We start from the raw sequence: 60,948 nt of genomic DNA on the forward strand, positions 1-60,948 counted from the left end.
GCTCAAGGGATTCACTCTGTGACCACAGATCAAAATATGCCAGGAACTAACCAGAGCCAGGTGCTCTCAAGCTCCAGCTGGAAAGAGCAATCCCTGCCAGTGACAGCTCCGAGTAATCCTGCTCCTCCTCTTCTCGGGGTGGAAGGGATCCCACAGCCTGGGCCCACCTGCAGCAGCTACAGCGCTCACGGGGACTTCTCCTTTGGAGCCCCAAGTCCATCCTGAGCAAACAGCACACCACCAAAACTGCTCTGGGCAAAACCACTGATGATGATGATGTGTTTCCAGGGCCTCTGTGTCCTCCTATCACACTTCACCAGCACAGCTGAGCACCAGAGCTGTGCTGGCCTGAGCCAGCACTGGGTGCCCTGCGGGGAAGAGCATTGGAGGAGGACAGCTGTAACACAGGCTGCTGGAAAATGCTCTCCTGCTGAGCACTTCTCTCCTTCCTGTTCCTCAAAGTGACACTCAGCCCCTCGGCAGCAAGGCTGGAAATGTAAATCTGCCCCAGCCAACGATCTCTAAATGGGAAAATGCCACTGAGAGTCCCACGTTTGCAATTAATCACCTGCACACATGAAAAACCAGGGCAGAAAAAAGCTGCCCAGGGCTCAGATGTACCAACACCTCAACTGCAGCACAAACCAGCAGGTGGGAAGTTGGAGAAGCCGTTTCTTCACCCACTCCTTTTGCAGAGCAGCTTTCCCATCACACTGTGCTTCAGCAAAGCTGGGGAACAGGGAAGGGAGGGACAGGGAAAGGAGCGGAGTCGTGGTACGGGCTGGGCACAGAGGAAGGGGAGGAACAACCAGTATGGGGCCAGCAGACAGGGCTGAGGGGTTTATGACACACACACATGACGGGCCAGGTGCAGGGCCAGCGAGGGAATCTGATCCATCCCCGAAACCCAGCACTGAGCCACATGAGGCCCCCAGCCCCAGAGCCATCGACCAGGGAGGAATGGGACAGCAGCCTGCAATTCCCTCTTCTTCATTTTAAGCCAAACCAGCTAAGAAGATGAACATGGACAGTGAAAAATCAGTAGCAAGTCAAAAGCTCCACTGATGAAAGTCAGAAAATACAGAGTGTTTCCCAAAGAGCCAAGAGCCTGTAGTCAGCAAATGGATGCAGGCAGGGCACTGGGGAAAGAGAGCCCTGGCCACCATGTCCCTCCTGCCACCACGAGCATGGCACAGACAGTCGTGGAGAAACAAGGAGCTGCTGCCAGGAACTGATGAAACGTGAATCCCACGAGGGTGTTCAAAATGTCAGATAAGATGCAGTGTATTAATTCCCTCTGCTGACAGCCAGCCCCAGCTGCAGGGGGAGGCTTGGAGACTGCAGGATTCAGAGAGCCAAGGATACCCAGCACCAGCTCTGCCACTGAGTCTCTGAGTCAAGAGCAAAGCAGGTGACACAGAGGACTGGGTGGCAGGAGGGCTACTTCATGTTTTTGGTGAGAATGAGGGAGATTCTGTGCAAAGAAAAAGCAAATTGTGTGTTCTTTTATAACATGCCGAAAACTTCTGTGCGCTGGCAGCGACCCTCCTCAGATGGGGCTGTATTTCAGCTGTTACTATATTCAGTTTGTAAAATGTTCTGGGATGATAAAAATCACTCCAGAAACAGTTACTGAAACTGTTTCCAGGAAATAGATTCACAGAGTTGGAGAAAGCCTGGTGTTTTTACAAGGGCTTCAACTAGAGAAAGACCAAAGATAAGCAGCAAGTTTTGCTTCCTTGTCTTTTCAGCAATAAAAAGGAGCTGCAGCAGGGTTTATTTGATTCTGCAACATACAAAACCACCACCAGTTGTTTCCTCAGAGAGTAGCCTGACTTGAGATGGACAGATAACACCCCTCAAATCACCTGGAGTTGAAGGCTTTCTGCCTTAGTCAAGCTCTGGATTTGTCTGCTTGCATTCTTGTTTTATCCTGTTGCTTTCCATGATTATTGAATTGTCCAGAAGATGATCCCAGGGTAACTAAATCCATACTGCAAGAGCAGAGGTTTTATCCAGGAAAAGCACCGTGGGAGCACAGTCCATCTTCCCATCCCCACTCCAGCCTCAGTGCGAGGAAGCAACATGTTTGGAGTTGGATGAGCCACAGGAAACGCAAGCAAATCATCCACTTGTGTCCAAATGCCTTTTTCCAAGGATCTGCCATGAAGTTTCAGGCTCAGTCACCCCTTCCCCACCCCTGGGTCAGAACTGATTGAATGCAGCCACCGAGTCAAACTCCAACACACTCATCTCGTTTGGCAGCCCTGCGGTTCCGCTGCGAGCTCCAAGCTTTTCCCCTCCTCTCCCTCTCCCTCCTCTCCTTCAATTATCTTGCTTCATCTTTATTCTGTTTCCAGGAACACTTAGCAACAGGCTCTTGCAATCAGCCACCGGCAGGCAGGATCTGAGGAGGAGACTGCAGTTGTGATGACCTTTTGCTACACTCATGCAAATTTTAAAGGAAGTATGTGAACAATTTGCCTTTTAAGTATCCTCTGCTTACATTCACCGCGAGTTAATTCTCCTTCTCTCCTCAGAGGCATCAGAAACACCAGATACTCTGATTTTACACTAATGAGAACAAAACCTGCGGCTTAATTCCGGCTTACTTTGTGGGATTTTTTTTTCTGTATCTCACGCTGTGAGGAGAACCTGAAGGAGCAAAAATTAACACATGACACCTACCCTGGCCTAGACCTCAGGTCTGCTCAGGCACCATGTCCTCCTGTCAGAAAAAGCCAAGGGTGGATTCAGGCTCCATCCCAGCAGCCAAACTTGTCCTGAGAAGGACAAGGTGCTGTTGGCTCCTCTTGGCCAGCAGCTTTCACTGCTCACCATCAGAGACTTTCACCCCAGGGCAGCCCCAGGGTATGCCAGGAGCCAAACATTGCCTCAGCCTCCCAAGGAACCACAGCTTTTGTGATCTCCATAATTAAAGGCAGCAGATAAAGGCTGGGACAGTGGTTCAGGACTCTCATTCCCATGGGACTCCTGGAGTGCTCCTGCCAAATCCAGGGACTCTGGCAAGTGACATCCTCCAAAGCAACACAGCGACCACCACAGGGCCCTGGGAGGGCAACGCTGATGCTGGATGGATGGAAATGGTAAATAACAAGCCCGGGTTTGGAAAACCACAGAAACAAACTCACAGCAGCCGTTTTTACAGCCACCCCAATGGGTGCTGGCAGAGGAGAACAGGCAGCAGCCTTGATTTTCATCAGATTTAAATCAAATCCCCAAAGCTTTCCAGCACTTTCCCTGTCACTCAGTAATTTCTCACATACACAAACAAGTTTGGAGACAACCCAAAGCACCCACCAGGACAGCCAGTGCAGCTTGCAGGGCACAGGGGCATTACTGCATTTAGTACCTTCTCCTTAAAACAAATACCCTGTGTTTGGAATAAAAAATCCTGTATTTCTTGCAGTGGCCAGAAGCTGAAGGGAGGGAATGGGTGAAGGCAGGCAGCTCACCTCCTGCTTTCTGACTGGTGTTCATAACCAGGGAAAGAATTTGCAGGGCCCTGATCTGGGATACGAACAAACAAACAAACAAACAAAAAAAACCCTCACAGATCTTTGATACTTCAGATGATCTTAAAAAGTATAATCTACTTCTCTTTTTTTCCCCTTTAAAAAATGAAAAGTCTAAATAAGCACATCATTGATCTGATTGCTGAGAACAGCATCTGGAACATCAATCTCTGCCTGAGACTGCAGAAGCTGCAGGAGAGCTCAAAGCAGCCAAGGCTACCCTTGAACCAGATGCTGCTCACTCTTAGAGAAACGCCTGTGGATCTGTGTGAAAATGATTAAACAAAATTGCTCCCTCTTTTTCCAACTTCAGAACTCAAATCTGTTTTCTCTTAGAGGGCAGATGCTCATTACATATCCCACAGCACATCAAAGAGCAGGAAAAGAAGGAAGGCAGCCACCCTGCCATGCACCAGTGCCCAGGATCCTGCCTGACCAGCACCCACCACCTCCCCTCCCCAAAACCCTGGCTTGGGGTACAGAGGGTAAAAATGCCTCTTCATGCTTTGGTCCCCACTTAGTGACAGCATGAAAGATGCCAGTCAGGGGCTGTCTGTTCCAGCAAACAGCAGCAAACAGCAGGCACGTGTTTTGTAGGGAATTCTTTTGAGGCTTCAAAAACTCCAGCTACTACAGCACCTCGGGAAGCCCCAAAACTTGGGTATTTCTCCAATATTCCTTCCCCATCAGTGTTTGAGCATTCAGAGCAGAGCACAAGGGACCATCAATCCAGTCCCAGACCCATAACCCCCATCCAGATCCAACCAGCACCTTCTTCAGATGCTTATTAAGAAAATGAGAACATCAAGAGAGCATTGCAAAAGGTGCCAGGGGCCTCCCAATCCCCCATGAGAGGCTTAGCAGGATGTGAACCTTAGGGGCACCAAACCCTGTGCCTTTAATGCCACACCTGATCCAAACCCCTGTGCTCAGAGGTGAAAGGCAAGTGCCCGATGGGAGGCCTCATTCCCAGAGCCCTTCTCATTTATTTTAGTTCAAAGACCTCAGAAAACTCCAGGCAATCACTCAGCAGCTCGGATATTTAAGGAGGAGCGTGGGGAAGTGCGCCTGGGAAGCAGGAAGCACAAAGTCAGCTTCATCCAAGATCCAAGAGAGAGGAGTCACAGCCAGGCTCTTACTTAACAGCTTCTTCCAGGCAACCCACTGCCTCATCCGTCTTAATCTTTGACCGCTGAGAGATGAAAACAATTTATCCTCATTCCCTGCTCTTACTGAGAGGTTACAAGAAATAAAACTAAACCAAAGATCAATGTTATAGCCCTTCTCAGAAAAACTCTGCCTGACCTGGACTTTCTCAGTATCCTTTTATCTAGGAGTGTTTTGGCTAAAGCTTTGCCGAGGAAAGCCATGTGAGCAAGCCAGTTAAAAACCTGGTACTTTCATGTTTATACAGCCAGCTAAGCAGCACACTACAAAGGCTTTTATTTCAAGTCTCTCCTGACAAGCCAGCATGGATAAATTACATAATCTCCCAGGAATTATGATGCACAGGAGGAAAAAAAACTCCAATTCCCTAGGTAAGAACTAAGGGCTCAGAAACTGAGAACTGAAGGAAAAGTCTGTACAAAAATCATCCCAAGATAAGGAGGCAACTTTTTTGTACTAAAAAGAGACAGCAAAACCAGCTGTAGATGCAGACACACTCTTTCCTCATGGCTACCAAGAACTCAACAGGTCCACGGCTGAACACAGAAACAACTCAAAGGTCTCTCTTCTCCCAAATATCTTTACATCCAGAAAAAACAATCTGAAACAAGCCCCTGTGTTTGACGAGCAGTGCAAGTGGCTACAAGCACGAGAAGAGATGAGCTTCCCAGTCTGAGAGGTGCAACTGAGCAATGAATCACAGAACGGAATCATGGAATATCCTGAGCTGGAAGGGACCCACTAGGATCATCAAAGCTGCTGTCAATGGGGTGCATCCAAGTACAGCCTGAGTTCCCAGGTTGAAGCAGGCGTCACACACTGACCGTGTACTGAGCTGTGTTGGTTTTACATGCTGTGTGTGCAAGAGCCAGGAAAAATCCATCTTCAATGTCATAACAAACCCTAAGGTAAACACAAAGGCAAGGCCACGCATGTCATTCAGTTAAACAGGCACATAAAGGAGAAGGCAGCCCTGGCCACGCGTTTGCTCCCGATTTTTGTTGTTTCTCAGAGATCACACACAAAAATGGGCAGATGCTCCCTTCTCCAAGAACAAACCTGCTGCTCCTAATAAAAACCAAGAGTTTTGCAGAAGAAACCTGCACTTCACAGCCTGTGCACTGCTCTCCCCCACCACTGAGCAAGGAAAGGAGCACACCTTGGCCCCCTTGCAGACACAATGCCCCAGGGGCTGCCTGGGGTTGGGCAGCTGGGATAAACACCCAAACCCAGGGAATTCCCAAACTCTGAGAAACCAAACCAGGGTCAGCAGGTCTGTAAGACTGCAACCCTACAGAAGAGTTTTGTCTTCAAGTTATGAAGTTTTTGGCATTTGCTCTGCACATTATAAACTACACGTGGTTTTTTTAAGGTGGTGGGCAAAGGAAGGGGTGTCTGAGGTGCCCAGTCAGGTGAGGAAGCAGCAAAAGGAAGAGTCCACCTACACATAACCTTCTACACTAGCTCTAAAACAGCTGGATTGGGTCTTCTGTGTTTTCTCCAGGAGGTCTGAGCAGCTCCTCCCTCCACTGGGCAGAGCTGGAGCCTGACACATTAAATTCTGGGCACAGAACTGGCGGCACTCTGGATTACTGACAACTTCAAAAGGACGAGAAAAGCCCTTCTTGGGTAAGTTCTTGCTGCTCAGTTTGCTGAAGGGCATCAGGACAGCCTGAGCCAGCAGCTTTGCTGAACATTTCCAGACAGCCTGGAAACAGTCTGGCAGCCTGGCACCCAGCCTGCTCCTCCTTTTCCGTGCCAACAGGGACACGAGGATACGCAGGACCCGCCTTGGGAGGAAAGGATGAGCAACTTCTACAGGAAAGATGCTTCCACAGACTGAACAAAATTCATGCTTTTCAGCTCTGTGCTAGCTTAGGAAAGGAGAGATTTAAAGCTCCAAAGTTAGCCTGTTTATAAAAATACATAAATAAATAAGCACGAGTCCCAGATTCTGCTCGGAATCCCAGGGAATCAGCAGGTGGCAGATGGTCAAAGCCAGAACAAGGTTATTTCAGATCTGCAAGCTGAAATATCCGCCCTGAAGATCGACAGGAGGGCCACAGGGAAGATTTAGCACCTGCAGCTTTGGGTTGTTGTGGTTACCTTTTAGCCCATTCAAAAGAATATTACAATGTATTCCCCAAGGGAGTCCATAAATAGCAAAGGATTCTGCTCTAATCCCCCATCTACTCCTTTCTGGATAATATGGCATTTGGACAAGCACTGCCAAAACACAGATTTATGGCAAAGCTGAGAGTTTGCGTGGCCAGCACATGCTCTAAAAACTCAGGATTCCAAGGAATAAATAAAGCTTCTCCTAGGATATAGACAGCTCTTCAGTTATGGAAGCTTCATGCAGATACAAATGTGTTTGCAGGATTTCTGCTTCTCTCTCCCATACCAGGCAAAAGACAAGTTTATACTGATTTTCCCCAACACCAAAATCGACTGTTCTCACTGGGTGTTCTTGCTGAAACCACCACCACACAGTCACCTCCCATTTCTTTACTAATACTGTATAACATCTATCAGCTATTACCTATCCATCCAGCTTCAAACTTCTTTTCTGACAGTCACCAACATCAAAGGGAAAAGAACTAAGAAAACTGCAGACTAAAGGAACTATAAAAAATACAGCTGATGAATGCTACAGTTTTACTGCTTCACTGGAGACACCAGGGAGCTGTGTGTTCTTAGAAGTCCCTCAGCAAATGGTGTTCTAAAAAAAAACCAAAAAAAAAAACCCCAAATAACAGCAGCTTTGCAGAGTACTCAGTGCTACTGCAACTAGATTTTGTAATGGAAATGCTGAAAGCATTTGGACAACAGAGCCAGTGTAACACACATGTGTGGCTGTGAGGGGCTGACCAGAGCAGAACCAGTGGAGGCAGAAAATTCAGCACCAAGTGGAAGCAAATATATTTTGCCCACCTGAAAAGTCAAGCCAGTGAAGACACATTCACTCCCAGAGGCACCAGGCAGGATTGTTTCCTACTCCACACTCTCCAGGTGTGATTTTAAATTACTCACTGCTGGGGCTGTCACACATCTCCCTTGGGTGCCTGCACACAGCCCTATACAAAGGCACAGATGAACAGCCAGGCACAGCAGCAGGGTCTGGGAGGTGCATGCTAGGGTACAAAAACAAAAAAAAAAAAAAAAAAGAAAAATGTAGTCATTTTTGACAAAGGAGAAGTGCTGCATCCCTGCCGAATCTCTGTGGTTGCCTACACACCCTTTGGATCATGGCTACTGGCAAGCAAAACATAAAACCAAGGATATTTGTTCAAAATCCACAGGCGGACACTGTGATTCTATTGAAGAAAAAAATACAACTGGCATTCATTCTAAAAACTTCCCACCACTGGGACTGGGATTCAAAACCAGCACCGGGCAGCGAGGCCAAAACACACTGAGAGCAGACGCCTGCAAAAGATTCCAAGGGAAATTAGTTATGTGGGTTTTAACAAAAATAAAATTAAATCCAATGTTTACAAAGGGAAAAAAATAGGTAGCTTCCCTAGGAGACAGTGCTGCAAACACCCTTTGCAGATAAGTCAAGACCTGTCTGAGGCTTCCTCGGGTTCCTGTGCCAGTGTGTGCAGAGAGGGAAAAGGCAAAGCCAAATGCTGAGCAGGCAGCAGCCGCCTCCTCCCGTCCTCGAGGCTGGCAAAGGCTCTGAGGGGCAGTGGAAAGGGAACTCTCCATCCATCCATCCATCCATCCATCCATCCATCCATCCATCCATCCATCCATCCATCTTCTTCTGTCATCCTCAGGGAGCTGTGGCCAGGGGAGGACGAGCTCCTGGGCTTCCACTGCTCTGCTTCTCCCGTCTCATCTCTCTCCAGGAAGAGACATGGTGGGCTAAAGCTGGACCAGCAAGTGGATTTACAGAAAGCCCCAGCTTCCCTTTTTGTGTGCTAAAGTCAGCCTAATTCTGTAAACTTTTCTTTTTCCCTAAAGTAATTTTTCTGCAGCTGAGTCACACACAGCTCCTGCCAGGAATTTTTATAATTACTGAATTAGAGCAAGGTTTTGCCTGTGCACGCCTGACAACATCTGCTGATGGAAGCGAGCTCTGCTCAAACCCTTGCAGAGCCCTGGAGGAGCAGGACTGAGGCTGCCCTTCCTCCCAACAGCACCTCTCGTGAGGCTCTTCTTGCTCCTCCTCCACAGAAAGCTTTGCAGCTCCTAACCCACGTTTTGGGAGGAAGGAAATAAGCTGGAGCAAAGTCCAAAGGGTGCTGAAGCAGGGGAGGAACGCTGGATGCCTCTTGGCTCTCCAACCCTCTTGCTGGAGCATCCCTGAGGCAGCATCCACAGTTATGTGCCTCTCCATCAGCTGCATAGCTGCAAAGCCATCGTGCGTCACATCTTCCTTGGAGACAGACAACGGTATAGAGTTCCATAAAACCACAGAAATTGAAAATAACTCCCTCGACCTCCTTCTTCAATGGACACAAGGAGTTATTCTGCAAGCGAGGCTCCAGCACACAACACCGGTCCAGACTAAAGATCAAACACAACCCACGTTCAGATAAGCCAAAAGCAGACATCTGGCATTAGCAGCCTAAACTACACACTTCCTGGATGAGCCAAAAACCTCCCACTTTATGCTACAGGTCAGAAATGCAAAGGAATTACCATCTTCAGGACTGAGCTGTTCAGCCTCCTCCTTGTTGTTTGCTGGAGAGTGATGCCTGTCCCCTCCTGGTTCACCCAGTGCTGTAATTTATCCCATGCTGCACCCGAAGGGCTGCATTAAGAAAACAGGACAGCTGCCAAGCCCTGAAAAGCAAGGATGTGCTGGAAATATGCTGTCTCTGTAGCTTTAATCCAGTCCACTTGCAGGGGTCTTTACAGCACGGCCACATACCATGTGTGCACACAGTCCTGACGCAGTTAGAACCAAGAATAGATGCTCAACTAGAGGGGAATTACTCACTTCTGGGTTTCAGCTGGGTGTGCATGCACAGCACTCAGCTCTCTTCACTTCACACTTTTCATGTGCTGCTCCAAGGCAAAAATGAAGGCGTCTTGCCACTACAGACTGGGGTTCTTCTCAAAGGATTCTGAATTTATTTTCATAAAATCCTAGAGAACTGCGTTCACAACACCTTGGGTTTACAGATGAAGAAAAGAGTTACAGAGAAGCTCTGGGCACCCAGTTCCAGAATCAGCCTCCAGCTCCCTTTTAAAAAATAAATAGCACAGAGCAGCATTTTAAATGTTTGATGTGCAACTTCCCATGAGATCATCTGCAGCAGGAGCACTCGGCACTTCTGCAGCTCAACCCTCACCCTGGGGACCTGGGAAATCAAGTCCCTCCTTGTGCATGAAAAGCAATTTACCCAGCACCATCCCCAAGCCCTGCAGCAGCAGCAGAGCAGGAATTCCCATCTCCTTAAGCAGCACTTCAGCCTCTCTTTTTCCATCACTTGCCTCACTCCCTTGCCTCCAAGCCCATGAAGGGCTGAGGTCCTACACATGGAACCCCATCCTTCACTGGGCTGCCTCAGCTGCCCTCCAGGAGCAGCAAGGGCAGGGGTGCCATGGAAAAAACCCATATGTGATCCCATAATTAGAAACGGCATCGTAATGTATACAGGGGGATGAATTAAGGTTGCAGAGGCATATTGTAAATTGGATGCACATTTCTTGCTCCATTTTACTGCTATTTTTTTTGCCCTCTCCCTTATTGGGCTTTGGCTGCACTTCAGATTAAGCTCCTAATAAGGGCTGGAGTTGGATGAGATTTTTTTCAGCCCATCAGATTGCAGCCTCCCAAGCCATTGAAATGAGATTCAAGCTGAACTTGAATTTTCAATAGTTTGGCCTAAAGGCGAAGGTGTTAACAACAGACCTGCCAACACCTTCTCCATACAAAATGTCTGAAAACATGTCTACACATCAAATGCTGCTCTGCTCGGGCTCTGCTTGACAAAGCCAACATCTCAAATCCACTGCTGACTTGCTCAGCTGGTTCTCCTGCCAGTGAAGCTCTTACATTTTCTCTGAAAATCCACAGAACCTCTGTATTCTCTCTAGGAAAAGGGGTTTTCCCCCAGCAACCCAGCTGTTGTAGTTTCATTATTTTAAGGCAAGGTGGGGCTAAGGAGACATCAGGTAAACCAGGTGGACACACAGGATGCAGACACACACCAGTTCACTCAACACAGTCTACTTAAATTATACAGCCCCAAAATTAAAGATACTACTCCAGTGACATGCACAGGCTTTAATCAAGACCTCTGCCAGTACACGTTTTTAAATGAACACATTTTTAAATGCTGAAGTCTATTTTCTTGAAGACATGAATGCTTCAGCTTCCATGCCACCAAAATTATTTCCATTTCACATTTTCAGTATGGCTGGACCAATGAACATCCATGGCTACTTTGGTCAGTGCTGCAGGGAGCAGAGCAGGGAAGGGAAGGTCTTCCTCTTGCTCCTCTCCTTTGATGAGAAACAATAAGAGAAAAGGAATGATGGTTTCTTGAACTGCATCCAAGGGAAAGTATGCCCTGCTGGAGTGCCTGGCAGGGCATCAACAGCAATGGAAATTCCAGCTTTCAAAGAAATAATACTCAAGAAGGGGGTGGGAATATCATGTAGGAGCTGAGGTGACACTAATCCCATGGTCTGTTTTACAAACTGTCACTTCTCTCCAATGAAATTAAATCCTCTGCAGAAAAATCCTCTGGCTCCAACATCTTTTGGTAAGTAGAGCATAAACAGAGCGAAGAAGAGCTCATAACTGAGCAGAAAATGGGCTCAGATGGGCTGCTACAGGCAGGAGGGACAGCAACCTGATCACTGGGATTTTGCATTTTTCTTTGGATGGTCACTGCAGGATCTTTGAACCTGGCCAACAAGGCTCCTCCACTCCTCCAGCACAACGGGGGCCCTCTGCCCACTGCGAGGGGAAGGACAGCAGGGTGGGAGAAAAGCACAGCAACTCCTGCAAAAAGGTCTGGACTTGATTATCAACTTAATTTCTTTAGTAACATTTAGCTAAGCAAGTGGGGAAGAACCCTGTGGTGTCCTGCAGTGGCTCTTAGCAGGGAAGCTGGAATGAGGCTGTTCATTCACCCCAGGAGCTGAACGGGCTCGGTGCAGCAGCAGCAGCTGCTCACACCAATATCCATTCCCCTGTCGGGAGCTGCTTTCACCAGCACAAACAAGAAACACTGAAAATGTGTGAGTAAATGGCACTTTGAAATCAGAAGGTGTCTGGCAGCTCTGTGTCAGTGAGATGTACCCTCCAGGGCAATTACACACCGGTTCGTGTAGCTCGAAGCTCTGAACAAAGCAAATTCTGTGAGTAATGGTGGAGGGAAAAAAAAAACCACAAAATGGCATGGAAAGTGTTTGTCCAAACTCATGTCAGGACTTTTCAGGCAGGACTTTTCTATCTCTGTGACACAATGCCCAATCTGCTGAGCTACAGAAGTTTGGTTTCTTTTTACAGGTTCGTGTTCTCAGCATCACTCAGGCCATGAATCCACAGCACCAACCCTGATGCACCTTCAGCTACTGCAAGGATGACAGGAGGTATATTACAACTGAAGGAAAACACGGGTACAGCTTTTTTGCCTCTCATTTTTGTGTCACTAAGCAGCTGTAGGTGGACACAGGCAAAGCACTGACTTGTGCAAGAGCAGCTCAGGGCCAGGCACGGTCTCATTGACTGCAGAGGGACAGAGCCAACATCCACATGGATCCTAATTCTCTTAAATTCACCAAAGCCTCTCCAGGGCCAGCCTGTGCTTTTGCACAAGGCAGGTTTATCCTCAGGGCCAGCAAATGCCGTGCAAGACACGCACATAGAGCAGCAGAGAGAAGAAAAAATCTGTAGCTGTGCTAATTGGTGGAGTAATTACAAAGTAAAATACCAAACTAAATACCACAAGTCTGAGAATGAGCAAAGAACCCTTTTCCTTTCTGGGAGCTTTCAAATGACTTTCCCCACCAAGAACCACCTCCACGGGCCCAGACAGATGTTTGAGCAGATGACCAAAAAATGTCAGGTATTTTTCTTTTCAATAGATTTGCATCCAGACAGGATGAAAAGCCCTTTCTCTTGAGCAATTGAGTTCTCCCCGCAACAGACACGAGCTGGCATGTTCTGAGCATTTGGTATTTCAATCCCAATTAATAAAATAGTAATTGCTGCACCTAAGGGGTTCTCAGCTCCCGAAGAGGAAACTCTTTATACATACACAGATTTTCCTAAGCTTTACCACTACATACTTAAGACATGGATTGAGGGATGAATCACAACTTCAAATTCTTCACTACTAAGCCTGGCAATCAACACTGCCACTTTCTGGCAAAGAAACCCTAAAAGCTTCACCTGTGATGTCATCTGCTAGCAGATTTATGTTCTGTGGGGCGCTCCCGTCCTGGGACTCCTTCACTGAGGAGGCAGCTGGGTAACAGGATTTGTCCTGGATAATCCCTGCTCTGGCTCTCAGGAGGGGAGGAAACAGATGAAGATGCACTCAGCCAGAGATGGCAGCCACCACTTTTAGGGAACTTATTATGCCCCAGCCACCTGCCAGGTGTAAATCCCATTTCTAGTTTCAAGCCTGGAAAAGGCAGCACCATGAAGACAGAAGGGAGGTGAGGGAAGTCTGCACTTCCCCTTCCAGATCCCAAACCTGTGTCTCCACAAGGCAGGAGGCATCAAGCCTGGCCTGTCACTGTAGGGGAGAGGTAACACACAGCCCTACATAACCAATTGTAGGGTGAGAACCATCTCCTTCAAATGCAGTTCTCTGAACAGAGCCCAGCGCAACAGACCCTGAGCCACCAGCAGGGCTGTAATCTCTGCCTGGGGTTATTATTTTCATAATTAGAGGGATGGCAGCAGACAGAGGTGGTATTTGGTGGCCTCTTAACCTAGAGACTTACTGGGGTTTATGCAGAGGACTCCACTTTTTCAGCAGCAAAGCCCGCAGCAAATCCTCGTGGGGACAAACATCAAACCAGGATCTGGATGTGGCTCAACACAAGGCCACTGCTCGGTCAGCCAGAGCCAAAAGAACAACACAAAACACGCAGAGCCCAGAGGGAGTGTAAGTTTTAAAACTGAGTAAACCCTGCAATTCAAATCTGGGCTGTCTGAAGCAAAGTGACTCCTCAGGTGAGGCACCACTCCTTGCTCCAGCCTGGTCCTCATGTCTCTCTCCCTCCATCCACCTGCTTCTCCCACACTCACCATCCCTCTCCAAAACATCTCTACCCAACCTAGGAGGCTCCTCCCAGCCTACCACATCTCCACCTTTCCACCTGAAGAGCCGCTGGTCCCACCCAGCCGGCAGGGACATGCCTGCAGGGAAAGGCAGGGACAGACACCTACTCCTCTGCTTTACAACGCAGCAATTATCTGGTTTGAAAACTGCCTCTCTAGGCAAAAACTCATCCTGGGAGCCACCAGGGTGACAAACATCTATTTTGTGCACCACCTAAGAGATAAACACCAACCGATGCCCTGGATGCTCCTGGGCACACAATAATTAAACCATCAGTCGGGACACAGTGAATTAATGCAGACAGAGGGGGACAAAGGAATGAAATAGTTTCACTTGAATCCTCACAGCTTAACAAAAGCAAAACCAGGCCAGACCTATTGAGGAAAAAAAAAGCAAAAGATAGAAGAAATCTCATTTAACAGATGCTTTTCCCAGAGAGAAAAGCAGAAAACCAAGTATGCAGCAAACCAGGATCAGGCTGGGATGAAGACAGGCAGCGAGGGCATTGCTGTGCCACAGGCAGGAGCACACACAGGACACTCCTTTCTTGATCATCAAGAAAACACTGTAAGAGAGATGGTCTGCAGGTCTCCAAAGACAAGGAGGAGGCAAAATCCCCGGAACAGCAGCCCATAGCATTTCCCATTCCTTTAAGAAAGAAAGGAGTGGAAGCTGCGCCATACGTTAGCACTTAAGTAGTCCCTACCCTCAGTTTCCCACCATCTGTACTACTCTCTGAAACTCCCCTACTCATTTAATTTATTGCTGTGTGTCTCCACCAAAATCAAAGACTTAAATATCAGCAATCTTGGTGGGAGGCATCCAGCTGCTCCAGCTCATTGTAAGAACAAACCCTATTTGTGCAAAGTTGCATTGAGAAAGCCAGGCAGCAAATCTCCCTAGGAACAACTTCCCATGCTTTCAGATTAGCAGATCAAGCTGCAGGCATTAAGACCTTGCCCCTTCTCTATCTGTGAAATCCAGTGCTTCAGGACACAAAAATGGGGCTTTTCTAACCCTGGAACGAAGCGATTTTGGAAGCACACAGCACAGCAGCAGCAGGGGGCAATGGCTGAGGGAAGCAGAGCTCAATCTCGGGGTCATGCTCATGTGCTGTGTGAGATGGGGCTTTCCTGGGAGGCTGGAGTGCTGGGACCTGGAAATCACAGCTGTGGCAGAGGCACAGCCCCACTCTGGTCACTCAACCAGCCCCTTCTCACCTCTGCTTCCTTGCCCTGCTCTGGTCACTCATCCAGCCCCTTCTCACCTCCGCTTCCTTTTCCTTCTCTGGTCACTCATCCAGCCCCTTCTCACCTCTGCTTCCCTGCCCCACTCTGGTCACTCATCCAGCCCCTTCTCACCTCTGCTTCCTTGCCCTGCTCTGGTCACTCATCCAGCCCCTTCTCACCTCTGCTTCCCTGCCCCGCTCTGGTCACTCATCCAGCCCCTTCTCACCTCTGCTTCCTTGCCCCACTCTGGTCACTCATCCAGCCCCTTCTCACCTCTGCTTCCTCGCCCATGGGGTGAAGCCAGCAGGATTTCCCTAAGCACGCAGCAGTTTGCAAATTTCCAAGCAGAGATTACAGGGAAGAGCTCATTAGAAGCAGCCTGTAATGTAACAGCACAGTGACATTCTATGGCCACAAACCTGAATCAAGAAGGGAGCATCCTAAAAAATCAGCTCATAGAGTCATCAGCCTCTCAGAAGCAAATAAGCAAAGCTCCCTGCCCTCTTAAAACACCAGATATCAGCTGATAAAAGAGGAGCAATCCTGCCAGCCAAACACCCAGGCAGTACTTGCAAGGCAGGATTTGTAGCCTGGCGCTCTTTGATTTGCTCTGAGAGTGACAGAACAGTAGTCAGAAAAACATGAAGGGGAAGAACATTTCTGATGTTCTGGTGACCCGTCTGATGCTGAAAATCCCACCAGACCCAAGACTGTGCACAAGAACTGGGGTGCTGCTGTTGCTCAGACCCTGAGCTGCACTTGGAAGGGCAGACAGAGGGACAGCAGCCCCTCAGTGGGGCTGGGGACACCACAGACCCCAACAGCTCTTCGACTGACTTGGTTCTCAGGGGCTGAAACAGTCACACAAAGGAAGTTTCATCTGCTTCACAGATCTGACAGCAGATCTGGAAATTGTCATCTCCTTCCCACGCCATCACACAGCTTGGTTCATTTGAAACCTGCTTTATCCTGGCTCCGTTCAGCTTGTCTTATTCCTGCACACAACAGCAGCAGCCAAGCGAAGAGTGGACAAACTGGGACCCCCAGCGAGGGGGAAGTGGATGCTGAACTGCAAACACAAGGGCACAGCCCACAACCAAAACACTCCACACACATCCCCAGCCCAGCGTGCAAACTTTCAACCAGCAACGAGCACCAGGGGATGGAGCTGAGACCCCCGGCAACACCACTAAAATCTCTGTGTTTCTCCTTTATTTTAGGAGAGGCAGAATAATCCTTTTGAACTCCCCAAGTGGGGGAGAACCAACATCTGTTCAGATTCAACAGCTTGGGTCTCACTGCTTCAGCTCCAACTCTTTCCCGTGGCTGGGGAAGGTCTCTAGCTTTTATTCAAAGGCACTGCCCTCATGCAGGGCCTTTCAGCAGAGGCTTGCAGAACACCTCACAGACATTCAATTAAATCCTACAGCCCGCCCTGGTGAGGAGGGGATTATCAACAGGCCCCCGGCTCAGGCAGCAGCTCAGCAGCACAAGCATCTCTTTCTGTGGTACGGCCGAGGCGTTGGGCTCACTGCAGGAGGGCAGCAGTCCCAGCTCCACCGAGCTGCTAAATACACATCAAACAGTCCAGAGACTCTGGAGAGCCAGCAGAGCAGAGCAGAGTGACCAGCAGCATCCTCTGATGGGATGGGGAGGGGCGCCCCTCTCCACTCTCGGAGCCACAGCAAGGAGATGGGTTCAGAGACAATAAATCCATGTTTTATTACCCCTCTGCAAATTAAACTATACATTTCCAAAATACGGCATTCCTGGCGACCAATTCATCCACCCAACAGCCCTGCGAGCTTCATAAAATGGAAAAACACCTTTTTTCCTTTCTTTTTTTTTTTTTCCCCATGCTCACCTATGGAGTGAGACTTTAGCTGGCTGAATTACATCTATTTAAACAAAAGTAAGTTCAGACATCTGCCTTTGCACAGTGTCAGCTGCGAGAAATGAGCTAACATCCAGATGCAGTGGCATGTCAGGATTAGCCCAGGCTGGGGCAGGAATGCTTCCATGTATGGAAAAATATTGGAGCAGTGAAACCATAAGCTTGGAGCTGAGTGAAGTGAGAGGCCCTGTCAATGAAATTGCAGGCTCAGGTTTAGAGGATTTAGCAGCTCAGATCCGCCATAAGATCCTCAGTGTGTATTACAATAAATTTCACACTTTTTCCAAAAGGGACTCCTACAGCAATGCTGAGAGTCATGAGGGTGAGATCCTGCACCCCTGTGCTTGCTCTGGAAGCCAGGCTGGAGCTGCTGGGTACCATTAATGCTCCCCACGCCAGGCACAGGCTCGGGTGTTGATGGAGACATTTTGGCTATGACAAGGCTGCTGCTCGCTCATCCTGGGCTGCTGCCTTCTGCCCAGCAGGATTTATCAAAGCCAGCTCGGAGCTGGAAGGAAGGATGAAGCAGTGGCAGCTCAGAAGCAAATGCTGAGGGAAGCAGTGCCTGCTCCTGCCACTGTCATGGCAAGGGCAGCGACTGCCAGGGCATGGGGAGAGAGCCAGAGCAGGGTCCCAGTCAGCTTGACACAAATCAAACGGGCTCATTTGTCAGCATCCTGAGCTAACACTAATGAAGTCATAGCTATGACTTCATCTCTCCAGTGGGAATCTCTTGGGAACAAGGGAGAACTAGAATTTCTCTCTCCGGCTGGCTCATGCAGTTGCAATTTGTTTCAGTTGCCTTATACTCTCTTCTGCAAACATTACTTAATTCTCATCCAGATTTTTAAATCCTTGCCCTGAAACTGTAAAATAATGTTTCCTTGTCAGCTGTCAAAGCCCAGCCTTGCTGAGATCCCTCCTGGTGGGATCTGACCCCCTGTGCCAGCTGCCACCCATTCCCTGGGGTCTCAGCCCACAGCTGAGGATGCCACCAGCTATATTTTATACCTCAAACATGTAACTAAAATCTGGTTACTCTTGCCAAATTCATTTTAAATAGGGACTTTTGCAACTTTTCTCCATTAAAATATTTTAAAGTCAGGCTGGATTTAGCCACAATTGCAAAGACAGACAAAATGTTGCAGGAGGACCCTGGAGCTTCCTTCCCTCCTTGGCTGGGCAGGACAGATTCCAATGCTGCAAAAACCACCCAGCAATGAATCTCTCACACCACCCTGCTGCTACAGCGCCTTGTCTGCCTGGAGATGCACCCAAGAATTATCCCAGGGTATCCCTGCTCCCTTCCCCATCACAAGCTGTGGTGAGGGTTTGCTCCCCTCCCGTGCACCGTTCCTGGTTGCCACAGCTGGAGCAGCACCTATCACTAGGAATGCATCCTTCAGGAGCCAGATTCTCTGGGGTGTTTGGGCTCTCCCCACACAGGCAGAGACCCTGCACTCCCACACTGCCCCGTGCCTTGTGGAGGGCTCCCATCCCTTTGTTTTTAGGCCATAAGGGCTTGCTGAGCCCCAGCATGGGTTTGATCAGATTGCAGATGCTCAGCTACTGCCCTGATGCAACCGAGCAGTCAGTCAGCCATTCGCTCACACTAAATAAAGACTGGAAATTCTTTACATATTAATTGTTGGTTGCAATTGTTCTCAGTGCTGACAGACAGACGTGAGAATATGCAGAAAACATTCCTGCATCTCTTTAGTTCCACCCTTCCATTAGTTGTGTGTACTCTATGCCAAATCAATAAGAGACTGCTTTTTGCCTGGAAAACTGAGATGATGAAAACGTGATCAACTGTGAGACAAGGCACGCATGTTGTAATCTGAAATACTCCTATAATTCACTTTCCCATGAGAGAATTTAACAGGTCTATCTGCTTACTTGTCAACTCATCCCACTCCCAGCTTCTCTATTGACCCTGTCTTTAATTTACAACCTACAGATTTAACTCTGATTGTGTTTTTTTGCCTACAGAGCATCAGCTGAGAAGCAGCAGTTCCAGCCAGCACAGAGGAAGCTGCTCTGCAGAGGGACATCAAGGCAGTGCTGGAGAAAGCCCCCTCCCCAGAACACCCCCTAGTCCCCCATCTGGGCTCCCACCTCAAGAACAGAGAGGAATTAATGTGCCCAAAGCCCAAGCCGTGATGAATCCAAGCACCTTCCCCAGGCTGGCAGCACTCCCTCCCTTCCCAACCGTTATTATCTGGAGATGGCACAAAGTGATCTGTCTACAAAAACATTTCAAACCTATCGTGCATTACACTGTGATGTGCCATGGAACCAGTTTAGAGAGCACATGCAGCTATAAAGTAGTGATTATTCAGTATTCAACCCAGCCTGAAAGCTCAGGAGTCAGCTTGTATCTGCTGAAAGCGGGGGGCCTGAAATTATCCGTGAATAGTTCAAAGCTGCAGTTAATTCAACATCTCCACTTTCAAAAGCATAAAAATCACAGATTCCTGGAGCGTGTAAGCTTTTCAAAAATTACAAACTACTAACTGTCAAATCAAAGCAGCAAATAGAAATCCACATGGCTGATAAGACAAATAGTTGCATTTTAAAGAGTAATTAAATATCACTTTGGAATATTTTGCTTGGAACTTGTTTCCCTGATAAAAACAATGGGGAGGGGAAGGAGGAGGAAGCAATCCACGCACGCCAATAAGCTTCTCATCAAACAAATGCTCAGGCAAGCACTGCTCAAATTTGTTTTGCTGAATTCAGAGTTCAGCCTGCTGTACAACAGCCTCCCATGCCCTCTAAGTTTCCCTAGATCCCTACATTTCACATCAAACTCTAGCAATAAGGAGGAGGCAATCCCTATGTTGAATCTGGCTTGTTGGGGAGGAGGGTTGGGACAAGAATCCCCATGGTGTGATCACTAAAAACTGCAATATTTTCTGATTTGACTTAGATTAAAACCATGCACCAACTTCCATGCTGGGAGCATGGCTGAAAAAAACAGGAATGCAAAACAGAGAGCTCTACCCAGATGCAATTCAGAAGTGAAACCTTACCCCAGTCCCACACACTCACCCCACCAAGTTCTGCTTTGAAACACTAAAAGTTTGTCCATGAGAAAGGATCAAAAAACTCCAAACTATCCTGGACTCTTCCAAAACCCAAACCTGCCAGCAATGAACTCACCAAGAATTTCACCCAAGTTTTCTAGTACAAAGCAATACTTGTGAGCAACAATACAAAAGGATTGAGTACTAAACAAGGAGACAGCTACTGCATTTCAAACTAAAATGTTTTTGAACTACTTGAAGAAGCCACCATCCAAAGGCTAGGCAAACCTGATGTCAGATTTTGGGATGGGATGTGTATAGAGCCCTGTTCAAGAACCAATCATTGATCAGCAAACTGCTTGTCCCCACCCTGGAGCCAGGAGGATTTGATCATGGAAAGATGCCCAGGACTTTCAGAGCAGGTCCTAAAACGTGGGCAATTACCCACTGAAGGATGTAATAAACACCACAGCAGACTACACGTCAGCAAGACTTTTAAAATACTAATTCTCCCCCTGGGAAAGTGCTCAGAAAGGCAACAGTTTGGATATGGCAAACTGAAATCCAACCTCCACGGACGTCAGTGGTGTTTCTGCAACTCTTGCAGGACCAGGACCAGGACACGGTCCCCAGACTTGCAGCCTTCTGACGCTCATGGGGATTTCACAGAAGGATTAGGGTCTTGGCATGAGAGAGCACTGCTAATTGCATGGAGGGTGACTGCAAAGCTGTGTAAAACACACGGAGAAATAATTTGGAAAAAAGGCATCAACAAAAACAAGAAGAAGTCAAAATGTTTTGGCTTCGATGTCATCTGCACAATGTGGAAATAGTGAATAGCTTATTCCTCACTCATAATTGGAGTTCACTGTTGAACGTCTCCAAAATCGCAGGGAAAAACACTCCATTGTTCTGCACTTTCTTTTGTAAAGCTGTTACGTGTTCAGCCTCTAAAGAATGCATTTTTGGAGAAGAACTATGCACTGATTACTTTACAAAGTAAAGTTCCTTTGCTCGGTCCTGCAACCTGAGAGTAACGAATGAAATTGTCAAGCGTGCGTTTTCAAAGGAACGTTTTCATTTCAACATCTGGATTAAGATGCCACAATGAAAAACAGCACACAGGCTTCCCTCCGCTCCCTTCATACATCTCCCATTCTTACATTTCAGAACCAGCGAAGTTTCAAAGCAAACAAAGAATCAGTTGGTGCTGCTAATGCCTTGCTTCTTACTCAATAGCCTGATGTCATGAAAAGACCATATTTTTCAAATCTACAGCTCCGTGAGCCAAAGAGTTCATATACATTCCCACCCCAGAAATATAAAGTCAGGAACACAGCTGAAAGTGATTACTTGAATATTTTTATATGATGAAATTCAAAAGCTGCTTCAAGTGATTTACAAAATCTTCTGTAAGACAAATCCCACATCTGTGCTGACCACTTGCCTCCCAGATCTCAGCAGATGGCAATTTCAAACAGAAAAGTTCTGAGTCCTTGAAAATCAGGGTGTACCTTAAACTGTAATCAAGGGTTTGAAGATTTTTCCTCCACGAAAAAAAAAATATGGACAGTCTAATTTAATGACATTTCTATCTTCTCCCCACCACTTCTTGTACAAAGTCTACACACAAAATTAGTACCTGGTGTCTTATTAGGAGAGGCTCCCAGGGCAGATGATCTTTTCACATAAAGGAAAAACACTCTGTCCCAACCAAAGGAAATTTACCAGTGTGAGCTAAGGGAGATCCTCAAATTGTTTTCAGATACTTGACTGAATAATCACAGAAAAACAATCAACATGTTTTGCATTTGTTTAAATCCAGAACAGAAGCATCTCAGCCTTCCCAAGAAGAATCTGTACAAAACTCAACCAGATGCATAAATACAGCAGAAAAAACACAAAACACAAGGGAGGCAAAGCACAGCCCCAGCACCACTGAAGCACTGCGTGGATGCACCAAGGAGGTGTCAGGAGAAAATTCAACGTTAAAAATAATGAGGAAGATGACTGGGCCAAGAAACTAACAAGTAAAAACAAAAGCAAAGGCAAACAAACAACAGCAAAAGATGAACTGCTGCTCTCTCACTGTAGAGCTTTTTCTCCTCCAGCGCTCTCCTTTCTCCCACTCCTCTCTGGAACCACGTGAGAGGATCTACTCAATTGGGAATGTGGATGGTTTATCATTTTTTAGCACAGACGACCAAGATGTCCCACAGCAACACAGCAGGGCAGCACTCCTCCAACAGCCTGTGTGCTATAAGGCCTTGAAAGGCACCCAAATTCACCCTGAGTTTAGGTGGACTGTGCAGCAGGGATGGTGTGGAGCTCACCGGGAGAAGTCTGGGATCCTTCCAACAGCAGGAAGGGAGACACCTCTTTGTGGGTGCTGGGGGACATCAGGGCATGTAGGCAGATGGGGGCGGTTTACTCCACTGAGGCTCTCAGCAGCAATCAGGATATTAAAGCTGTTATTAAGTCAACCCTCCAGAACTCGAGCAGATGTCCATGCAAACAGAAAACAACGGGGTGATGTTAAACCAAAACCACAACCAAAACGAAGACACTGAGCAACGTCTTCTCCCCGTTGCTCTGCTCAGCCACACCAGGCATTATCAGAAGACAGATCAATCACCAAAAGTTACCTGTGGCTGCCCAAATCCAGGCCCGAACAACCTAACTGAGGGACGTGCACCACGAGCTAGAGGCTTCCAATCTCATTTGGCTCATTCTGGCTTTGTCCTTGAAAAAAACCCACCCAATAATAGGTCTGGCTGCGGCTCAGACAGAGGCATAATGCCATCCTCCTCATTAATCAAAGGCTTTCCCCACGGCCAGATGTTTGCTGACTTGTACTGCTTTCTTTCATTACTGGTTTGGAGGCAAAAAAATCGCTGTGGGCTGAAGTTACTCTGATTGAACTGGTTGTCCCTGGTGACTGCACCCCGGCATTATTGAGTTACCCAGGCATTCCACAAAGAGTGGCTGTTTGCTTTGACAATTCCATCTACTTTGCCCAATAACCATCGGAGTAAGATGCTAATTTACTTTTAGGACTGTGGGAACTGTACTGCAAACCCAGCAAGGAGCTTGGGTTTTAAGATCTATCAACATTTGGTGCCCAGGGTTTGGAAGAAGGAGAGATGTAGAAAAATGAAGAATATGCCAGAGAAGGACAATGACAGATGGACCTTAAAGGTAATATTTTTTAGTAACACTGAGCAACGAAAGTGATGTTTTTCTATAGGATAGGAAGCCATCATCTCTCCACAAAGCTTTCATGGCCTCAGTAAATAAAGTAGAGCAACCCACAATGGGAAGAGTTGGCTAGAAAGGACTTCTGGAGGTCTCTGAGCCTGGGCATCACCCAAGCTCAACCCAGCTGGGTAGAGCTTCTCCCAAACAAGCCCTGTAACCTGCAAGGATGGGGAGCTGAGAGCTCAGGGACAGAGCTCTCAGTGTTCGCACCCCTCTTGCTGTCTCTACCCTGCATCTATAATATCCCTTTCTTCCCATAAATCTATATAATTCGCTGGGGTTTAGGAGTATCCCTTAGTGCAAAGGAACCATAACTCAAAAGCACTGCCTACATTCCTCTAATGCTTTTGTTTTAAAACAAATTAAGCCCGTGAGGTACTGAACATATGCTCGACATCCCCAGCTCTCGCTGGCATGTTTTTGAAAAACACAAAGTTTGTGCTTTTCTGGGGAGTCAGGTCATTAACCCGAGTATTTAAAAAATCAGCCTATTATACAAGGAAACTTCTAACTGCCTGAGCTACAGGTTATAAATCTCCTGTTTAGAAATCTGATATCCTGACATAATTGCCCTTACAACTTACAAATAGGTTCTCTGTTATCCGTAGATTAAGCTTCCTCCAAAGCCACATCACATCTGCTTAGTTTTGAAAATATACAGCACGAGCTTCAATTACTTTACACTCCACACAAAAATAATCCTGAATTTAACTCAGGGCTTCTTGGAATAAGAGTTTAAGACCCCATAATCTTTTTACTTCATGTTTTCTTGCAATCTAATAGATGGAAGCATTGGCCAGCATGTAAAATTAATGCCACCTTCCACTTCTACGATTTCCCAACCATTTAACTACATCGCAGTGGAATTTTTAAAGCAAATACGGCAAGCAGAAGTCCCACCATCTAAATAATCTGAAATGTTCTGTAGGGAAATGGTCAGCTACTAATTGGAACCACAGGGTTTTCACATCCCTGTAGGAAGAGGGTTTGGTTTAAAAGAAACCTGAGTTAAACTGTAGTTTCTCTGAAGGATGAAGCTTCTGTTGCAGCTCCTCTGATTAATGAAACTGCTCAGTACCCGAGCACTTGGGTGAGCTCCCAGTTAGAAGTGTCTGGACTTCAAAGGGGCGAACTGGGCAGCATTATCACCCAGGTGCACAGCATTAAATACACAAGAGTTTTTGCAGAACTGGGGGCTTAGTGACAAAAAACGACGGCAAATGAGGGAAAAAAAGGCAAATCCATGTTTCAAAGCGACATCTCTTCTCAGCAGCAAGGACATCACACAGCGCTGCCAGACAACAGCCAACTTTTCCTTAAATTCCTTTACCTAAGGAGCAGAGCAGGGCTCAAAGACCCATCCTGGAAGATGTCATCCCTCTCTCGTCCCTTTCATCCCAACACAGCCTGGCGGTGTCCAGACACAGAGGATGCCCGAGGGGGCTCAGCCACCCCCGGCCCTGCAGGTACCAGCGTTATCCCAATCCCAACCAAAGCTGAGCCAGAGGCTGCCCACTGCTTCTACACCCGCTGCTCAACCCCTAGCCAGAAAGACGTTTAGAAATGGCACTGTGGGGCACCATCTTTTCAATTCTTACTCAATTTCTTCCAGAGATTAGATTTGTAAAGAGGTTTCTTTTTCCTTTTAAGCGTTGCAGGCTCGTTGGGAAGTAGAGGCTCAGCCTGTGCCTTCCTTTTCATCGCAGCCTGCTCTGTCTGGATCCCAGCGTGCTTTCTGTCCATTATCTTTCAGATTAAACTCCACGGATGAGAGGCTGTAACTTGCAGAGAGTATCGAGCACACCAAACGAGAGGAGCAAACCCCATGGCACAAACTGGCCGGGCAGCTCCGCCAGCAGCTCCCAGCCGAGCCGGGCTCACTCGCTCCTCAAGCACCGCGTGTCCTCCCACGGCTGCCGGGGACCACGGCTCCTTTCAGTGCCCAAACCCACGCGGGAGCCCACGGGCACCGTGCCCAAGGTCTGCTTTCCCCGGGTGCCCACCGGAGCGACGCCGTGCCCGGAGGAACTGCTCCCCTCACACCTCAGCGGCCGCCCCGCTCCTCTGCGGGGCCCGCCGATCCCCACGCTGCCCATCCCGGGGCTCCCCTCCCGCGGGGCTCCCCCGGTGCCGCGGCTCCCAGGCCCCGCGGGACAGCAGCCGCCACCTCCCCGCCGCTTCCCCGGCTCCCCCGGGAACTTTCTGGAAGGCGCCCGGCCCCGGCCGAGCCCCGCGGCCCCCAGACAAAGCCCGGGGCGCGCCCCGCCGCCCCCCGCCCGGCCGCGGCCGCGGGGCTCACCTTGCGGTGCTTGTCGGCGAAGGGCAGCGCCAGCCAGGGCATGGCCCGCACCGCCTCCTGCCACTGCTGCTGCTCCTGCTCCGCCGACACGAAGACGATCTCGAGGCGCTGCCCGCCGGCCGCCGCCGCCTCCCCCCTGAAGCGCCCGTAGAAGGCGGCCAAGCTGGCGCCGAGCTGCGCGCACGGGCCGCCGAGGCTGCAGCCGAAGTAGAGCCCCACCAGCGAGACCCCGCGGGCGGCCAGCGCCGACACGGCCACCTCCTCGCCGTCGGCGGCCACCAGCACCTCTCCCAGCACGTCGGTGAGCGCGCCCGCCATCCCGCTCCGCTCCCGCTGCGCGCCCGCTCCGCTCCGCTCCGCGCACGCCCCGCCCCGCCAGGGGGCGCTGCCGCGCCGCGCGGCCCCGCGCCCGCCCCCGCCTCAGGCAGCGCCGCCCCGGCCCGGCCCCCCCCGGCCCCTCAGAGCCGCGGCCGGCCCGGGCACGGAGCGCAGCCCGGCTGAACGCTGACACAGAGCCCGGCTGGGGGGGGAGGCTGGGGGGAAGTTCTTCCCTGAGAGGGTAAGATCGGAGAGGCTGTGCGTGGCCTGTCACTGGAGCGTGAGGCCGGGCTGGATGTGGCTCTGAGCAGCCGGCTCCGGGGGGAGGTGTGCCGGCCTGTGGGAGACCTGTGGTGGCGCACACAGGATGGCACAGAATCAGCTAGGATGAAAAAAGACCTTTGGGGTCACGAGTCCGAGCTCTGACAGAACGCCGCCTTGTCAAACAGCCCATGGCACTGAGTGCCACATCCAGCCTTCCTTAAACACCTCCGGGGATGGTGACTCCACCACCTCCCTGGGCAGCCCATTCCAGTGCCCAGCCGCTTCTTCTGTGAAGAACTTCTTCCTAATGTCCAGCCTAAACCTCCTCTGGCGCGGTTTAAGACCGTCCTCTTCTCCTGTCGCTGTTGCCTGGGTGAAGAGGCTGATCCTCACCTGGCCGCAACCTCCTTTCAGCGAGTGGTAAAGAATTATAAAGTCACCCCTGAGCCTCCTTTTCTCCAGGCTAAACATCTCCAGCTCCCTCAGCCACTCTTCCCAGGACTCCTTCCATAAGCTCCCTTCCAGCCCAAACCATTCTGTGACTTCCCGCTGGCCCCATGAGGGTGGATCCAGCCTCCCCAAAGCCCACAGATTTATTCCCTTCTTTGTCTCCAAAATCGAACATAAATACATATTTACCCCTACCAAATGCAGGCAGAAAAACCTGAAAGCCAATCCAGGAGCACAAACATAAACCGGGCTGCGTTGAGTTACACGGTCTGGCTGGCTGGGATACAGAAAGGAAATAAAGCAGAGACGGTGACATGCAAACCAGGCTGTAAAATGTATTTGCTCTTTGTAATCAAAGTCTGCAATCTGCAAGCCTGCAGAATTCACTGCGGGATCCTCAGCTGCTCCCGACTGGTGTCCACGCAGGAGAAGAGCCCCAAAACAGCACACTGAAATCTTGCTATCTACCGCAATAAACACCTGCATTTTTACAACCCTTCCTTATTTCATTTCTCGTTACTGTTGTTGCTTCCAATTGTATTTAAAATCATTGTGTAGCATCCAGAGCCAGTAGGGGATGCTTTATAAATACAATTAATTATCATTATTATTATTATTACAGCTTTACAATCTCTCTTTTCTCTTGCCAAGACCTGCTCCCTAGAGGTGGTTCAAAGCAGGAGAAGTTTTGTCTTGTTTTTTATTTGTCCTTCCTTATCTGCCTTAATTAAGTATCTGGGTTCTTCAGGGCAGGGAAGCTGTTTTTTCAGTCTGCAACCCTGAACTCAACCAACCCATGCAGCAAGATAAATATTCTGCTGTAAAAATAATATTTATGGCTGCACTTAATACGTCTGGCCCTGCTTTTAGTGAACAAAGCAGGAGGAAGATGCTCCGAAACACAGAAAAAAATCAAAAGCATTTCTCTCTTAAGGAACAATAAAATAAAATGAGGAAACAACAGTTCTTAATGAAAAAAATTCACAAGGTGAGGTGTGGCTGAACTGAAATTACACCATGAGAGAGCTTAAAATGTGGTGGGTGAGTGTCCAGGTGCTGGTTCTGCAGCAGAATCACAGATTGAGGGTGCCCATTTGAGAACGAGCTTGAGACACTGGAATTAAAGATTCAGGACAACATCCCAACGTTTTTAATAAGCAGTTTCTTCTCCATATAGAGCCAGCGCCTTTCTGCATTTTTCTAACTCCTATTTATTTTTCGAATGTAGTAGAGGGTTTTTTATATTACACCCAGGTTGACTAGTACATACTACATTTTTCACTTAAGTATTTAGCAAGTATTTTTTAAAAATATTTACATATTTGAAAAAAATAATATAATATAATATAATATAATATAATATAATATAATATAATATAATATAATATAATATTATATTATATTATATTATATTATATTATATTATATTATATTATATTATATTAATGCTATTACTATTATATATATTACATTAATGCTATTACTATTATATATATTATATATACTATATATATTATTATATATACTAAATATATACTATATACTATATACTATATATGTTATTTTATATATTACTATTAAATTATAATATATATATATTCGTTTATTATATTTAGTTAATTCATAAAATAAATTCAATTACTTTTATTTCAAATATTTTTTTCAAGTATATTTAGCGAGTATTTCTCCCCAAAAAATATTTGGCGTAAATTTGGCTAATGAGTGGCACATTTGGGGATTTCCCTGCCTATTTAATTGACACCCGGTGTCTATTAAACATTAGGGTCTTGAAAAATCACCTCATTGGGGTCTCGAAAAATACAAACACTGACGAAATGGGGCAGGGTTAGAAGTGCCGAGCCGGGGGAGCGGAGAGAAGAGCGGCAGGCGGAGGGGATCCGCGTCCCCCCGTGTCCCCCCCGGAGGGAGCTCGGGACGCGGGGCTCCGGTGCCATCTGCCGGGAACACCGCGCACGGCAAGCGGGGACCGCCACCGCCGCCGGGAACGGAGCGGGGAGAGCGCGGCCGGGAAAAAAGGAGGCTCGAAGGGACCTTATGGCGCTCCACAGCTCCCTGCGGAGAGATTGCAGCCGGGTGTGGGGCAGTCTGTGCTCCAGGTACCAAGAGGTACCTGGAAGGGATGTCCAGGGCGGTGGTGGGATCAGCATCCCTGAAAGTGTTCAAAAACCATCTGGATGTGGCACTGAAACAGCAGAGTTACCCTAAAGTATCCACTGATGGCTCTGATCGTCTGATCCTATGGTACAAAACTCATGTGAAAACTTGATTTGATTGCAAAAGGCTCTTCGGCTTTCAATTCAGCTGCATTCTGAACTCCACGTTGCACTGAGGGTGGATTTTCCACAGAGTGGACATCAGCCAGCAGCAAGGTGTCTTGGAGGAAAGGGACACACTTCAAAGAGTTTAGTGCTTGACATAAACTCATTTTGTCCTGACATTCTCCTTACAGGGCAGCTCTCAATCACGAGCACATTTGTGGGGTGTATTTTAGCAGCAAGATGTTGGCTCTGTTTGAGATTATGCACATCCACATCCAGAGAAAGCTTGGGTAACCATCCTGCCGGGAATCGGCAGGGAAAACAAGGGCTAATTCTGCTCTGCACATGATGCAAGTCAACTGCAATCCTTCTCTCAGTTTTTCTTCTGGAGTCACATCAGCATTGCTGAGAGCTGCACAGTGTCGCGGCTGCCGAAACCAGCTCCAGCAGGACAGCCCGTCTGCCTGCTCCAGCTGGGCTGGGGCTGGTCACACTTTAACTCCTTTAAACTGGGCTGTCTGAAGGTATCAGCCTCCCAAAACGCTGCTATGGATTCACTGGGGGTCTAAAACAACCGCACGGAGTTTGACCCTTCAAATTCCTCCGGCTGGTGTTGCAATCCTGTTAATAATATCCGGATTGCTGAGGGCAGCTCCTGGTACCTTTGACCCTCCTCGTCGTCTGTGGCTCCGGAAGATGAGTCCTGCTGAATCCAGCTGGCGAGGTCCTTGTCCCTGTCACAGAGGTGAGGCAATGCCGGGTCTGTTGTGCCGGTGGCGGGGGAGGCCTCAGGGCACCCCTGCTCATCCAGCCAGGTCCCCGGCTGCCCGTTCTGCCACTTTGCACCAGGACTGGCATCCACGTGTAACCACAGAAACACCAAACAGCGCTTCTGAAAGCGACTAGAGTCGATTTCAAACACCAACAGCAAAACACAAGGAAAGGGATTTCAACCATTCAACAAATTTTTTTTTTCTGTGTGTATTTGGCTCTCTGGGGGCTAGTCCAGGACCTGGCTCCTGGGACTGGGAGGGAAATTTTCTCCCCAAACTTGTAAAGATGAGGGGTTTTATTTTCAAAAAGGTCCTTTCCCCCCGGGTTTCTGCCCGATTCTCTCCCTGCCCTTCACCAGCCCGGGGTATTGATCTCAGCAGGGTCACCAGTAAACTTCAAAGGGAGTCACACTTGCACTGCTCGTTTAGGACCATGAATAGCACCATCTGAGCCTTATCGCTTCCCCTCTGCCTCCACGGGAGATAACGGCACGGCAGGAGCCCTCCGGCCATCTCGCAGCCAGGCTGGTGACAGTCACACCACCGGTTATCACCTTTCCCATAACCATTTCTGCTTCTTCAGAGCTGCCCCTGCAGCACCATCCTGCACCCACTGGCCTCAGGAGAGGAGGATCATTGAGAGGAGCCCTCTTCTGTCCGGAAATACTCTGATTACATCAGGGCACATAAAATCAGTGTGACCGTGACTCACCACCACTACTATGCGATTTTTCCTGATGTCACATCATATTTGAAGGGACAAGGGGATAAGTGAAACATTAACAAGACATTATGTTTCGGGTTGGTGGCACCACAGCTATAAGGCACCAGGGCAGCATTTAAACAGCTGGAAAACCGAGACCCACTTTCCACTGCAATTTTCCATGCGTTAGCAATAGGTTTGGTTACAGCTACTTGGTTACGAGTACCTGCCCTGAGGTAAAATTTCACTCCTGTAACAGCCCAGCCTCTGACCCAAACCAAATCTCCTTCTTGCCAGGTGCTGGGCAAACACAGCCATTCCAACCTCCTCACCCTGCCAGCCGCACCGCTGGGCACCAGCCTGCCGGCTGGCAACCCCTGGATCGGGGACAATCCCTGCTCACGAGGTGCTGGTGAGCGGATGGAGGAGAAGGGGAGGCTGCCCAGAGCCGCTGCCCAGCGCTGTTTCCGTGACGCTGATGGCAGAGGGGACATTCCTTTGCCCAGATGTCCCATGCCTGCCTTTGCCAGCTCCTGTGTTAGGGGACCCAGCTCACAGACAGCACCTTGGGGGTTCCAAACCATTGTCCCACAAGGAGTTCCCCCAGGCCATAACCACCACCTGGGGGTCTCTGGACCTCTGGTGACCCCCTGACCAACACGTGTCTCTTCAGGGGATCCCCATCCCAGAGCCGGTGAGCAGGAGAGCTCCAGATGTCGCTGAACAGGGGGGTCCCCTGCTCTTTGCACAGCACATCCCCAAACCACCACCACCAGCAGGGGATCCCCAACCCCCAAAATCCCCGCGACCGGCTCCGGGCTCCAACACGTGTGTGCGGGGAACGCCCGGCTGCCGACCCGCGGCCGTGCGGGTCCCGCTCCGCCCGGCGGAGAGTCCCAGCCGCGGCCCGGAGCACGGAGCTGCCCGTGCCGTGCCGAACCGAGCCGTGCCGAGCCGTTCCGCCCCGCCCACAGCCCCGCGGCCCCGGGGGCGGAGGCGACCGGGCCGTGCCCATAAGGCGGGCGGAGGTGGCCGGGCGGTACCGGCGGCGATGGCGGCAGCGCGGTGCCTGCGGGGCGCCCGGCGCCTGCTGCCCGCGGGAGCACGGCAGGAGTGCTTCGAGCTGGCCCGGCTGGCGGGGCCCGTGGTGAGACCCTGGGCGGGCTGAGGCGGGGAGGGACACGGGGGACACCCGGGGGACGCGGTGCCCTCCCGCGGGAGCGCGTCCCCGGGACGGGGATCGCGGCGGGGCTCGGCTGCTCGCAGCCGGGCAGCGCTCCCCGGGCGCTCCGGGATGCCGAGGAGGTAGACTTCGGGCCCTTCGGGCGGGTTTCGGCTGCCTCCAGCCTCCCGCGGTCCCTCCGCCACTCTCCGTGTCTGGTTGGCGCCCGGATCCTTATTCTTTGCCCCAGGCGCTCTTGCTGCTGCCCAGCGTGGTCCCTGCTTCCCGGTCTCCCCTGGTCTCCTGCCATCTGTTTCAAGCTTCCCCAGTGCTCTTCACAGCATGGCTGTGGAAGAGCACTGGTGGGCTCGGGGAGGGGGACCAAGCTGTTAAACTGCTCTGTGAAACCAGGCCTGAGCCCTGGCGCTGGCACTCACCCCTTGGGTGACAAGTGGCACTCTGCTTAGTGCCAGCTCCAGAGCTGGCCCTTCCAGCGGGCTCTGGGTGCCCTGTGCCTCGCTGTCCTGAAACTCTCCCTGGACTGGAGCTGCCGTTTGCCGCTTGTCTGGACCCTCTGGAGGGAAATGACCCTTTGATAGCTGGCACAGACAGTGCTGAGCACGTTTTGCAGAGGCTTCTGCAAAGGGGAACCACGCACCACAGCCCTGGTCCAAATCACTCGTGTGTGAACGTTTGTGCTTTTAGTCTTCTGCTATTTCTGGTAAATAAATACCAGCTGTTAAACTTCTCAGAGGCACCATCCCTGACATCAAATCCCTGACCTGCTGTGTTCAGTCAGCAGAAGAAGGCTGGACTAGTTTCAGTTTCTGTGGATGAACACATCAAGCCCTCTCAGTCCCCTCAACTGTCCTGCCTGCAGCACAGCCTGCTCCTCCATGTGCACAGACACCTCCAACCCAAACCTCCAGCTGCTGTTTAATGATCATTCCACGATAAACGCTGTGCTGGGATGATGCTGGAGGTACAGACCCCTCCGTGGGGATTACTCACAGCAGTGGGTCGAACATGCCTGGGCCTGCATCTGCAGGCAGCACTGGGAGGTCTGCAGAGGAGAAGGGATTGTTCTGCTCTTCCTCTGACCCCTCAGAGCTGGTTTTCCAGCAGCTCTGGGCTCTTGTCTTGCCAACTGCTGTGTGGGAAGGAGCATGAACAGCTCCTGGGCATGGTTTCCAGCTGTGCCCGCCCCTCAGTGGGTATAAATGTCCCCAACTCCTGCCATCTGTTTCAAGCTGTGCCCTGACTCTGTGCCCTGGATGCCTGTAAGGGAGACATCCTCTTGCCAAGGGAAAATGAGGTCTGGAGTGCAATCTCTGCTGCAGCATTGTTGCACACTGCTGGCAAGGAGCACACAGACTGGCCTTGGTGTGTCTCCAGGAGGAGAGGATGTTGTGGTTTTGGAGGATAGTTTTCCACAGATGCACGCAAAAGTGGAAAAGCACTGGGATGTTTTATTTTCCCTTCTCTACGCAGCCTTCATCATGGAAAAGAGGATTTCTAGTGAAGCCCTTAAGCCTCTCTTAAATGGGGTCATCTGGCAGATTGGCTGTGTAACACCAAAATACCACAGGGCAGGTAGATATTGGCTTTGAAAGACAAAGGTACTGAGAGCCTGCTTGAGTCCTGGAGCTGCCTCCCTGCCCAGCCGTGTTGGCAAGCAGGGACGGGCTCCCAGGACCTCAGCAGAGCCCTGGCCTTGAGGCCTGGACAGAAGCACGAGGAAACCTGAGTGTTCATAGTCCCATCTCCTGGGCGAGGAGTGGTGTTCCACAAGCCCTAACAGGTCCCCTCATCTCACCATCTTCTTCTCCTCTCATCCCAGTTCTTTGCCCAGCTGCTGGGGTTCCTGATCAGCGTGGTCAGCTCCATCTTCTGTGGCCACCTGGGGAAAGCTGAGCTGGATGCTGTGACCCTGGCTGTGTCTGTACGTATTGCTCCAATTGCCCTTGGATTTAAAACACACGAATTATGTGTCACCAAAAAATGAAGAACCTAAAAACCCAGACATGTAGGAATGTATATGTGAGGGCCCTGGGGTTTTTTTTTGCCCTGAGCACAGGCAGGAGAGGGGAGCTGAGCAGTCAGTGCCTGTGCCAGTGCAAGGCCAGCACCTGAGAGCCTCTGGCCAGCTCCTGAACCCAGCAGACCTGGGCATGTAGCCAGGAGCAGCACTGTTTGTTGTGGTGCTTTAGATCTTCACCCCTTGCTAGAAGATCCTTTAGTTAACGAGACTGTGTTATTCTGAGAAACAGAGGAGGACTGGAAAACTTCCCAGAAACTTGCAGCAGAACTGTCTCCCCACCCAGCTGGGAGGGAGGCAGTGCTGTGGGCCAGCTTCCCCTGTCCCTCCTCCAGGTTATCAACGTGACAGGCATCTCCATCGGAGCTGGCTTAGCCTCAGCATGTGACACGCTGATGACCCAGGTCAGTAGCAGCTCCCCCTTTCCTGTGCCTGGGAGTGTTTGCTGGTGGTGTCTCACCTCCTGTGCAGTGTGATCTGAGCACAAAGGGCAGGGCAGTGGCAGCTGCCAGACAGAGCAGGCTCTGGCTGGAGCCTGCTCCTTCCCCAAGGAGCCCCCGGGTCATGCCTGGGTGCCAAAGGATTTGCAAGCCTGGTATCTGCAGCTGCAAGGCATGGGAAAGGCATTTAGCTGTCCTGTCGTTGCCCAGCCCCTTTGGCTCCCTGTGATGCCCACCTTGATCCTCTCTCCTGACCCAGACTTATGGCAGCAAGAACCTGAAGCAGGTGGGCACCATCCTGCAGCGGGGCATCCTCATCCTGCTGCTGTTCTGCTTCCCTTGCTGGGCCCTCTTCATCAACACCGAGAGGATCCTCCTGCTCATCCGACAGGACCCCGAGGTCTCCAGGTCAGGGGTGAGATCCAGCCCTTCTGGATCAGCCATTTGCCGTGGAGTGTTGAAATCAAGGCTCTCTGGAGCTCGAGTGCAGTGCTGTTTGGCTTGGCTCTTGCTTTGCTGGATCATTAACTGGGGAAACAACTCTCTTTCCAGGTTAACTCAGCTCTACGTGATGATCTTCATTCCAGCACTTCCTGTAAGTCTCTGCTAAAGCTGTTAGAAGCTCTGTGTACCTCAGAACACCAGGGAAAGGAGGGAAGGCCTTTGCTGTGCGCCTCACAGGGCAGCTTTAGGGCTGTACAACGTGCCCCTTGACCTTGTGCCTTTCAGGATGTGCTCAGGCCAGCAGCTGCTGGACCAGCAAACAGGGGCTCTCTCATCTTCCTGTGCAAAGGCTTTTGCTGTGGCCACAAAACTTGTGATGCACATTGGAACCAGGGCCTCCAGGCTCAATCTTAGCCCCAAGATAAAGGCTGGAGCTGTCCCCACACTCACAGCTGACTCTTCTGAGGCAGAGAGCAGTACCCCTGTGGGATAAGGGTCTGTAGGCTGATCCTTCCAAGCTTTGCAGGCTTTCTCACGCTGATGAGGAAGCGTTGGAGATCTCCCATTTGGAGGCTGATCTGTCTTCCCAATGGGAATGGGATGTGCTTGCTGTCTCTCTTGGTTTTGGGTGCTGGCAGTGCTTCAGCTGGAGCCCAGGAAGGTGGAGGGGGGTTGATCTGTCAGTGTTCAGTGGTCACAGTGTGGTGATGAACTGAATCCTGACTTTTGCAGGCGGCGTTTCTGTACCAGCTGCTGACAAGATATTTACTGAGTCAGGTATTGTATAATTGAATTGGTCAGCTTCTGGTCATGGAATAAAGGTATTCCAGGAACGTGGATAAACTTGGGGATCTCAGTTCACTGTGTTCCAGGGAGAGCTGGGCTGGGGAATGAGAGATGAGCCAGTCCTGGCTGAGCTCACAGGAACCACTCTTAGCTGGCTCCATTTCCTACTTCCCAACTCTGTGTTTTATGGGTTGCACCAGCTCCTGAGCTCTGCTTGTCTCCTTCTGCACCTGGAACATGAACTGCCTTCTTGTCTTTCTCCTTGGGCATTGCTGGAGGTCCCTTGTGCTCACTGGATGGGGTGTGGGCTGCATTTTGGGGAAGCAAATTCCAAAGTTCTTCCTTGGCTTCCAGGAGATCATTATGCCTCAGGTGGTGACAGGGATTGCAGCCAACATCCTCAATGCAGCCATGAACGCCTTCCTCCTCTATGCTCTGAAGCTGGGCATGGTGTAAGTGTGAGCAGGACAGGCTCTGCCTGCGTGCAGGGGTTTGCTCAGGGCATGAGGGGGTTCCCTGCCTGCCCAATTCTGCCACCCCCTCCCTCCAGCCCCCAGTCTGCAAAGCTGAGGCTGGAGGGGTCTGTCTCTATCTGCAGCAAGGTTGCTGTGGGTGCCCTGGGGTCTGTCTTGCTGTGGCTGAGGAGGTGGGCAAGGACGTCACTTGTAACCTGCCTGTCTCTCCCCAGGGGCTCTGCCTGGGCTAACATGGTTTCTCAGTACACCCAGGTCATCCTCCTTGTCCTTTACATGTGGTGGAGGAAGATCCATGTGAAGACGTGGGGAGGTATTGTTCTATCTTAATCCTTCAGAATACCAGTGTCTTTGGCATTGTCACCAGCATGTGACAAAGGGATTGCCATGCCCTCACAGTGGGAAGATGCTGTGGCCTTGTCCTCAAGGCCTTTACTGTAGCTCCAAACATACTCTTGTCAAATATCCTGTCTCAGGAATGCAGCATGGCACAGCAGCAGTCCTGGGCAGATGTTCTGTGAGCTCAGAGAGTGGATGTGGCTCTCCTTTAGGGGAGCAGGTGGATAGCACATGTTCATTCTGCTTCACCTCCTCCTGTCAGGCTGGAGCAGGGAGTGCCTCGTGGACTGGGGCTCCTTCATCTGGCTGGCAGTGCCTGGCATGGTCATGATGTGCATTGAGTGGTGGACCTTTGAGATTGGGAGCTTCTTGGCTGGTGAGTCCAAATCCTCTTTTCCCTCTGGTTCCTGGTGGCTGCTGCTTGAGCGTGTCCCCAGAGCCCCCTGCCAGCAGCAGCCTCCCCACCTACAGGGCTGGCTGCAGGACACTGCAGGTGTCCCCATCTATTCCATGGGGACAGGTGCCTCCTTTTCAGCCAGTGAAGGAGGTGGCAAATCTTTTCCAGGGCTGATCAGTGTGGTGGAGCTGGGTGCACAATCTGTCATCTACGAGCTCGCCTGCGTGGCGTACATGGTAAGGGCTGGGGGTGTGAGACCCTAAACAGCCTGGGAGGAACCCCAAAACAGTGGATCAGAGTGGAGCAGAGCTGGGAAGCAGGGGTTGGTACCAGGCAGGTGATGCCTCTCCAGCCTGCACATCCAGGGTGTGCTGCAGATGGAAAATCCCTTCACTGCAGCAATGCCAGTTTGTCCCAAATTCCCCAGTGGGGAAGAAGAAAATCTCTGCAGGCTCTGCTGGCACCGCAGGTCTGGCACTCACCTCCTCTTGTCTCCTGCTTCTCAGGTGCCTCTGGGCATCAGCGTGGCTGCGAGTGTCAGAGTGGGGAATGCTCTGGGAGCAGGGAATGTGGAGCAAGCCAAGACCTCCTGCATCACCGCACTGCTGTGCACAGGTCAGTGCAGTCCTGCAGAGCAGAACAAAGGGCAGTTATCAGCAAATGCTTCAGTTTCCCTCCCCCAAGGCTGGGGACCTCCCACAGAAACCCACTCCCTTGTTTGAAGCCTTTGGGCAAGGCAAGATCCTGACTCACCTTTTCTGTTGTGAGCCTGGTGCAAAGGCTTTGATACTTAAAAATGCAGCTTAGTGTTCTGTCCTCACACTCCAGAGGGTAGAGGGAGAGGAAAACAGACTTGTCCTCTGCTGCAGTATCATTTGAGGTCAGTGAAGTCCAGACCCCACCACATGGAGCCCCTGAGGTCTGGGCCTGGGTCAGGAGCAGGATGTGTTGCCCTTGAAGCAATTTGACTATTCCTTTTTCTTTCAGGAGTTTTTGCTGTGGTGGTTGCAGCGTTGCTGGGGAGCCTAAGGAACGTGGTGGGATACATCTTCACCAATGACACGTGGGTTAACAGCTTTCTTTTAAGTACTGTTGCCTTCTTGGAGGCTGTTATTTATACCCCAGAAGCTGCTGACAGATAAGAGTTCATAAACCCCTATCTAGCAAACATTCCTCAAAGGTTCCTCCCCATTTCCCAGCCTCCCTGGGCAGCACAGCTGCTTCTAACACTGGGACACTACCATGGTAGCAGGCTGGGATCAGAAAACTGGGATCAGCCTTTGTGGTTGGTTGAGGAAGATATGTGAGAACCAGGGACCAGGTGGTGCTGCTTCCCCTGATCAGTCCATCCATCTTCCCAACAGGGAGATTGTCACCTTGGTGTCCAGAGTGATGCTCATCTTTGGTCCATTCCACCTGCTGGATGCCACAGCAGTGAGTATTGCAGCACATGGAGTGACTCCTCTCTGCAGCTTGGGGTGCGAAGCTGCCTGAAGCCCACCCTGGACCTGTTGAAAGGGTCCAGAGAAGCAAACTGAGAAACTGCCAAAGCAGCTGCTTGTGTTACCTGTAACACCTCCGTGCTTGTGGCTGCCCTTTGGCATCGCTGCAGACACCCCAGTTTTTCCTCCTCTTTTCCCCTGGCCACAGCTCCAGCTTTTTTACTGGCTTATCAAAGCAACACAAGTGAGCAGCTGGCTCTCCAGAGATACCAGGCTCTCCCAGCATGCTGGGATACTCAACAAACACTAATTCTGGCCTCTTTCCTCCTGCCATGTCCTGGGGGAGGCACCGTGGGAAGCTCTTTGGGATCTGCTCGGTGTCTGTGTTGCCACCTGGAGCGAGACGAGCCCACACCACATCCTCCAGAATGTAGCTTTGCTCCCTCTTGGCTTGGTGGGACAGTGCTGTGGGTTCCCCTGTCCCCAGGGCTGTGCCATGCCCGGGAGTCCCCTGGCAGTGACCCTGTGCCCGCTCTCCTCAGGCGACGTGTGGCGGGGTGCTGCGGGGCACGGGCCGGCAGAAGCTGGGCGCCATGGCCAACGCCGTCGGATATTACACCATCGGCTTCCCCATCGGCATCTCCCTGATGTTTGCAGCCAAGATGGGGGTGTTAGGTACGTGTGCCCTCCAGCTGGCATGGTAGGAGTGGTGCTGAGCACAGACTCAGCCCTGGAACTCATGCCCGGATCGTCCTTTGGGTCACTGGGGCTGCATTGCACATTGCTGTGTTTGGGCACCCAGTAAATCCAGGCTTACTCCCAGCTTCTCCAGGAACTGTTTCCTTGAAAGTTCTTGGGCTGAAGTCCTTGGGCATTCTGGCAATGACTGGCAAAGGCAGGTTTTCCTCAAGCCCTCCCTGAAGTAACTTCCCACTGCTGCAGGTCTGTGGGTTGGGATGATCATTTGCATCTCCGTGCAAGCCCTTTCCTTCTTGGCTTTTGTCATCCGCATGGATTGGAGGAAAGCTGCAGAGGAGGTGAGAATTGTGCTTTTCTCTGGTAGCTCTTGAAAGGTGCTGAGTTAACTCCTGTTTCAGTACAACACCACAGCCCTCTAGGAGGTGGCAGAAGTCAACTGGGGTCTGTCCTCCTGTAGCAGAGGAGCGATTTGGTACTGAGAATGCTTGTCTTGGGAGGGTGGAGGGTTTTTTGGGCTGGGCAGGACACCCTTGCCCTGAGAAGAGCAACTCTTCCCTGTGTTTTTAGGCCCAAGTCCGAGCTGGAATGAAAGAACAAGTGGAAGACGTGAACTCCAATGGCACAGCTGCTAACAAAACATCTGCTGTGGGTATGCAGCCGGGCCTGACACCAGACAGGGAGCCCAGAATTCTCCACCTTTTCCTTTTCCTTTCCTTCCCTTCCCAATTGTGGCAGCCTTGTCTGTCCTGGAGGCTGAAATGGCTGGAAAGAGCACGGTGCCTGCTGCTGGCCCTGAGCCAGTGGCACTTCTCCTGCCCTGAACAACGGGGTACAAGATACAGCTTGCAGCTGTTGTCCCAGTGTCCCCAAGGCTTGGGAAGGGACCCTGAGGGCTGTCACAGGTGCTTGTGCAGCCTCCCTGCAGCGCTGTCTGTCCCACAGGTTACACCTCCCTTGACACGGACACCGGGGACACCACGGTGCTGCCCGAGAGCATGGTGATGGCTGAGAGGCAGCCTGCCCACGAGCTCAGCACGCAGGAGGAGCCTGCTGTTGTCACTGTCATTCCCCCTGTGCCATGGAGGGCCGTGATCCTGCGCCGTGTGCTGGCTGCTGCTGCTGCCATCGCTGTGCTGCTGGTGGGAATCCTGGTCCGGCTCCTGACTGGCAATGGCTAAAGCCAGGGACACTGGGGAGCTGTGCACGGAGCTGGAGGGCATGTGGCAATGTCCCAGAGGATGGGGTGGGGGAGGGATTCCCCCACAGTGCCTTACAAAAAGTCCCTTTGCACGGTTTCTGGTTAGCTCACAACGTTTTATCCCACACGCAGAGTTCTTAAAGGGGGTGAGGATGTGGCACCTGGGAAAGCAGGCTGGAGAGCTGGTTCCTCTCCTGCTCTGCACTGGGATGGCACTCGGCAGAGGTGGGAGTATATCCTGGGGCTGACCCCAGGAGGAGACAGGGTCCTGGTGCTGCTGTCCTGCTCTCTGGGGACATTGGACTCAGTACATTTCCTCACATGCCAACCTGTACCAGCATCTTGGGGTGGCAAATGCCACTTGCAGCCACTGTGGAACAAAATGGATTTTGCTGGAAGATGTCAGACTCTGCTGTTGGCTGCTGGCTGCTGGCCCTGACCCTGCTGTCCCTCTGCAGGGTGGGCACGGGGCCTAAAGCAACTCTTCTTTGCACTTTTGTAAGGTGGGATTTTGATACAATAAAGTTTTCTGAGTAAACGTTAGGCTGTTTAAGATGCTGTGAGCGTGACCCTGGTCCTTGGCAGGACTGTGCTGTTAACAGGAAAGACTGTGGGTCTGACCCCGAGGTCTGGGGCTGGCTCCAGACACAGTGTTATCGCTCTTCCCCTTGGGTACAAAAGCAAGATTTGTTATTGTCACGTTGAGCACCGTGGAAGAGGGAGGTTGTGTTGCTCAACCCTACGGGGCCATCGAAGGACTGCCCTATGTCACAATGCAGACAGCCAGCGCTGAGCCCCTCCGGGCCTGGCCCGGGCTCTCACCTGCACCTGGGTGACTGTGACATGTCACCTGCTGGGCCCTGGGAGGTCAGTACCTCATACACATGCGTGGCATTTCCCTGTCACCCCACGGCTCTCCTGGTACTGGTGGCCTGTGAATTAAAAAATGTGATGCCAAGTTTGACCCTGCCACCATCCCCAGCACCAGCGGGAGGCCGCGGCCGATCCTGCCCTGCTCAGAGTGCCGGTAGGTTTGGGATGGCAGCGAGGGGCGAGCAGGGAGGTGTCTCACTGTGTCCCACGAGTTATCCCAGCCCACTCCGTGCAGGCGGGGGCTGCACTGGCCGCATGTCCCCTCCCCGCCGGGCCAAGGACTCTGCATTCGGCCCGGGGGAGCGGTGCCAGTGAAACCCGACCCGGCGGGGCTGTGCCAGGACGGCAGGAGCCAAGGGGCCGGCTTGTCTTGGCCCCTGCGATGGGAGTGAGTGAGACACAGCCCCGGCAGTGCGGGCAGCAGCTCACCACAGCCGCACGCAGCTCCCGCAGCCCTGCGCCGCCGCTGCGAGGGCAGGAGCAGCCTGCAGCCACGGCCCGGGGGAGCTGCGGTGAAGCAGGAGAGGTAGGAGGGCTCGCAGGGCGCATTTAGGATGGCTCAGCCCTAACGCTGGCTCGGGACAGGCAGCAGGCACCTGGCGCGGTGCTGCCGGGCTCCTTTGCGCTGCCAGGACCTTGCTGGGCTGTGCCCTGCCCTGACCCAGTGCCCACGCCTGCCATGGGCAGCCCAGCCGCGGGCAGGACCGCCGGCCCCGGCTGAAGTTCAGCCCGCCGTGGTTACACATTGCTCGCCCCGGCGGGGTTTAACAGAGCGCGGAGGAAGGGAAGGGGCTCGCTCCACTCACTCCCCCGCAGGGCACCATGAAGCCGGAGAGCTTCCCCGAGGAGAATGGCTTCGCGGAGGGAAGGGCCGCTAGCCAGGGAGACCTCGCACCCGAGAGCAGCCAGAAGAAACGCCGCTGGATTCCGGAAAACTTCTGGGAGGACGTGAGGCAGCTGCTGGTGCTGGCGGGGCCGCTGGTAAGAGAATCCCCCCAGCACAGCCACCCCTGCTGATCTCCATCCCTAACCTTCAGCTCTCCTCCGTGCTTAGATCCTGATCCAGCTGCTGATCTTCCTGATCCACCTTGTCAGCTCCATATTCTGTGGCCACCTGGGCAAGGTTGAGCTGGCCTCTGTCACGCTGGCCATCGCTGTAAGCATTCCCGGGGCCGGGCACCAGCTCCCTCCCTGCTGACACTGGGATGAGATATGGCAGGGGAAAAGGCCAGAGGAGGTTTCACACTCCCACTTTTCCTTTCAGCCCCTCTCCCTACCTGAAAGTCTTAAAGGCTCACCTTCCCTCCTTTCTTTTTTAACTCCCAGGTTATAAATGTCACTGCCATCTCTGTAGGCTACGGTTTGACTTCAGCGTGTGACACTTTGATATCACAGGTGGGTAGGACATGCTGGCTTGTCCTGGGGACACGGGGGGTTTCCAGCATCAGCTGATGATGCCCAAGCACCACACGGAGCCCTGGCTGCTCCTGCGATCTGGAAAATCTTCTCCCCAGGTAACAATCCCATAACGAGGAGATCCGTGCTGCAAATCCTTCCCAGGAGGTTTTCAGGGTTGTCAGGGCTGCTCCACACTCTTCAGGGCCCCTTTTCCCCCAGCACCAGCTGATTCCACTGCTGCCCTCTCACCCTGCAGACCTATGGCAGCAAGAACCTGCTGCGCGTGGGGGTGATCCTGCAGCGTGCCACCATCATCATCCTCCTCTGCTGCTTCCCTTGCTGCGCCATCCTCATCAACGTCGAGCAGCTGATGCTGCTCATGCAGCAGGATCCCGATGTCTCCAGGTTGGGTGGTCCCCTCATCCCTCCCTGGTGTGGAGGGGCTGAGAGGAGGGTGGCCATGGCCATGCCCCTCCCTGACCCCCTCTCTGTGCCCCCAGGCTGACCCAGCACTACGTGAATGCGTTTCTCCCTGCCCTCCCGGTGAGTGCCCGTGGGCACCCTGGGTGCCACCTGCACATGGGGACAGGCTGTCTCCATCCCACAGCTCAGCACTGGCTCATCTCATCCAAAATTTCCTTCGCAGGCGGTTTTTGTGTATAACCTGGAGACAAGATACCTGCAGAACCAGGTGGGTCCCGGAGTCCTCACACCCACCCTGGCTCAGGGCTCCCTTCCACAGTGCATCCAGGGTTTCCATGCTCACTGATGCCAGTGACAAGGTGCCCAGGTGCCCCAAAACAGCTCTGACCCTGTAGATCACCCCATTCCACAGCCAGCTGCATCCATCCACCTCCCTTCATACTTCCCCACACCAGGGATTTACCTCCATCACACTCATTTTCCAAGCAGGCCACATCACTGGAAGTTTGGGGTATTTTTTCTGGGAAAGGCACTGAGGGTGGGGCTGGGGGGACCTTCCCACCTCCCTTCCAAAACCTTTGGGAAGACCCCCCCCATCTCCTGCTCTTTGCAGATGATCATGTGGCCCTTGGTGCTGAGTGGGGTCATCGGCAACCTCGTCAACGTGGCTGCAAACTACGTCTTCCTCTTCGTGTTCCACCTGGGCGTGGCGTGAGTAGCACCTGTGTCTCCTGGAGAGCAAAACGGGGCACCTGGCAATGGCCAGGGAACACTGAGCTCCCAGGGGTACAGCAGGATGTCTCTTTCCACCCTGAGGGAGGCATAAGCAGGATGCCAATGATCTTTCTCACTTCCTCCGCAGGGGCTCTGCCTGGGCCAACACCACCGCTCAGTATTCACAATCCATTTTCTTGTTCCTGTACATCATAGGCAGGAAGCTCCACGTGAATACCTGGGGAGGTAAGGGCATCTCCCCTGCTCCCTGTGCTTCCTGCTTTACCCAGAAGTGTCTATAAAACTTTTATCAGGTGTTCTTGGTAGAAGAGGAATTCTGCTCGTCCTGATGGTGAAATATTAACCCAGCCCACGGTGCCCCGGCTACCACAGTGCTGCTTCAGTGGCACTCGTCACGCACCAGCACTGGCAGAGCTGTGTGATCAGCACTAAACATTAATTCTGCAGAAATGAAACTTTCTGCTGAGGCTTTGGAAGGTTCAGCCCCAAAGCCGGATGAGCACAGACGTAAGCAGGAGGTTGTCCTTGGACACAGCCCCAGGAGGGATGGGCTGAGGGTTGTGCTGCCCTGTGGCCCCTGGGGCAGCAGCAGAGAGGTTGTAGGTGGACACTGAGCTGCTGGAGATCCTGTGGAGTGCTGGCTCTGAGAACAGGAATGGCACCTCCAGCTGCCCTGGGTGCTGTGCAGAATGGAACACTTGGCCAGGCTGGTCACCCATCAGGTGTTTCTCCTCTCAACAGGCTGGTCCAGCGAGTGCCTGCTGGAGTGGGACAGTTTCACCTCCCTGGCTATCCCCAGCATGCTCATGATGTGCATCGAGTGGTGGACCTACGAGATCGGGAGTTTCTTGATAGGTCAGTGGAGAGGGGAACTGCCAGGACACGGCCAGGCTTGACCCAGAGCAGCACCCACAGCCAGCACTGACCCCTCCCGTCCCACAGGCCTGCTGAGTGTTGTCGAGCTCTCCGTCCAGTCCATCATCTATGAGGTGTCTGTTGTGGCTTTCATGGTAAGGGCTGGGTTATCACTGCACACCAGGGCCCCATGGGGGCTGTCCCCAGACAGGCACACAGCAAAAACCTGCTCCAGCAAACCCCCATCTTCCCCTCTGCACTCCAATCTCTCCCTGCTCCTGCCTCTCCCTCCTTACAGAGATGCTTTAAATCAAATCCTGAACTCCATCCTGCTCTCTGCTGGGTGGGAATCCCCCTGTCACTGTGACAGCCCCATTGTCAGACACATGTGAGCCCTGTGCTTGCAGATCCCCCTGGGGCTGGGCACAGCTGCCAGCGTGCAGGTGGGCAACGCGCTGGGCGCCGGCAACATCGAGGTGGCCAAGAGATCCTCCAACACCAGCCTGATCTGCACAGGTCAGTCCACAACAGCCTGGAAAGCCTCTTCCTGGCCTCCTTCCCGTGGAGCAGGGAGTGTTTGCAGTTCTCTGCCTGCCTCTTTTCCCCCCGCTCTCCAGCCAGGCTGGGCTCAGCTCTGTGCTCTGTTTTCAGGGGTGTTCTCCGTAATTGTGGGGTCCATTTTAGCTGCCGCAAGGAACGTGCTGGGATACGTCTTCACCACGGAGAAGTGAGTGCCCCCAGCTCCTGGCCTCGCTGTGTGGAGGTCAGTTCCCAAAAGTGATCCTTGGCTTTCCTCCATCCTCAGGGAAATCATTGACTTGGTGGCGTGGGTCATGCCTGTCTACGTTGTCTTCCACTTGTTTGAAGCCATGACTGTAAGTCCCTGGGAATGTTGCTGTTTTCCATGGGGAACCTTGGTGCTCAGCAGCAGTGCCATGGATCAGGGAGTCGAGGCTCCCTCAGGCTGCAGCTGAGCACCAGTGCCCACACCAGGACCCTGCAGAACTCCTGGGATCATCCCTTCGAAAACATCGAGAGCATAAAAGGATGTGACCCATGGGAGTGGGCAGGGACAGAAATAATGGGCAGAGGCAGGGAGCTGGGTCACCTCCTGAACTGGGCCCAGGTGGTGCTCCCTGCTCAGCCCCTCTCCTTCTCCTGGCAGGGTGCCTGCAGTGGGGTGCTCAGAGGCATCGGGAAGCAGAAATTTGGTGCCATCATGAACGCTGTGACTTACTATGGTGTGGGCATGCCCCTGGCAGCTGTGCTGCTCTTCGTGGCCAAGATCGGCGTCATGGGTACTGACCCCTGGGCACTGCACCCCCAAAACCTCCCACGGGCAGGTGCAGCTCCACTGGGGGCTCACCACAACCCTCGTGCCTGGCTCTGTCCCTCTGCTGACCTGCCTGTGCACACTGGGGTGGCTCCTGCAGCTGCTGGGAGCTTTTACTAGGAAAAAGTAACCCCAAAGCAGCACCCCATGTCCCCACTGACCTGGGTGGCATTCCCTTCCGGGACCGGCTGTCCTGGGATGCTGGGTTGGCTCTGGCTGATGCTGTGTGCCCTCTGCAGGCCTGTGGCTCTCCATGCTCGTCAGCGTCTTCATCCTCTGCACCTGCTTCCTCACCTTCATCTCCCGTGTGGACTGGGAGAAGGCAGCCAAGAAGGTAATCCAGGCACTGACAGCACATCCCTGCACCGGGGAGGTCCTCAGTGCCCTGCTGGGATGAGACAGGCTCAAGCTCACGTCCAGTGCTCCAGAGCAAAACCCAGCACTCCCATGACATCCCTGAATTCAGCTTCCTCCTGCACAAGCACTCAGTGGCCTCAAGGTTTCCCCCTGCACCTCTTTTGAGGACAAAAAGCTCAGAGCAGATGGGGTGACCCGAGCTACCTCAGCCCTGAGCATCACCTTGTGCCTCAGCAGCTCCAGGGAGGCCCCAAGAGAGTCAGCACAGCTTTGCCAGGTGGGAATTCCCAACTAAACCCGGCACATTCCCTCGCCAGGCTCAGCGCCGCGCAGGAGTGACCCCACAGGAGCTGCCGAGCCTGGGCCCTGAAGGCTCCTACAAGGACCTGGATGTGGCACCAGCCCCCCAGCCGCACACTTACCTCCCTGCCAGGGCGGTGCTGGGGTCTGTCGGTACGGCACGAGCTGGGCACTGCACGCAGGGGAGGGTTTGGTGCAGGAAGGGTCCCAAAGGGTTCGGGAATGAGCCCACAAAACAGGGGAGTGTCATGCTGGTGACACCCTCAGCTGCTGGGAGAGGAGGAATTACGAGTGTGGGCTCGGGATGGTGACAGAGCTTGGCACTGGGACAACCTGTGGGCAGTCCTCACCTGGTCCCACCTCCGGGGGCAGGACCTGGTTGAGATCACTGCTCCTAAGGTGCCTTCAGCCCCGTGACAAAACCCTCCTCAGAAACCCCTCAGTCCCCCCCAAAGCCCTCAAGGCCCCTTCTCCTTGCAGCGGGATTAGAAGTGCAGACCGATGTTGTGCTCACGAGCATCACCAAGACAGAGGGAGCCAGGTACCAGCTGGAGCTGCGGGAGGCCACCTCCTCCCCGGCCACCCCCGTGGTCACCAAGCAGCTGATCCTGCGGCGTGGGCTGGCCGTGGCCGCAGCCATCGCCGCGCTGGCCCTCGGCATCACCGTGAAGCTGATCGCCAGCGCAGACTGACAGGCACCAAGGACTTTGGGACTTGTTTTTGAGGTGAAAGCCTTTCCTGAGGGACAGGCGTAGCAGGCACGGGCGAGCCAGAGAGAAGGTTGAGTGCACGCCTGTCCCGCAGGAGCCGAAGGGCCTCTGTCAGCGTTCAGCAGCGTTTGTGCGGATTTTGGTTGGGAACGGGCCCCGAGGCTGCTCTGGCACCCAAAAAGCTGCTCTGAGCTGCCTGACACACACTGAGTGTGTGAGGGACCCCCCAGCCCACGCTGTCACCACCCGCTGGAGCTGAGCTCAGCCCAGCTCCCCTGCTGCTCCATGACAAACGGCCAATAAAGAATAAACCCAGCTGGAGTGGGACTGGCTCCTTGGGGTGGAGGCTGGGGACAGAACAGGGAACATGCACACATGGGTCTTACCCTGCCCCAGGTGGCCTTTGCAATAAAATAAAAGTTTTATTCAGCAAGGGTCAAGGGCAGCTCTCAGTTACAAGCCTGGAGGTAAAAGACTATCCATAAACTAATAAACCCCTGAAATTCAGTTACAGAGGAGGTGGCTGTGGCTGCTCTGCCACTCTGGCCAAGGATGCCCAAGACCTGGGACTCCAGTTGCAGCAGTGCCCCTGTCTTTGCCCCAGTAGCCCCAAATACAGCAGCACAACACTCCCTGGCACTTCTCAAGTCCTCGGGACAGCATGGCCACAGCTCAGGTGGCTTTTGCCACATCTTGGAAGGCCTTTGCACACCTTGGATGGCTAAAGGTGGTTTCCCTGCAAGGAGCATCACCCGCTCAGTCATAAGGCCCTTCAAGGATGAGATGCTGCAGATTCTTCGAGGCTCCTTTCCCTCTGCTCTGGGGACAACCAGCCTGGACTGTCCCCTGCAGTGAGACCCTCATTTCCCAGGCTTATCGCTGTGATGAGCAGCTTCCTCTGGGGATCAGGTGAGGTGTTACAGAGATAACAGGCTCAGTAAGGACTGGCTTTGTTTAGATACCCTTGTGACAAACACTCCCACGTTCCCAGGAGTTTTCAGAGGAGCTACTGTTTACAAAGCAGGGTGGATGCTGTTTCCTTCCCTCTGCCACTCACTGCTCAGGCATGATCCACGGACTAGGTCTGCATAGATTCCCGTTTCAGCAGGAGCTGCAGCCTTTAACTTGGGGTGTCTCTACTTTGGGTGCTTTTTTTTTTTTTTTTTTTTTGTCTTCTACCTCATCAGTGCATTGGCTGCCTTGGAAGGAATGAAATTGCAGCAAAGAAAAGTTCAGCAGTAGGACTGCAGGGAGCGAGCAGTGGGTCCAAGGGCTGGCTGCCCATCACCCCTCTCAATGGGGGCACAACACCTGGAAAGGCACAGAAACAGGGATGAGTCCTCCAGGGAGGGAGAAGAGCTCAAAGGAATGGGGTGATGAAGGGTTAGGAGGGGCTCAGGGAACAGAGCTGGGACAGCAGAGACCCAAACTCACCTTTGCCACCACGGCTTTCACAGCTGCCAGCAGGGCTGAGATGAACTGTCCCACTCTGCTCCTGTTGCACTGCTTCAGCAGGAAGAGCTTGGTCAGCTGCATCATCTCCACGCTGCCAGGTGGGTACCTCAGTTTGTTCACAACATCCCACCTCAGGTCCTTGATGAGGCAGGCGCGGCGGTGGGAGAAGGTCTCGAAGGTGAACCTGCCGTGGTAGGCGCCCATCCCGCTGTGCCCTGAGGGACACAGCCAGGCAGCTCACTCCAGGCTCGCACAGGGACACCTGCTTCTCTCAAACTCAGTTTGGCAGTCCCCGGGACACAGGGAAAGCTTGGTCATGCTCCTTCTCAGGGCAGAGAAATCAGCGAGGACCTGCTCACTGCCTTGAGCTGCTGCTTGTGTGAACCCACCCTTAAAATGTGAATGACAGCAATTATCCCCTCCCAGGGCCAGCCTTGCCTTTCCCACAGCATTCTCACAGGGGTCGGGCACAGGAGGAGCTGGGCCTATGATTTCAAGGAGTGGGACATGAGGAGAACACTTAGCAACACCCAAGAGCTCAGCCCTGTGCCCACAGCCAGGAGGTCTCTGCTACAGGAGCCTGACAGCAGCTGTGGAAACTCAACCAGGCCATGGAAAATTCATCCCACACCCCAGCACAGGAGAAGCAGAGCTCACTTGTGTGCCAGGGGGTTTTCCTCTCTCACTGAGAGGCCTAACAACCAAAACACAAATGAGCCTTTTTACAAAGCGACCCACCCCAGAAAATAACACTAACGGGCAATGCAGCTGGAGTTGCCAAATGGGCAGACAGCTCCTGGGTGGGGTCAGAGGCTGCCGACTGAACGCAGGTGTGTGGGCTGGAGCAGGGACTCACCCACACCGCCGAAGGGCAGAGCTGGCAGCACGGAGTGCATGATGACATCGTTGGCTGTCATGCCACCGCTGGAGGTCTCTGCTATCACCCGTCTGATCAGCTATCCACAATGGGAAAGGACACAGGACAAATCAGGAGGGGACACAACACCGTGTACCACAGCAGGGAGGGTTCAAGGTGATGCTTCCATCCCCCTTTGCGGGGGGCACAGGCTGTGCCTTGTTCCATGAGAGAGGCCAGTTGACACCACTTAAGCACAGGATCTGCCCAGCTGGAACAGCCACAAAATGAAAAGGCTTCAGCCCAAGGTGCACCTCAGCCCTCCCACCCAAAATGCCTGGGGCTGTTGTTCCAGGGCAAAGCCCTGACCTGAATTCCTGAGCTGGCACAACAGAGCCAGGAAACGGGGGCAGGAGACAGGGCAGGAAGCAGCACCCACCTGTGTGGGTAGAGATGTACAAACCTAGAGCCCTCCAGCAGCTCTGGGGACTCTCGTGGCCCCCAAACGCTGCAATGTACATGGAAAAGGAACTGACACAGATCCTGCAGAAAGCTGTGTCTGGGATCAGCCATGGTCAGGATCCAGCTGTGCAGAGACACCTCCAGGAGTGAGCACAGCCCAGACCCACCTGCTTGTTGTTGGAGAAGACATACAGGGCAAGGGGCTTCTCTCGAAGGTTGATGAACTCAATGGCTTCCTCCACACTCTTCACAGTCACAATGGGCAGCACTGGTCCAAAGACTTCTTCCTCCATCACCTTGGACTCCGGGGAAACATCCGTGAGGATGGTTGGTGCTGAGGCAAATGGGAGAATGAGAACAGCATGAGCAGGACACACACCCGGCCCATCACAGGACATTGTTCTGGACACTGCCTGTGTTCAACATAAGCCAAGCAAGGAACAGACAGACCCTACAAAGCACCCACCGCCACCTCCCCTCCACAGCAGCTGCCAGGAGCACCTATGAAGAGGGAGGCCTCATCAGCCTCTCCCCCAAGAGCAATTTTCTGCCCTTCCAGCAAGCCCAGGATCCTCTTGAAGTGACGCTGGTTGATGATCCTTTCATAGTCCGGAGACAACTTCACGTCCTCCCCATAGAATTCCTGACAAAGGGAAGAGCAGAAACAAAAGTGCTCAGCACACCTTCCAGCAGCCACAGCTCCAGGAAATCACACCTGGCACAATCTCCACAGCACAAGGGACTCCTCCCTCACCTTCAGAGTCGCCTTGATGTTCTCCACCACCTTGCCCTGGATGGATGGGTCACACAGGATGTAGTCCGGGGCGATGCAGGTTTGCCCACAGTTCATGTACTTGCCCCACGTTATCCGCCTGTGACGAGGGACAAAGGGACATGCTTTCTCCATGGCCGGTCCCTTCCCCACCCCTCAGCCCAGCTGCCAGCACCTGGGCTGGGGATGCTGGCCCAGAGATGTCCCCCTGCCCTGCTGCTGAGGGCCCATCAAGGCTGCAAGAACCTGACCTGCAGGCGACAGCCAGGTCACAGTCCTTGTCGATGTAGCAGGGGCTCTTCCCCCCCAGCTCCAGGGTGACAGGGGTCAGGTGCTTGGCAGCTGCTGCCATCACAATTCTGCCCACTGCGGAGTTGCCAGTGTAGAAGATGTAATCAAATCTCTGGGTCAGCAGCTCGGTTGTCTCAGGAACTCCTCCAGTGACCACAGCATACAGATCCTGCAGGGAAGGGGTGTCAGGGTCACCCCAACCCAGCTCATCACTGTGACACAGAGAAACCAGGGAACCAACATGGGGCCACACTCACCTTGTCCAGGTACTGTGGGAGGAGCTCAGCCACCAGCCTGGCCGTGTTCTCGCTGACCTCTGACGGCTTCACCACCACGGCATTGCCTGCAGGGCACACACAGCACGGACACTGAGCCCTCAATCCTCTCCCCACACCCAGCCACCAGCCCAGCAGGGCCCTGCTGGATCCCCACCTGCTGCGATGGCCCCGATCAGGGGCAGTATGACCAGTGCAAAGGGGTAGTTCCAGGCCCCGATGACCAGCACCACGCCCAGGGGCTCGTAGCCGATGTAGGCCTCGTCCCTCAGGGTCAGCAGGTCCTTTTTCACAGGATGTGGGGCTGTCCAGGATGGCAGCTTCTCCACGGCCAGGACCAGCTCTCTCAGCACTCCCAGGATCTCTTGGGTGTAGGCATTGGGCCCACTCTGTAACAAAAGGGAGCTTGGGGAAGGGATGGCAAAGGCACCCACTTCCCACAGCCACTGTGGCACCCTGGTGAGCCAGAGTCATCCAGTTCCACGGTGGGGGACACGACAAAAACCATTTGTCACTGCACAGGCAGCCCTTGGCCTTCCTGCTTTGCTCAGGGTTACCCACTGCCCATGCACAGCAAAAGGGAGGGACCCCCTGAAAACACAGACCTTGTTCAGATCGGCCTTGAGGGCTGCCATGATCTCCTTCTCCTTCTCCTGCACCATCCTCTCCAGGGCCTTCAGCTGCTGAATCCTGAACTCCAGCGGGCGGCTCCGGCCCGACCTGAAGGCGGCCCTGGCCCGGCCCACGATCTGCTGCATCTTCTCCATGGCTGCTCAGCTCTGAGGAGACAGCGGCGACCCCCAGCTCAGCACAGGGCCATGGAGGGCTGCTCAGCCCTGGGAACACCTCCATGAGTGTCCCACCCCGAGCAAGGTGGGACATGTTGTCCTTCTTGTGAGGAGTTCCCACTCTCGAGCCGAGTGCTGAGGGCTCACAGCACCCAAGCCCTGTTCCACCTGCACAGGGCAGCTCCCAGAGCAATCTGGGGTTTGCTGATTGATCCTGTTCTGAGAGTGCTTTCTCCAAGCCTCAAACCAGCCACTCTGCTCACAGGGATGTTCCCAAGGGGCCCAGGCACGGAGATGACCGTGGCCAGGGTGGGCAGCCAGCTGGAAGCAGAGCTGTGTGCCCAGAGCCAGCCTGCACCCATCTTCCCATAACGCTGAGCCCCTCACATGTCTTCACAGAAACCCACATAACACTGCAGAGGTTTCACCCTGCTTCCCAGGAGCACCATTTCACCTTAGTATGGACCAGAGATCTGGTCCTGCTTCCCTACTCAAGCAACCAAGCCACCAAGATCCCCTTACTATGATTAAATCCTGCCCTTCCCAACCCACTGCCACAGCTGTGACACAGCCCGAGAAAGCAAGTGACTCATTAAAAAACGAAGGGAAAAAAAGCAAGTTACCTTCAGAGAAGCTTCTCTCTCCACCAGCCTCCTGTGGCGACTGCAAGCAGGCACAAGCCCTTCCCCTGCCATGGCTGGGGGCGATCCCTCCTCCCACGGGAGAGCTGGCCCTGGCCCAGGGCTCTTGCTGGCTATGAGATGCCCTTTACCCAACCCTGTCCAGGGCTCTGCAGCCCTGGGTGGCTGCTCCCAGGCAGGGCAGGGACTCAGCCCTGGCGTGGGATGGCAGAGACCACGTGGCTTTGCCCACGCTTGGCCCACGTGCCACAGCTGCTGCGGGGACACAAGGCTCAGGCTTGGGATCTAAAAAACCCCAAGCGGGCAGGTGGCAGGCAATCCAGCATGGATCTGAGAGGGGGAAACAAGCCAGCTCCTCTGCTGGCTCATCCCACTCCCTGCCTGGCTCCAGGAGCATTTTCTGTGCCCAACAGAGCTCTGGGGGATCCTTGCCAGGGTGCCAGGGACACCTCACAACACCTGAGTGCCAAGCAGCCAAGCCATGGCCAGAGCTGGGACCAGCAGAGCAGGATTCCTCAGGAGACTGCAAGGACTTACCACACTCAGTTTATTATTTAAATTCTTAGTGTTTATTTAGTGGCTTGCAAAATGTATCATCAAAAAGGCTTAGCACATGGATTTTCACCAGACATGAAGAAATCCCACTTATTGCACAGTAAGTATAATTTTCTACTCTCTATTAATTGCATTTAGAAATAATTTTTCAGTTTGCTTTAACATTAATAGTTCTAAGGCTCTTTCACCTTCAATTCCTTCAGCATCCTTCCCCCAAGCTAGAACAAGCCCCACATAGTCCCCCAGTGCAAGATTACAGAATCCTGAGAAGCTCAAACACGAAGGAGCACACACACTCTTCCAGGAATTGTTTTCCCTTGGAGGAACCTGACCAGGAACAGCTTTGTACTGGGATGAAGTTAATTTTCCTGTTGGACACTACATGTCTTCATAGAAGGATGGTGCTGTTTTGGGTTTGTGACATTGGGAGTTCTGGTGTTTGTCTTCCCAAGTCACCACCAGGTGTGATGACGCCCTGCTCTCCTGGGGATGGCTGAACACCTGCCTGATGAGGGGAATTAATGAACAAATCCCTTAATTTGCTTTGATCTGCCTGCAAACCCAGTTTTCACTTCATCTATTAAACGATTTTTATGTCAACATACAAGTTTTATCACTTTCTTCCAATTCTCTTAACCGTGCCACAGGGAAAAAGCAAGTGGCTGTGTGGGGCTGGGCTAATCCACAAGGTATTTGTCATTCCCACTTCTCTGAACAGGCCTGGAAGCTCTTTTGCTCCAGCATGAGACACTCATCAGCACAATACAGGCAGCACAGGCATCACCTTTGGAATTTTCTAACTGCTAAATAACTGTTAAAGGCACATGATGAAACACAGAACCCAGCAAGCAGCCCCTGACCATCTGTGGATGATTCTGGATTGCAGAGATGTGAGAATGTTTCACCTCAATTAAATGGCAAAGGGAACCTCACTGGGCTCTTGAGGGCAGCACAGCCTGTCTCAGGCTTGTCACCAAGAGGGTGGGTGTTCAGGCCATCCCCAAAACTGCAGGGAAAACACTGTCAACCCAAGGACTGCTGAAATTTCAGCTCCTGTTGGTCAGTGAAGGAAGGTGAGTGGTTTGGTGCAGGACACTGTGTGTCCCTGGAAGCTCTGCATGGCATGGGGTGCAGGTAGGGACTGGAATTTCTTGCTCTGCAGTCCTCCTTCGGAGAGCTTGTCCCCACTGGTCCCTCTGTTCCAGCATGGCTTTTAAGTAAACAGGAATCTGAGCCTTCTCGTGGTTAGTGCCTCTCTAAGGCTACTCTGTGTGCTCGACAGCTCACTGAAATCACCCAGAACAAAAGAAAATAATGACTTCCCAGCTTAAGGAAACAGACACAAAGCGAGCACCTAGAGTATGATGTGCACATGGTGCCTTCTCCTCTCTTCATCAGTTAACCACCTGTGAAAGCAAAACACAACACCAACATCTTGTGAAGGATATGGTGAGACAAAACCAATCCCCATTCCAGAACAGCCTGAAGCAAAGCCCCTTCAGTCAGGGGGTTCCCCAACGTGCAGCTCTCCTGCCCCTCAGCATGCACTGGTTCTCTCAGATGCCAGGGAAAACTTCGTGCTCTGGCTCAGCCCCACATTCACTCATCTATAAAGCTTTTCCCAAACTCAAACTAGGTCTACACACAGGAGAAGAAAAAGGCTCCTACCTCACTGTGACAGCCACAGCAGTGCTCTGAAACCTGCTCCTCCTTACCACCCACTGGGCCAGCCCAGCCTCTGCACAGCCAGCACAACCAAGAGGGCTTTTCTCTTCAGTACAGACTGGTGGCTCTGAGAAACCCAAATGATTTCAAGATGCCGTGAGATTCCCCCCTCTCATTGCCCTACACAGAGCCTGCCTCCCTGGCTGCTGCCTCGAGGCCTGAGCCAGTTCTTGGCTCTTACATCTCCTGGGTTATGTGAGCAGGTTGTTTCCCCTTGGATGCTGGGCTCTTGAGTGTCTCCTGGCAGCAGCAACTACACAGACTGAAGGGCAGAGTCCTGATCCACCCAGCCTCCTCCTGTGCCCCCAGGAGCTGCTCCCTGAAGCTCAGTAAACCCCAGGGAGCAGGCAGTGAAGGCACATGTAGTGTCTGCTATGTCAGACATGGTCAACCAGCAGTGATTGTGCTTAGAGATTCAGATCTTGCTCCTCCACCTCAGGAGGCATCCTGAGCCTCCTGCAAGCCTCTGCCTCCTGCAGAGAGGAGAGGACATCCCACCCTTCCGCACTACCCAGCTGGAAACAAGGGAGGAAATGGGAATAATTGAGCTGAGGTCAGACAGGGGCTGCAATGGGCGAGGAGGAACAAGAGCTTGTCACAGACCCCGGCTTTGGGACACAGCTTCCCTCCCCAGGGTGCCACGGCACAGACTGCAGCTCTCCGGGTGGTGAGGCAGCTCAAACGCTGCTGAAAGAAGCCCTGGAATGGAAACCACGCCTAACAAGTCCAAAACTACCAACCTCTGCCTCTGGAGGGAGCATCCCACGGGTGACACCTACCAGGGAAGAGCAACAAGGAGTACAGCAGCCTGGAGATCTCTCCGGGGATATTCCTATTCTACAGACAGCTTGCAAGAGTGAGAAGGTAAGAATTTAAGGTGGGACAGATATCATAAATCTCAAGACAGAAAAAGAGGCCAGGCTTTACAAAAGGGCTGCAGTTGCAAAGAACAGATCAGGTAAATTGCAGGTGCACTGCCATAGACAGCAAAGACCCAAAACTCACCTTGATCATCACCGCTGCCACAACCCCCAGCAGGGCCAGGACAAAGAGCCCAATTCGGGCCTTGTTAAACCGCTTCAGGAGGAAGAACTTGGCCCAGTCCACCTTCTTCTGGCTGCCAGGTGGGTACCGCATTTTGTTGGTGCTCTCCATCTTCAGGTCCTTGATGAGGCAGGCGCGGCGGTGGGAGAAGGTCTCGAAGCTGTGCTTGCCGTGGTAGGCGCCCATCCCGCTGTGCCCTGAGGGACACAGCCAGGCAGCTCACTCCTCAGGCTCAGCCAGCCTGAACTCTGCCCACCTGAGGACAACTGAGCCTTCCCCTGCAGCACTTCTCAGTCTCTATGATGTCTATCTGTACTCCAACCCTCTTCTTCCTCACCTCGTTTACACCAGTCACTCTGAGTGCAGCTAATGGTTTTAATGCACCTTTCCCAGCGGGCTGCACTAAATGCTTCAGTCTTTCCAAAAATACAGCCAAAGGTTCTTCCCTCCTGGCCCCTGTCCCAATGCACTCCCAGAATTTATAATTATTATCAAGACCTGCTGCATTGAGATTCTTGGGCTGTAGGGGGCACAGGGATACCCAGACACAAATCATGAGTTGTTGTTCCCTGGGACACACTGTGCACTAAGTCCCAACCCTTAAGGAGCTCCAGTAACTTACCAACACCACCAAAAGGCAAAGTTGAGAGGAAGAAATGCATAATGACATCATTTCCAGTCACACCACCACTGGAGGTTTCTGAGATGACTCTCTTGATTAACTGAAAAAAGAAAAAAAAAACAAAACAAAATATTAAAAAGGCTCAAAGAAGAGACCAGACCATGTAACTGAGTGTACTGGGAAGGGACATACATTTCAACAATGTTCATCTCCTCTGGCACAGCCCAGACCCACCTGCTTGTTGTTGGAGAAGACATACAGGGCAAGAGGCTTCTCCCGACCGTTGATGAACTCAATGGCTTCCTCCACGCTCTTCACAGTCACAATGGGCAGCACTGGTCCAAAGATTTCCTCCTCCATCACCTTTGACTCCGGGGAAACATCCGTGAGGATGGTTGGTGCTGAGGCAAATGGGAGAATGAGAACAGCATGAGCAGGACACACACCCAGCCCATCACAGCACCTTGGTCAAATAAAGCACAGACAAACAGACCCCACAAAGCACCCACTGCCACCTCCCCTCCACAGCAGCTGCCAGGAGCACCTATGAAGCAGGAGGCCTCATCAGTCTCTCCCCCGTGAGCGATCTTCTGCCCTTCCAGCAGGCTCTTCACCCTCTTGAAGTGACGCTGGTTGATGATCCTTTCATAGTCCGGAGACGACTTCACGTCCTCCCCATAGAATTCCTGACAAAGGGAAGAGCAGAAACAAAAGTGCTCAGCACACCTTCCAGCAGCCACAGCTCCAGGAAATCACACCTGGCACAATCTCCACAGCACAAGGGACTCCTCCCTCACCTTCAGAGTCGCCTTGATGTTCTCCACCACCTTGCCCTGGATGGATGGGTCACACAGGATGTAGTCCGGGGCGATGCAGGTTTGCCCACAGTTCATGTACTTGCCCCACGTTATCCGCCTGTGACGAGGGACAAAGGGACATGCTTTCTCCATGGCCGGTCCCTTCCCCACCCCTCAGCCCAGCTGCCAGCACCTGAGCTGGGGATGCTGGCCCAGAGATGTCCCCCTGCCCTGCTGCTGAGGGCCCATCAAGGCTGCAAGAACCTGACCTGCAGGCGACAGCCAGGTCACAGTCCTTGTCGATGTAGCAGGGGCTCTTCCCCCCCAGCTCCAGGGTGACAGGGGTCAGGTGCTTGGCAGCTGCTGCCATCACAATTTTGCCCACTGCAGTGTTGCCAGTGTAGAGGATGTGATCAAATCTCTGGGTCAGCAGCTCGGTTGTCTCAGGAACTCCTCCAGTGACCACAGGGTACAGCTCCTGCAGGGCAAACAAGAGCCGGAGAGTTACCTTGATTCAAAGCATTTACATCAAGGCAGCAGCTCTGCATGTGGCAGAGGGCAGACTTGTTTGTGCCCTACTTTGTAAGAGGGACAAAATACACTGGTATCACAGATATGCTCTGCTCCATCCCCTGAAGTGAAGATTCATTCCCATTTTGTGCCACATGAACTAAAAGAAATGAAGGCTGAGGCCAGGGCTGAGTCTGGCTGTGGAGCTGCTCCCACACAGGAAGAATCAGGGCACATATGACTGCCAGGCTCTCCCAAGGGCTGCTTCCTTCCCCTGCTCCTGCCTCGCACCCAGAGAAGGCACTAACTCCCTGGAGGAAACTCCACAGGGCCCAGTGCAGTGACAGTAGCGCAGCAACAGCCTATCTCTGTGACACAGTGCAAGGGATGACAGAACTGCCAGGCAAGAGGAGGAGGAACAACACTTGTGCAGTTCAGCAGGACATGAAAACCCAGGACATGTTGTCATGGAAAACACAGTGTCCAATTCTCAGGAAGAGCCAAGCACCACCAGCATTCCACACAACCTGTGCTGACCTAAGGGCATCCCCAGCACAGCTCCAAAAGAGCAGCTCCTGCAGTGGGAAGTACGTACACACCTCTCCATATGGTCATGGGTGTCAAAGAGACAGTCACACTACAGCAGTGTTATGTAACCTCATACACAAACACAGGGAGAATTTGTCAATGTACCTTTGGACTCTAACAGTAACTCAACCCTTCCTGTGCCTCCTGATTATGCTCCTTTGAAGGGAGCAGGCAATGGATTTGGCTCGAACCTGCAGGAGCCCTTTGAAAGCAGGACAGATTCAGAGTGTTGTGTCAGGCATTGGGCCACACTCACCTTGTCCAGGTACTGTGGGAGGAGCTCAGCCACCAGCCTGGCCGTGTTCTCGCTGACCTCCGACGGCTTCACCACCACGGCATTGCCTGCAGGGCACACACAGCACGGACACTGAGCCCTCAATCCTCTCCCACACCCAGCCACCAGCCCAGCAGGGCCCTGCTGGATCCCCACCTGCTGCGATGGCCCCGATCAGGGGCTGCATGACCAGCACAAAGGGGTAGTTCCAGGCCCCGATGACCAGCACCACGCCCAGGGGCTCGTAGCCGATGTAGGCCTCGTCCCTCATGGTCAGCAGGTTCTTCTTCACGGGCTGAGGTGCTGCCCAGGATGGCAGCTTCTCCATGGTGAGGGCCAGCTCCCCCAGCACGCCCAGAATTTCATGGCTGTAGGCGTTGTGCCCACACTGAAACAACAGGGAGTTTGGGGAAGGGATGGCAAAGGCACCCACCTCCCACAGCCACCATCACAGCCCTGCTGCCTCCAAGTGTCTGTCACTGGCAGTGACAAAGCATCCCTGGCCAAAGCTGGCCAGTCTGCGTGCGTGAAGCAGAACCCAAAACCTGACAGCCAGGACTACCTTTGCAGTCCTGCATTAGACTAACTCCTTCCCAGAAATGGTGGCAGCAGGCCACAGTGGCACAAGGCCAAGGGGGACAAGAGTAAAATTCATTTAGCACAGCAAAGGCAGCCCTTGGCCTTCCCACTCTCCCTTCAGGGCCGACCACTGTCCGTGCACAGCTGATGGGAGAAACTCCCCGACCCAGACCTTGTTCAGATCGGCCTTGAGGGCTGCCAGGATCTCCTTCTCCTTCTCCTGCACCATCCTCTCCAGGGCCTTCAGCTGCTGAATCCTGAACTCCAGCGGGCGGCTCCGGCCCGACCTGAAGGCGGCCCTGGCCCGGCCCACGATCTGCTGCATCTTCTCCATGGCTGCTCAGCTCTGAGGAGACAGCAGCGACCCCCAGCTCAGCACAGGGCCATGGAGGGCTGCTCAGCCCGGCTCGTCCCCACAGCACCGGGCGCGCTCCCACCGTGCAGCCGCTCCCCCTGCCCCATCTCCGGGCAGCGAACCCGCCGCCGCTCGTCCCCAATTCCGCCGCATCTCTCCGAAGCCTTACGTAACTCCCGAGTTAGAAAAGTTTGAGAAGCAGCGCAGGGCGTTGGTGGCAGCGCGGGGATGTCACCGAGGAAGCCGGGGGCTGCTGGCGGCGGGGCGGAGCGCACCGCGCTGCCGAGCGACACCCGGCGACGACACGGCGGGATGGGGACTCCCCCCTCCACGCCCCGAGGAACCGCGGGGACCCCCGAGCGACACCGGCGCTGAGGCGACAACCGTGGCAGTGGCTGCGGCACGGTGGCTGCGAGCCGCCGGTTCTCCCCCCGGCCGCTGCCCCCCGCCCCGGGCAGGACCCTCCGCCCCCGCGGCCCCGCCGCCCACCGGGGTCGCCGCCGCCGCCGCCGCTTCCTCTTTCCGCTCACATGACGGAAGCGGAACGGGCGAGGCCGCGGGGCAGCCGCTCCCCCTCCCTGCCCGGTGGTCCCGGTGGGAGAGAGGAGGAGGAGGAAGGAGCCGAGCCGGTGGCGGATGCGTCCCCGCGGTACCGCCGCTACCTTGGCCGCCGCGCTCGGGGATGCTCCTGCCGTGCGCTCCGCGGGTGGAAGCGGGTCTGGCACTGCCGGGCCGCTTGTGAAACGCTGCCGGGGCGTGGGGCTGCCCTGGGGCGGAGGGCAGAGTCCCTGCGGAGCCTTATCGGGGCAGGGAGCGGGGAAAGAACGGCGCCTGCCGTGCCCTGCCAGCGGCCTCCTGCCGCGGAGGGGCAGCGAAAGCGGGCAGGTGCTGCTTTGGGGCAGGCAGGAAGAGCCCGGCAGGACGGTCCAGTTAACCTTGATACAGTCGTGGTGTGGGAAGCGAGCCAGAAAAAACGCGGAGAAAGGAGCTCGGGCAAGGTTGGGCACATTCCGGTTAAAAATAGACCTGCCGCAACTTGTTCTAGGAGAAGCACGGTGATTATTTGAAAATTGTGTGCAGGTTGTTACACGCTGCCTCTCGTGACACGGTTTACCCAGCTCCTTTATTGCTGGAGCTCCTCGGCTGCAGCTGTAGCCCACTAAATCCACGCTTGCTGCACCTCCTTGGCACACAGGGCTGGCACCTGGGCGCTCCTGCCCGGGTTGTGGGTCTCCTAGCACAGATCACCCCTTCTCCTACAAAGTTTAATCCCATTTTCCCACATCAACACAGCCCTCTGAAGCTGGGAGTGCCTTTTGGCCTCAAATTGTGCAGAACAACAATTCCCCCCCCCAACACCAAGCTTGGCTTCTGTGGTCAGTTGGCTTCACTATCACCTCCTGGGCTGTGGCTCAGCAGGAACATTTCACAAGCTGCATGTAGCACAAATTTTGGCAGCAAACACCCCGCTGTGGAGAGGAATGACAAGAGCAAC

General features: G+C 52.8%; 5 protein-coding genes across 10 annotated transcripts in view; 2 read left to right on the top strand and 3 right to left on the bottom strand.

The window, feature by feature from the left end:
- Positions 1–26,059, bottom strand: part of NXN (nucleoredoxin) — a 47,050-nt gene extending 20,991 nt beyond the window's left edge. The window contains exon 1 of the mRNA XM_038158033.1: positions 25,676–26,059. Coding sequence (XP_038013961.1) covers positions 25,676–25,993 — 318 coding nt within the window. The 5' untranslated portion in view covers positions 25,994–26,059. The remainder of the gene's footprint in view (positions 1–25,675) is intronic.
- Positions 26,060–31,011: 4,952 nt separating this feature from the next.
- On the top strand, positions 31,012–40,433 carry SLC47A1 (solute carrier family 47 member 1). The gene is made up of 17 exons (XM_038158159.1): positions 31,012–31,609; positions 33,465–33,566; positions 33,998–34,066; positions 34,362–34,510; positions 34,655–34,697; positions 35,279–35,323; positions 35,687–35,784; positions 36,021–36,118; positions 36,407–36,520; positions 36,710–36,777; positions 37,048–37,156; positions 37,529–37,604; positions 37,906–37,975; positions 38,526–38,658; positions 38,926–39,020; positions 39,250–39,331; positions 39,625–40,433. Exons 1-17 carry the CDS (start codon positions 31,514–31,516, stop codon positions 39,858–39,860), a joined length of 1,683 nt encoding a protein of 560 aa, XP_038014087.1. The 5' UTR covers positions 31,012–31,513; the 3' UTR covers positions 39,861–40,433.
- Positions 40,434–41,063: 630 nt separating this feature from the next.
- LOC119709871 (multidrug and toxin extrusion protein 1-like) lies at positions 41,064–47,179 on the top strand. Its single transcript, XM_038158155.1, has 18 exons — positions 41,064–41,279; positions 41,570–41,734; positions 41,808–41,909; positions 42,080–42,148; positions 42,408–42,556; positions 42,652–42,694; positions 42,798–42,842; positions 43,188–43,285; positions 43,437–43,534; positions 44,051–44,164; positions 44,252–44,319; positions 44,572–44,680; positions 44,816–44,891; positions 44,970–45,039; positions 45,330–45,462; positions 45,737–45,831; positions 46,172–46,307; positions 46,635–47,179. Exons 1-18 carry the CDS (start codon positions 41,136–41,138, stop codon positions 46,844–46,846), a joined length of 1,926 nt encoding a protein of 641 aa, XP_038014083.1. The 5' UTR covers positions 41,064–41,135; the 3' UTR covers positions 46,847–47,179.
- Positions 47,180–47,266: 87 nt separating this feature from the next.
- On the bottom strand, positions 47,267–59,645 carry LOC119709875 (aldehyde dehydrogenase family 3 member A2-like). 2 transcript variants are annotated; one of them, XM_038158166.1, is made up of 11 exons: positions 59,515–59,645; positions 51,581–51,826; positions 51,133–51,364; positions 50,958–51,043; positions 50,661–50,869; positions 50,392–50,509; positions 50,139–50,280; positions 49,805–49,971; positions 49,176–49,275; positions 48,299–48,534; positions 47,267–48,175 (listed from the first exon to the last, which is right to left on the bottom strand). In XM_038158166.1, exons 2-11 carry the CDS (start codon positions 51,740–51,742, stop codon positions 48,158–48,160), a joined length of 1,470 nt encoding a protein of 489 aa, XP_038014094.1. In that variant the 5' UTR covers positions 51,743–51,826; positions 59,515–59,645; the 3' UTR covers positions 47,267–48,157. The 2 variants fall into 2 exon arrangements, with proteins under 2 accessions (XP_038014094.1, XP_038014093.1); XM_038158165.1 differs by lacking the exon at positions 59,515–59,645 and adding an exon at positions 52,387–52,598 and having other exon boundaries at positions 51,581–51,754.
- LOC119709874 (aldehyde dehydrogenase family 3 member A2-like) lies at positions 52,951–60,366 on the bottom strand. Of its 5 annotated transcripts, none has more exons than XM_038158160.1 (12): positions 60,116–60,366; positions 59,271–59,444; positions 58,676–58,907; positions 58,502–58,587; positions 57,417–57,625; positions 57,148–57,265; positions 56,895–57,036; positions 56,585–56,751; positions 56,351–56,450; positions 55,690–55,925; positions 54,628–54,751; positions 52,951–54,365 (listed from the first exon to the last, which is right to left on the bottom strand). In XM_038158160.1, the coding sequence occupies exons 2-11, from the start codon at positions 59,430–59,432 to the stop codon at positions 54,671–54,673; spliced, it is 1,533 nt and encodes a 510-aa protein (XP_038014088.1). In that variant the 5' UTR covers positions 59,433–59,444; positions 60,116–60,366; the 3' UTR covers positions 52,951–54,365; positions 54,628–54,670. The 5 variants fall into 5 exon arrangements, with proteins under 5 accessions (XP_038014088.1, XP_038014089.1, XP_038014090.1 ...); XM_038158161.1 differs by lacking the exon at positions 60,116–60,366 and adding an exon at positions 59,943–60,091; XM_038158162.1 differs by lacking the exon at positions 60,116–60,366 and adding an exon at positions 59,623–59,762.
- Positions 60,367–60,948: the final 582 nt, after the last annotated feature.

The sequence above is a fragment of the Motacilla alba genome, chromosome 19 (genome assembly GCF_015832195.1).
Source record: "Motacilla alba alba isolate MOTALB_02 chromosome 19, Motacilla_alba_V1.0_pri, whole genome shotgun sequence".
Classification (NCBI taxonomy): domain Eukaryota; kingdom Metazoa; phylum Chordata; class Aves; order Passeriformes; family Motacillidae; genus Motacilla; species Motacilla alba.

Coding starts and splice junctions, on each gene's coding strand:
- LOC119709875 (XM_038158166.1), bottom strand. CDS start 51,742: ATGGAGAAGATGCAGCAGATCGTGGGCCGGGCCAGGGCCGCCTTCAGG. Junction 50,870..50,957: donor TCCCACAGTACCTGGACAAG/GTGAGTGTGGCC, acceptor CCTTCCCTGCAG/GATCTGTATGCTGTGGTCAC. Junction 50,281..50,391: donor ACATCAAGGCGACTCTGAAG/GTGAGGGAGGAG, acceptor TCCCTTTGTCAG/GAATTCTATGGGGAGGACGT.
- SLC47A1 (XM_038158159.1), top strand. CDS start 31,514: ATGGCGGCAGCGCGGTGCCTGCGGGGCGCCCGGCGCCTGCTGCCCGCG. Junction 34,511..34,654: donor CAGGACCCCGAGGTCTCCAG/GTCAGGGGTGAG, acceptor CTCTCTTTCCAG/GTTAACTCAGCTCTACGTGA. Junction 34,698..35,278: donor TCTTCATTCCAGCACTTCCT/GTAAGTCTCTGC, acceptor TGACTTTTGCAG/GCGGCGTTTCTGTACCAGCT.
- LOC119709871 (XM_038158155.1), top strand. CDS start 41,136: ATGGGAGTGAGTGAGACACAGCCCCGGCAGTGCGGGCAGCAGCTCACC. Junction 43,535..44,050: donor CCACGTGAATACCTGGGGAG/GTAAGGGCATCT, acceptor TCCTCTCAACAG/GCTGGTCCAGCGAGTGCCTG. Junction 44,320..44,571: donor TGTCTGTTGTGGCTTTCATG/GTAAGGGCTGGG, acceptor CTGTGCTTGCAG/ATCCCCCTGGGGCTGGGCAC.
- LOC119709874 (XM_038158160.1), bottom strand. CDS start 59,432: ATGGAGAAGATGCAGCAGATCGTGGGCCGGGCCAGGGCCGCCTTCAGG. Junction 57,626..58,501: donor TCCCACAGTACCTGGACAAG/GTGAGTGTGGCC, acceptor TTTGCCCTGCAG/GAGCTGTACCCTGTGGTCAC. Junction 56,451..56,584: donor TCTTCTCCAACAACAAGCAG/GTGGGTCTGGGC, acceptor TTCTTTTTTCAG/TTAATCAAGAGAGTCATCTC.